Source organism: Rutidosis leptorrhynchoides, chromosome 8 (genome assembly GCF_046630445.1).
Source record: "Rutidosis leptorrhynchoides isolate AG116_Rl617_1_P2 chromosome 8, CSIRO_AGI_Rlap_v1, whole genome shotgun sequence".
In the NCBI taxonomy this organism is placed as follows: domain Eukaryota; kingdom Viridiplantae; phylum Streptophyta; class Magnoliopsida; order Asterales; family Asteraceae; genus Rutidosis; species Rutidosis leptorrhynchoides.
The window spans coordinates 101,025,585-101,097,673 of NC_092340.1; the positions used below are offsets into that span (position 1 = coordinate 101,025,585).

Consider the following 72,089-nt stretch of genomic DNA (forward strand, 5'->3'; position numbering starts at 1 on the left):
TCGTTCATCAAGTGCTTGAATGCTGACCATGGTAGTGCGTACGCATCGTCTTGTCCCACTTGCTCTAGATAGGTATTCCACCATGTTAACGCAGAACCTGTGAAGGTATACGTAGCGTACTTCACTTTGTCCTCTTCAGTACACTTACTTATGGCAAACACCGATTCGACCTTCTCGGTCCACCGTTTCAATCCGATCGGTCCTTCGGTTCCATCAAATTCCAAAGGTTTGCAGGCAGTGAATTCTTTGTAGGTGCATCCTACACGATTTCCTGTACTGCTAGATCCAAGGTTATTGTTGGTATGTAGCGCAGCCTGTACTGCGGCTATGTTTGAAGCTAGAAAAGTACGGAATTCCTCTTCATTCATATTCACGGTGTGTCGAATAGTCGGTGCCATTTCCTTCAAAATAGTCAAATGGAACAAGTTAATCATACAGAATATTAAGAGTAGTTAATAGTATTTCGTAGCATAATATGAACTCATTTATAAAAGATTTTTCTTCATATTAGCGTTTTATAAGTTTAAATTCGGGTAGTACCTACCCGTTAAGTTCATACTTAGTAGCTAATATACAATTCAACTACTACAATTCTATATGAAAAACTGATTATAATAATATTTCGCGTTCAAACTTTTACACAATATTTTACAAACTTACAATACCGCTTATTTTACATATAGCATGAAATATAGCACACAATAAATTTGATACAAGATAGTTGTGAAGATAATTCTAGCTAGTACACAAGTCGTTCAGCAAAGGCAATAAAGACACGTAATTCATACGTCCAGAAACAAGTCATGCATTCTGGTTTTACTAGGATTACTTCCCATCCTTGGTCTTGTGGAACATAACCGTTATGGCCGTTGATAAGACAGCGTGTTGTAACGTCGTCAAAGGGACGAGGGTTACGTAATGTCCAACAGTCCCGTAACAATCTAAAAACCTCATTTCTTACCCCAATTACCGACTCCGTCACTTGTGGGAACGTTTTGTTTAATAGTTGTAGCCCGATGTTCTTGTTCTCACTTTGGTGAGAAGCGAACATTACTAATCCGTAAGCATAACATGCTTCTTTATGTTGCATGTTAGCCGCTTTTTCTAAATCACGAAGTCCAATATTCGGATATATTGAATCAAAATAATTTCTTAACCCATTGCGTAAAATAGCATTTGGGTTCCCCGCAATATATGCGTCAAAGTAAACACATCGTAACTTATGGATTTCCCAATGTGATATCCCCCATCTTTCGAACGAAAGCCTTTTATAAACCAAGACATTCTTGGAACGTTCTTCAAATGTCTTACAAACTGATCTAGCCTTAAATAGTTGTGCCGAAGAATTCTGACCGACTCTAGACAAGATTTCATCAATCATGTCTCCGGGTAGGTCTCTTAAAATATTGGGTTGTCTATCCATTTTGTGTTTTTATACTGTAAAATACACAAGAGTTAGATTCATAAAAAAATACTTATTAATACAAGAAATTTTTACATATATTATAAAGCATAAGCACACTATATTACATATATTACACCACACGAATACAACTATCTTATTCCGACTCACTTGTTTCTTCTTCTTCGGTTTTGGTTCGTTTTGCCAAGTTTCTAGGGATATATGATGTTCCCCTAATACGAGCCGTCGTTTTCCACATTGGTTTAGAAAAACCTGGTGGTTTAGAGGTTCCCGGGTCATTGTTACAACTTAAGGACTTCGGGGGTTGACGATACATATAAAGTTCATCGGGGTTGGAATTAGATTTCTCTATTTTTATGCCCTTTCCCTTATTATTTTCTTTTGCCTTTTTAAATTCAGTTGGGGTAATTTCTATAACATCATCAGAATTCTCGTCGGAATCCGATTCATCGGAGAATTGGTAATTCTCCCAATATTTTGCTTCCTTGGCGGAAACACCTGTAGTGACCCGAACTTTTCCATGTTTATATATATTAATTGAGATTGATATTTACATGATTAAATGTTTCCAACATGTTAAGCAATCAAACTTTTTAAGACTTGATTAATTGAAATATGTTTCATATAGACAATTGACCACCCAAGTTGATCGGTGATTCACGAACGTTAAAACTTGTAAAAACTATATGATGACATATATATGGATATATATATATATAGTTAACATGATACTATGATAAGAAAACATATCATAAAGTATATTAACAATGAACTACATATGTAAAAACAAGACTACTAACTTAATGATTTTTAAACGAGACATATATGTAACGATTATCGTTGTAAAGACATTTAATGTATATATATCATATTAAGAGATATTCATACATGATAATATCATGATAATATAATAATTTAAAATCTCATTTGATATTATAAACATTGGGTTAACAACATTTAACAAGATCGTTAACCTAAAGGTTTCAAAACAACACTTACATGTAACGACTAACGATGACTTAACGACTCAGTTAAAATGTATATACATGTAGTGTTTAATATGTATTTATACACTTTTGAAAGACTTCAATACACTTATCAAAATACTTCTACTTAACAAAAATGCTTACAATTACATCCTCGTTCAGTTTCATCAACAATTCTACTCGTATGCATCTGTATTCGTACTCGTACAATACACAACTTTTAGATGTATGTACTATTGGTATATACACTCCAATGATCAGCTCTTAGCAGCCCATGTGAGTCACCTAACACATGTGGGAACCATCATTTGGCAACTAGCATGAAATATCTCATAAGATTACAAAAATATGAGTAATCATTCATGACTTATTTACATGAAAACAAAATTACATATCCTTTATATCTAATCCATACACCAACGACCAAAAACACCTACAAACACTTTCATTCTTCAATTTTATTCATCTAATTGAACTCTCTCAAGTTCTATCTTCAAGTTCTAAGTGTTCTTCATAAATTCCAAAAGTTCTAGTTTCATAAAATCAAGAATACTTTCAAGTTTGCTAGCTCACTTCCAATCTTGTAAGGTGATCATCCAACCTCAAGAAATCTTTGTTTCTTACAGTAGGTTATCATTCTAATACAAGGTAATAATCATATTCAAACTTTGGTTCAATTTCTATAACTATAACAATCTTATTTCAAGTGATGATCTTACTTGAACTTGTTTTCGTGTCATGATTTTGCTTCAAGAACTTTGAGCCATCCAAGGATCCATTGAAGCTAGATCCATTTTTCTCTTTTCCAGTAGGTTCATCCAAGGAACTTAAGGTAGTAATGATGTTCATAACATCATTCGATTCATACATATAAAGCTATCTTATTCGAAGGTTTAAACTTGTAATCACTAGAACATAGTTTAGTTAATTCTAAACTTGTTCGCAAACAAAAGTTAATCCTTCTAACTTGACTTTTAAAATCAACTAAACACATGTTCTATATCTATATGATATGCTAACTTAATGATTTAAAACCTAGAAACACGAAAAACACCGTAAAACCGGATTTACGCCGTCGTAGTAACACCGCGGGCTGTTTTGGGTTAGTTAATTAAAAACTATGATAAACTTTGATTTAAAAGTTGTTATTCTGAGAAAATGATTTTTATTATGAACATGAAACTATATCCAAAAATTATGGTTAAACTCAAAGTGGAAGTATGTTTTCTAAAATGGTCATCTAGACGTCGTTCTTTCGACTGAAATGACTACCTTTACAAAAACGACTTGTAACTTATTTTTCCGACTAGAAACCTATACTTTTTTTGTTTAGATTCATAAAATAGAGTTCAATATGAAACCATAGCAATTTGATTCACTCAAAACGGATTTAAAATGAAGAAGTTATGGGTAAAACAAGATTGGATAATTTTTCTCATTTTAGCTACGTGAAAATTGGTAACAAATCTATTCCAACCATAACTTAATCAACTTGTATTATATATTATGTAATCTTGAGATACCATAGACACGTATACAATGTTTCGACCTATCATGTCGACACATCTATATATATTTCGGAACAACCATAGACACTCTATATGTGAATGTTGGAGTTAGCTATACAGGGTTGAGGTTGATTCCAAAATATATATAGTTTGAGTTGTGATCAATACTGAGATACGTATACACTGGGTCGTGGATTGATTCAAGATAATATTTATCGATTTATTTCTGTACATCTAACTGTGGACAACTAGTTGTAGGTTACTAACGAGGACAGCTGACTTAATAAACTTAAAACATCAAAATATATTAAAAGTGTTGTAAATATATTTTGAACATACTTTGATATATATGTATATATTGTTATAGGTTCGTGAATCAACCAGTGGCCAAGTCTTACTTCCCGACGAAGTAAAAATCTGTGAAAGTGAGTTATAGTCCCACTTTTAAAATCTAATATTTTTGGGATGAGAATACATGCAGGTTTTATAAATGATTTACAAAATAGACACAAGTACGTGAAACTACATTCTATGGTTGAATTATCGAAATCGAATATGCCCCTTTTTATTAAGTCTGGTAATCTAAGAATTAGGGAACAGACACCCTAATTGACGCGAATCCTAAAGATAGATCTATTGGGCCTAACAAACCCCATCCAAAGTACCGGATGCTTTAGTACTTCGAAATTTATATCATATCCGAAGGGTGTCCCGGAATGATGGGGATATTCTTATATATGCATCTTGTTATTGTCGGTTACCAGGTGTTCACCATATGAATGATTTTTATCTCTATGTATGGGATGTGTATTGAAATATGAAATCTTGTGGTCTATTGTTACGATTTGATATATATAGGTTAAACCTATAACTCACCAACATTTTTGTTGACGTTTTAAGCATGTTTATTCTCAGGTGATTATTAAGAGCTTCCGCTGTCGCATACTTAAATAAGGACAAGATTTGGAGTCCATGCTTGTATGATATTGTGTAAAAACTGCATTCAAGAAACTTATTTTGTTGTAACATATTTGTATTGTAAACCATTATGTAATGGTCGTGTGTAAACAGGATATTTTAAATTATCATTATTTGATAATCTACGTAAAGCTTTTTAAACCTTTATTGATGAAATAAAGGTTATGGTTTGTTTAAAAATGAATGCAGTCTTTGAAAAACGTCTCATATAGAGGTCAAAACCTCGCAACGAAATCAATTAATATGGAACGTTTTTAATCAATAAGAACGGGACATTTCAGTTGGTATCCGAGCGTTGGTCTTAGAGAACCAGAAAAATTTGCATTAGTGTGTCTTATCGAGTTTGTTAGGATGCATTAGTGAGTCTGGACTTCGACCGTGTTTTCTTTAAAAATGATTGCTTAACATTTTTGTTGGAAACTATATATTTTTAACATATGAATATTATGTGATATATTAATCTCTTAACGTGTTTGATATTATGTGATAGATGTCTACCTCTAGAACAAGTCCCATTGACTCACCTAATAATAATGAAGAGTCAAATGTAAATTGGAATGATTTGTGGACTGATTCACAAGTTCCCGAAGAGGAACCGGAAGAAGAGTCGGAACCGGAAGAAGAATCGGAACCGGAAGAAGAATCGGAACCGGATGAAGAAATAGAACCGGTGGGGGAAATAATAAAACGGTTAAGTAAAAGAAAATCCTCAACCAACCGACCAAAGTTAATTATGGTCAATGGTGTTTCCGCCAAGGAAGCAAAATATTGGGAGGATTACCAATTCTCCGATGAATCGGATTCCGACGAGAATTCCGATGATGTTATAGAAATTACCCCAACTGAATTTAAAAAGGCAAAAGAAAATAATAAGGGAAAGGTCATAAAAATAGAGAAATCTAATTCCAACCCCGATGAACTTTATATGTATCGTCAACCCCCGAAGTCCTTAAGTTGTAACAATGACCCGGGAACCTCTAAACCACCAGGTTTTTCTAAACCAATGTGGACAACGACGGCTCGTATTAGGGGAACATCATATATCCCTAGAAACTTGGCAAAACGAACCAAAACCGAAGAAGAAGAAACGAGCGAGTCGGAATAAGATAGTTGTATTCGTGTGGTGTAATATATGGAATATAGTGTTCTTATGCTTTATGATATATGTAAAAATTGCTTGTATTAATAAGTATTTTTTTTATGAATCTAACTCTTGTCTATTTTACAGTTTAAAAACACAAAATGGATAGACAACCCAATATTTTAAGAGACCTACCCGGAGACATGATTGATGAAATCTTGTCTAGAGTCGGCCAGAATTCTTCGGCACAACTATTTAAGGCGAGATCAGTTTGTAAGACATTCGAAGAACGTTCCAAGAATGTCTTGGTTTATAAGAGACTTTCGTTTGAAAGATGGGGGATATCACATTGGGAAACCCATAAGTTACGATGTGTTTACTTTGACGCATATATTGCGGGGAACCCAAATGCTATTTTACGCAACGGGTTAAGAAATTATTTTGACTCAATATATCTGAATATTGGACTTCGTGATTTAGAAAAAGCGGCTAACATGCAACATAAAGAAGCATGTTATGCTTACGGATTAGTAATGTTCGCTTCTCACCAAAGTGAGAACAAGAACATCGGGCTACAACTATTAAACAAAACGTTTCCACAAGTGACGGAGTCGGTAATTGGGGTAAGAAATGAGGTTTTTAGATTATTACGGGACTGTTGGACATTACGTAACCCTCGTCCCTTTGATGACGTTACAACACGCTGTCTTATCAACGGCCATAACGGTTATGTTGCACAAGACCAAGGATGGGAAGTAGTCCTAGTAAAACCAGAATGCATGACTTGTTTCTGGACGTATGAATTACGTGTCTTTATTGCCTTTGCTGAACGACTTGTGTACTAGCTAGAATTGTCTTCACAACTATCTTGTATCAAAGTTATTGTGTGCTATATTTCATGCTTTATGTAAAATAAGCGGTATTGTAAGTTTGTAAAATATTGTATAAAAGTTTGAACGCGAAATATTATTATAATCAGTTTTTCATATAGAATTGTAGTAGTTGAATTGTATATTAGCTACTAAGTATGAACTTAACGGGTAGGTACTACCCGAATTTAAACTTATAAAACGCTAATATGAAGAAAAAGCTTTTATAAATGAGTTCATATTATGCTACGAAATACTATTAACTACTCTTAATATTCTGTATGATTAACTTGTTCCATTTAACTATTTTGAAGGAAATGGCACCGACTACTCGACACACCGTGAATATGAATGAAGAGGAATTCCGTACTTTTCTAGCTTCAAACATAGCCGCAGTACAGGCTGCGCTACATACCAACAATAACCTTGGATCTAGCAGTACAGGAAATCGTGTAGGATGCACCTACAAAGAATTCACTGGCTGCAAACCTTTGGAATTTGATGGAACCGAAGGACCGATCGGATTGAAACGGTGGACCGAGAAGGTTGAATCGGTGTTTGCCATAAGTAAGTGTACTGAAGAGGACAAAGTGAAGTACGCTACGCATACCTTCACAGGTTCTGCGTTAACATGGTGGAATACCTATCTAGAGCAAGTGGGACAAGATGATGCGTACGCACTACCGTGGTCAGCATTCAAGCACTTGATGAACGAGAAGTACCGTCCCAGAACTGAGGTCAATAAGCTCAAGACAGAACTTAGAGGGTTACGAACCCAAGGATTTGATATTACCACGTACGAAAGACAATTCACAGAATTGTGCCTATTGTGTCCGGGAGCATTCGAAGATGAGGAAGAGAAGATCGACGCGTTTGTGAAAGGATTACCGGAAAGAATCCAAGAAGATATAAGTTCACACGAGCCCGCCTCCATACAACAGGCATGTAGAATGGCTCACAAACTAGTGAACCAGATTGAAGAAAGAATTAAAGAACAGACTGCTGAAGAGGCCAATGTGAAGCAAGTCAAAAGAAAGTGGGAGGAAAACGGTGATAAGAATCACCAATACAACAACAACAGCAATTACAACAATAATCGCAACAATTATCCCAACAATCGCAACATCAATCGCAACTACAACAAACGGCCCAACAACAACAACAACAACAACAACAACAACAACAGCAACTACAACAATCATCCCAACAACAATAATAACCGCAACAACAACAACAATCAGAAGCAACTATGCCAAAGGTGTGAAAAGAATCACTCGGGGTTCTGCACCAAATTTTGCAACAAGTGTAAAAGAAATGGTCATAGCGCGGCGAAGTGTGAGGTCTACGGACCAGGGGTTAATAGAACGAAAGGAACAAATGGTGTCGGAACGAGTAATGGCGGAGCAAGTAGTGTCGGAGCAAGTTATGCCAATGTAGTTTGTTATAAATGTGGAAAACCAGGCCACATTATTAGAAATTGCCCGAACCAGGAGAACACGAATGGACAAGGCCGTGGAAGAGTTTTCAATATTAATGCGGTAGAGGCACAGGAAGACCCGGAGCTTGTTACGGGTACGTTTCTTATTGACAATAAATCTGCTTACGTTTTATTTGATTCGGGTGCGGATAGAAGCTATATGAGTAGAGATTTTTGTGCTAAATTAAGTTGTCCATTGACGCCTTTGGATAGTAAATTTTTACTCGAATTAGCAAATGGTAAATTAATTTCAGCAGATAATATATGTCGGAATCGAGAAATTAAACTGGTTAGCGAAACATTTAAGATTGATTTGATACCAGTAGAGTTAGGGAGTTTTGATGTGATAATCGGTATGGACTGGTTGAAAGAAGTGAAAGCGGAGATCGTTTGTTACAAAAATGCAATTCGCATTATACGAGAAAAAGGAAAACCCTTAATGGTGTACGGAGAAAAGGGCAACACGAAGCTACATCTTATTAGTAATTTGAAGGCACAAAAACTAATAAGAAAAGGTTGCTATGCTGTTCTAGCACACGTCGAGAAAGTACAAACTGAAGAAAAGAGCATCAATGATGTTCCCATTGCAAAAGAATTTCCCGATGTATTTCCGAAAGAATTACCGGGATTACCCCCACATCGATCCGTTGAATTTCAAATAGATCTTGTACCAGGAGCTGCACCAATAGCTCGTGCTCCTTACAGACTCGCACCCAGCGAGATGAAAGAACTGCAAAGCCAATTACAAGAACTTTTAGAGCGTGGTTTCATTCGACCAAGCACATCACCGTGGGGAGCTCCTGTTTTGTTTGTCAAGAAGAAAGATGGTACATTCAGGTTGTGTATCGACTACCGAGAGTTGAACAAACTTACCATCAAGAACCGCTACCCACTACCGAGAATCGACGACTTATTTGATCAACTACAAGGCTCGTCTGTTTATTCAAAGATTGACTTACGTTCCGGGTATCATCAAATGCGGGTGAAAGAAGATGATATTCCAAAGACTGCTTTCAGAACACGTTACGGTCATTACGAGTTTATGGTCATGCCGTTTGGTTTAACTAATGCACCAGCTGTGTTCATGGACCTTATGAACCGAGTGTGTGGACCATACCTTGACAAGTTTGTCATTGTTTTCATTGATGACATACTTATTTACTCAAAGAATGACCAAGAACACGGTGAACATTTGAGAAAGGTGTTAGAAGTATTGAGGAAGGAAGAATTGTACGCTAAGTTTTCAAAGTGTGCATTTTGGTTGGAAGAAGTTCAATTCCTCGGTCACATAGTGAACAAAGAAGGTATTAAGGTGGATCCGGCAAAGATAGAAACTGTTGAAAAGTGGGAAACCCCAAAAACTCCGAAACACATACGCCAGTTTTTAGGACTAGCTGGTTACTACAGAAGGTTCATCCAAGACTTTTCCAGAATAGCAAAACCCTTGACTGCATTAACGCATAAAGGGAAGAAATTTGAATGGAATGATGAACAAGAGAAAGCATTTCAGTTATTGAAGAAAAAGCTAACTACGGCACCTATATTGTCATTGCCTGAAGGGAATGATGATTTTGTGATTTATTGTGACGCATCAAAGCAAGGTCTCGGTTGTGTATTAATGCAACGAACGAAGGTGATTGCTTATGCGTCTAGACAATTGAAGATTCACGAACAAAATTATACGACGCATGATTTGGAATTAGGCGCGGTTGTTTTTGCATTAAAGACTTGGAGGCACTACTTATATGGGGTCAAAAGTATTATATATACCGACCACAAAAGTCTTCAACACATATTTAATCAGAAACAACTGAATATGATGCAGCGTAGGTGGATTGAATTATTGAATGATTACGATTTTGAGATTCGTTACCACCCGGGGAAGGCAAATGTGGTAGCCGATGCCTTGAGCAGGAAGGATAGAGAACCCATTCGAGTAAAATCTATGAATATAATGATTCATAATAACATTACTACTCAAATAAAGGAGGCGCAACAAGGAGTTTTAAAAGAGGGAAATTTAAAGGATGAAATACCCAAAGGATCGGAGAAGCATCTTAATATTCGGGAAGACGGAACCCGGTATAGGGCTGAAAGGATTTGGGTACCAAAATTTGGAGATATGAGAGAAATGGTACTTAGAGAAGCTCATAAAACCAGATACTCAATACATCCTGGAACGGGGAAGATGTACAAGGATCTCAAGAAACATTTTTGGTGGCCGGGTATGAAAGCCGATGTTGCTAAATACGTAGGAGAATGTTTGACGTGTTCTAAGGTCAAAGCTGAGCATCAGAAACCATCAGGTCTACTTCAACAACCCGAAATCCCGGAATGGAAATGGGAAAACATTACCATGGATTTCATCACTAAATTACCAAGGACTGCAAGTGGTTTTGATACTATTTGGGTAATAGTTGATCGTCTCACCAAATCAGCACACTTCCTACCAATAAGAGAAGATGACAAGATGGAGAAGTTAGCACGACTGTATTTGAAGGAAGTCGTCTCCAGACATGGAATACCAATCTCTATTATCTCTGATAGGGATGGCAGATTTATTTCAAGATTCTGGCAGACATTACAGCAAGCATTAGGAACTCGTCTAGACATGAGTACTGCCTATCATCCACAAACTGATGGGCAGAGCGAAAGGACGATACAAACGCTTGAAGACATGCTACGAGCATGTGTTATTGATTTCGGAAACAGTTGGGATCGACATCTACCGTTAGCAGAATTTTCCTACAACAACAGCTACCATTCAAGCATTGAGATGGCGCCGTTTGAAGCACTTTATGGTAGAAAGTGCAGGTCTCCGATTTGTTGGAGTGAAGTAGGGGATAGACAGATTACGGGTCCGGAGATTATACAAGAAACTACCGAGAAGATCATCCAAATTCAACAACGGTTGAAAACCGCCCAAAGTCGACAAAAGAGCTACGCTGACATTAAAAGGAAAGATATAGAATTTGAAATTGGAGAGATGGTCATGCTTAAAGTTGCACCTTGGAAAGGCGTTGTTCGATTTGGTAAACGAGGGAAATTAAATCCAAGGTATATTGGACCATTCAAGATTATTGATCGTGTCGGACCAGTAGCTTACCGACTAGAGTTACCTCAACAACTCGCGGCTGTACATAACACTTTCCACGTCTCGAATTTAAAGAAATGTTTTGCTAAAGAAGATCTCACTATTCCGTTAGATGAAATTCAAATCAACGAAAAACTTCAATTCATCGAAGAACCCGTCGAAATAATGGATTGTGAGGTTAAAAGACTTAAGCAAAACAAGATACCAATTGTTAAGGTTCGATGGAATGCTCGTAGAGGACCCGAGTTCACCTGGGAGCGTGAAGATCAGATGAAGAAGAAATACCCGCATCTATTTCCAGAAGATTCGTCAACACCTTCAACAGCTTAAAATTTCGGGACGAAATTTATTTAACGGGTAGGTACTGTAGTGACCCGAACTTTTCCATGTTTATATATATTAATTGAGATTGATATTTACATGATTAAATGTTTCCAACATGTTAAGCAATCAAACTTTTTAAGACTTGATTAATTGAAATATGTTTCATATAGACAATTGACCACCCAAGTTGATCGGTGATTCACGAACGTTAAAACTTGTAAAAACTATATGATGACATATATATGGATATATATATATATAGTTAACATGATACTATGATAAGAAAACATATCATAAAGTATATTAACAATGAACTACATATGTAAAAACAAGACTACTAACTTAATGATTTTTAAACGAGACATATATGTAACGATTATCGTTGTAAAGACATTTAATGTATATATATATCATATTAAGAGATATTCATACATGATAATATCATGATAATATAATAATTTAAAATCTCATTTGATATTATAAACATTGGGTTAACAACATTTAACAAGATCGTTAACCTAAAGGTTTCAAAACAACACTTACATGTAACGACTAACGATGACTTAACGACTCAGTTAAAATGTATATACATGTAGTGTTTAATATGTATTTATACACTTTTGAAAGACTTCAATACACTTATCAAAATACTTCTACTTAACAAAAATGCTTACAATTACATCCTCGTTCAGTTTCATCAACAATTCTACTCGTATGCATCCGTATTCGTACTCGTACAATACACAGCTTTTAGATGTATGTACTATTGGTATATACACTCCAATGATCAGCTCTTAGCAGCCCATGTGAGTCACCTAACACATGTGGGAACCATCATTTGGCAACTAGCATGAAATATCTCATAAGATTACAAAAATATGAGTAATCATTCATGACTTATTTACATGAAAACAAAATTACATATCCTTTATATCTAATCCATACACCAACGACCAAAAACACCTACAAACACTTTCATTCTTCAATTTTCTTCATCTAATTGAACTCTCTCAAGTTCTATCTTCAAGTTCTAAGTGTTCTTCATAAATTCCAAAAGTTCTAGTTTCATAAAATCAAGAATACTTTCAAGTTTGCTAGCTCACTTCCAATCTTGTAAGGTGATCATCCAACCTCAAGAAATCTTTGTTTCTTACAGTAGGTTATCATTCTAATACAAGGTAATAATCATATTCAAACTTTGGTTCAATTTCTATAACTATAACAATCTTATTTCAAGTGATGATCTTACTTGAACTTGTTTTCGTGTCATGATTTTGCTTCAAGAACTTTGAGCCATCCAAGGATCCATTGAAGCTAGATCCATTTTTCTCTTTTCCAGTAGGTTCATCCAAGGAACTTAAGGTAGTAATGATGTTCATAACATCATTCGATTCATACATATAAAGCTATCTTATTCGAAGGTTTAAACTTGTAATCACTAGAACATAGTTTAGTTAATTCTAAACTTGTTCGCAAACAAAAGTTAATCCTTCTAACTTGACTTTTAAAATCAACTAAACACATGTTCTATATCTATATGATATGCTAACTTAATGATTTAAAACCTAGAAACACGAAAAACACCGTAAAACCGGATTTACGCCGTCGTAGTAACACCGCGGGCTGTTTTGGGTTAGTTAATTAAAAACTATGATAAACTTTGATTTAAAAGTTGTTATTCTGAGAAAATGATTTTTATTATGAACATGAAACTATATCCAAAAATTATGGTTAAACTCAAAGTGGAAGTATGTTTTCTAAAATGGTCATCTAGACGTCGTTCTTTCGACTGAAATGACTACCTTTACAAAAACGACTTGTAACTTATTTTTCCGACTAGAAACCTATACTTTTTTTGTTTAGATTCATAAAATAGAGTTCAATATGAAACCATAGCAATTTGATTCACTCAAAACGGATTTAAAATGAAGAAGTTATGGGTAAAACAAGATTGGATAATTTTTCTCATTTTAGCTACGTGAAAATTGGTAACAAATCTATTCCAACCATAACTTAATCAACTTGTATTATATATTATGTAATCTTGAGATACCATAGACACGTATACAATGTTTCGACCTATCATGTCGACACATCTATATATATTTCGGAACAACCATAGACACTCTATATGTGAATGTTGGAGTTAGCTATACAGGGTTGAGGTTGATTCCAAAATATATATAGTTTGAGTTGTGATCAATACTGAGATACGTATACACTGGGTCGTGGATTGATTCAAGATAATATTTATCGATTTATTTCTGTACATCTAACTGTGGACAACTAGTTGTAGGTTACTAACGAGGACAGCTGACTTAATAAACTTAAAACATCAAAATATATTAAAAGTGTTGTAAATATATTTTGAACATACTTTGATATATATGTATATATTGTTATAGGTTCGTGAATCAACCAGTGGCCAAGTCTTACTTCCCGACGAAGTAAAAATCTGTGAAAGTGAGTTATAGTCCCACTTTTAAAATCTAATATTTTTGGGATGAGAATACATGCAGGTTTTATAAATGATTTACAAAATAGACACAAGTACGTGAAACTACATTCTATGGTTGAATTATCGAAATCGAATATGCCCCTTTTTATTAAGTCTGGTAATCTAAGAATTAGGGAACAGACACCCTAATTGACGCGAATCCTAAAGATAGATCTATTGGGCCTAACAAACCCCATCCAAAGTACCGGATGCTTTAGTACTTCGAAATTTATATCATATCCGAAGGGTGTCCCGGAATGATGGGGATATTCTTATATATGCATCTTGTTATTGTCGGTTACCAGGTGTTCACCATATGAATGATTTTTATCTCTATGTATGGGATGTGTATTGAAATATGAAATCTTGTGGTCTATTGTTACGATTTGATATATATAGGTTAAACCTATAACTCACCAACATTTTTGTTGACGTTTTAAGCATGTTTATTCTCAGGTGATTATTAAGAGCTTCCGCTGTCGCATACTTAAATAAGGACAAGATTTGGAGTCCATGCTTGTATGATATTGTGTAAAAACTGCATTCAAGAAACTTATTTTGTTGTAACATATTTGTATTGTAAACCATTATGTAATGGTCGTGTGTAAACATGATATTTTAGATTATCATTATTTGATAATCTACGTAAAGCTTTTTAAACCTTTATTGATGAAATAAAGGTTATGGTTTGTTTAAAAATGAATGCAGTCTTTGAAAAACGTCTCATATAGAGGTCAAAACCTCGCAACGAAATCAATTAATATGGAACGTTTTTAATCAATAAGAACGGGACATTTCAACACCATTGACCATAATTAACCTTGGTCGGTTGGTTGAGGATTTTCTTTTACTTAACCGTTTTATTATTTTCCCCACCGGTTCTATTTCTTCATCCGGTTCCGATTCTTCTTCCGGTTCCGATTCTTCTTCCGGTTCCGACTCTTCTTCCGGTTCCTCTTCGGGAACTTGTGAATCAGTCCACGAATCATTCCAATTTACATTTGACTCTTCATTATTATTAGGTGAGTCAATGGGACTTGTTCTAGAGGTAGACATCTATCACATAATATTCACATGTTAAAAATATATAGTTTCCAACAAAATTTGTTAAGCAATCATTTTTCAAGTAAACACGGTCGAAGTCCAGACTCACTAATGCATCCTAACAAACTCGATAAGACACACTAATGCAAAATTCTAGTTCTCTAAGACCAATGCTCGGATACCAACTGAAATGTCCCGTTCTTATTGATTAAAAACGTTCCATATTAATTGATTTCGTTGCGAGATTTTGACCTCTATATGAGACGTTTTTCAAAGACTGCATTCATTTTAAAACAAACCATAACCTTTATTTCATCAATAAAGGTTTAAAAAGCTTTACGTAGATTATCAAATAATGTTAATCTAAAATATCCTGTTTACACACGACCATTACATAATGGTTTACAATACAAATATGTTACAAAAAAATAAGTTTCTTGAATGCAGTTTTTACACAATATCATACAAGCATGGACTCCAAATCTCGTCCTTATTTAAGTATGCGACAGCGGAAGCTCTTAATAATCACCTGAGAATAAACATGCTTAAAACGTCAACAAAAATGTTGGTGAGTTATTGGTTTAACCTATATATATATATATATATATATATATATATATATATATATATATATATATATATATATATATATATATATATATATATATATATATATATATCAAATCATAATAATAGACCACAAGATTTCATATTTCAATACACATCCCATACATAGAGATAAAAATCATTCATATGGTGAACACCTGGTAACCGACATTAACAAGATGCATATATAAGAATATCCCCATCATTCCGGGACACCCTTCGGATATGATATAAATTTCGAAGTACTAAAGCATCCGGTACTTTGGATGGGGTTTGTTAGGCCCAATAGATCTATCTTTAGGATTCGCGTCAATTAGGGTGTCTGTTCCCTAATTCTTAGATTACCAGACTTAATAAAAATGGGCATATTCAATTTCGATAATTCAACCATAGAATGTAGTTTCACGTACTTGTGTCTATTTTGTAAATCATTTATAAAACCTGCATGTATTCTCATCCCAAAAATATTAGATTTTAAAAGTGGGACTATAACTCACTTTCACAGATTTTTACTTCGTCGGGAAGTAAGACTTGGCCACTGGTTGATTCACGAACCTATAACAATATATACATATATATATATATATATATATATATATATATATATATATATATATATATATATATATATATATATATATATATATATATATATATCAAAGTATGTTCAAAATATATTTACAACACTTTTAATATATTTTGATGTTTTAAGTTTACTAAGTCAGCTGTCCTCGTTAGTAACCTACAACTAGTTGTCCACAGTTAGATGTACAGAAATAAATTGATAAATATTATCTTGAATCAATCCACGACCCAGTGTATACGTATCTCAGTATTGATCACAACTCAAACTATATATATTTTGGAATCAACCTCAACCCTGTATAGCTAACTCCAACATTCACATATAGAGTGTCTATGGTTGTTCCGAAATATATATAGATGTGTCGACATGATAGGTCGAAACATTGTATACGTGTTTATGGTATCTCAAGATTACATAATATACAATACAAGTTGATTAAGTTATGGTTGGAATAGATTTGTTACCAATTTTCACGTAGCTAAAATGAGAAAAATTATCCAATCTTGTTTTACCCATAACTTCTTCATTTTAAATTCGTTTTGAGTGAATCAAATTGCTATGGTTTTATATTGAACTCTATTTTATGAATCTAAACAGAAAAAGTATAGGTTTATAGTCGAAAAAATAAGCTACAAGTCATTTTTGTAAAGGTAGTCATTTCAGTCGAAAGAACGACGTCTAGATGACCATTTTAGAAAACATACTTCCACTTTGAGTTTAACCATAATTTTTGGATATAGTTTCATGTTCATAATAAAAATCATTTTCTCAGAATAACAACTTTTAAATCAAAGTTTATCATAGTTTTTAATTAACTAACCCAAAACAGCCCGCGGTGTTACTACGACGGCGTAAATCCGGTTTTACGGTGTTTTTCGTGTTTCCAGGTTTTAAATCATTAAGTTAGCATATCATATAGATATAGAACATGTGTTTAGTTGATTTTAAAAGTCAAGTTAGAAGGATTAACTTTTGTTTGCGAACAAGTTTAGAATTAACTAAACTATGTTCTAGTGATTACAAGTTTAAACCTTCGAATAAGATAGCTTTATATGTATGAATCGAATGATGTTATGACCATCATTACTACCTTAAGTTCCTTGGATAAACCTATTGAAAAATAGAAAAATGGATCTAGCTTCAACGGATCCTTGGATGGCTCGAAGTTCTTGAAGCAGAATCATGACACGAAAACAAGTTCAAGTAAGATCATCACTTGAAATAAGATTGTTATAGTTATAGAAATTGAACCAAAGTTTGAATATGATTATTAACTTGTATTAGAATGATAACCTACTATAAGAAACAAAGATTTCTTGAGGTTGGATGATCACCTTACAAGATTGGAAGTGAGCTAGCAAACTTGAAAGTATTCTTGATTTTATGTAACTAGAACTTGTAGAATATATGAAGAACACTTAGAACTTGAAGATAGAACTTGAGAGAGATCAATTAGATGAAGAAAATTGAAGAATGAAAGTGTTTGTAGGTGTTTTTGGTCGTTGGTGTATGGATTAGATATAAAGGATATGTAATTTTGTTTTCATGTAAATAAGTCATGAATGATTACTCATATTTTTGTAATTTTATGAGATATTTCATGCTAGTTGCCAAATGATGGTTCCCACATGTGTTAGGTGACTCACATGGGCTGCTAAGAGCTGATCATTGGAGTGTATATACCAATAGTACATACATCTAAAAGCTGTGTATTGTACGAGTACGAATACGGGTGCATACGAGTAGAATTGTTGATGAAACTGAACGAGGATGTAATTGTAAGAATTTTTGTTAAGTAGAAGTATTTTTATAAGTGTATTGAAGTCTTTCAAAAGTGTATAAATACATATTAAAACACTACATGTATATACATTTTAACTGAGTCGTTAAGTCATCGTTAGTCATTACATGTAAGTGTTGTTTTGAAACCTTTAGGTTAACGATCTTGTTAAATGTTGTTAACCCAATGTTTATAATATCAAATGAGATTTTAAATTATTATATTATCATGATATTATCATGTATGAATATCTCTTAATATGATATATATACATTAAATGTCTTTACAACGATAATCGTTACATATATGTCTCGTTTAAAAATCATTAAGTTAGTAGTCTTGTTTTTACATATGTAGTTCATTGTTAATATACTTAATGATATGTTTACGTATCATAGTATCATGTTAACTATATATATATCCATATATATGTCATCATATAGTTTTTACAAGTTTTAACGTTCGTGAATCACCGGTCAACTTGGGTGGTCAATTGTCTATATGAAACATATTTCAATTAATCAAGTCTTAACAAGTTTGATTGCTTAACATGTTGGAAACATTTAATCATGTAAATATCAATCTCAATTAGTATATATAAACATGGAAAAATTCGGGTCACTACAATATATACGTCCTCGCTTAGGTCGCCATTTAGGAAAGCGGTTTTGACATCCATTAGCCATATTTTATTATCATGAAAAGTAAACATGGCAATAAGTATCCTAATTGTTTTAAGGCTCGCGACTGGTGAAAAACTTTCATCATAACCTTTTCTCACCAATCGAGCTTTAAAAGTGTTTACATTACCATCCATATCAGTCTTCCTTTGAAGACCCATTTTTGCCTCATTGTCTTACAATTGGGTAGAAGATCAATTAAGTCTCATACTTGATTATCCTTCATGGACTGCATATATGTATTCATAGAATCTAGTCATTTTCAGATTCAGGATCTGATATGGCCTCACGCAGCTAGAGGGTTCATCATAATCCCTTAGTTGAGGTTTATCTGAATTAATCAGATAATTAAACCTCATAAGCCGGTGAGTTCTACTAGATCTATAAAGTGCAGGTGTAACATGTTCTGGGTCACCAACGGTGCACTCAGTTTCAACGTGTGGATTGCTAGTTCTTACTGAAGGTATGTTACTTTAAAGTACTTGAATTTCTTCAAGATCTACTTTACTCCCACTGACTTCTTGTAAGAGAAGATCTCTTTCCAGGAATTCAGCAGACCGAGCAGAAAACACGTTGTCTTCAGCTTGGTAGTAAAAGTAGTAACCTATTGTTTCCTTTATGTATCGTACAAAGTAACATTAGATAGTTCTGGGTTCTAATTTGTTTGAAGTGTCATGCTTCACGTACGCTTTACAACCCCAGACTTTCAGATAAGACAACTTGAGATTCTTCCCATGCCATAACTCATATGGTGTCTTTTCTACCTTCATAGTTGGAATCACATTAAGTATGCCTGCAGCAGACTCTCATGCATATCCCTAAAAGACGGTAGTAGAGAAATCAGACTCATCATAAATCAAACTATATCAAGTAAAGTTCGATTTCTCTTACTCAGACACACCATCGTGTTGTGGTGTGTAAGGTAGAGTGAACTATGAGACAATCCCACAATTCTTTAGGTGGTCCAAAAAACTCTTGACTCATAAACTTACTTACTCCATCGGAGCGAAGTGCTTTAATGGTCTTTCCAAGCTGATTATCTACTTCATTTTGGAATACTTTTGAATGTTAAAATAGCTTTATGTTTATGTTGCAGCAAGTGAACATAATCACAGCTACTGTACTCATCAGTAAATGCAATGAAGTAAAATTAACTAAATCTATACATTGTTCTTAAAGGGCTACATACAACAGTATGTATTAGTCCTAAAAGATCTTTAGCTCTTTTACCTAAATCGGAGAAAGAAGCATTTGTCATCTTTTCACATAAACATGACTCGCATACATCAAATGACTCAGAGTCAATTGATTCCAAAAGTCCATTAGATTGGAGTTTTGAAATGCATTGTTTGTTTATATGACCAATATGACAATGTCATAGATAGATCTTATTCAAGTCTTGCTTGAAGGATTTGGCGATATAGGTATACACTGAATTCTCATTTGAAATTATACTATGCATATCAATTTCAAAAATACCATCACGTGGATATGTATTAAGATAAATATATTATCCTTAGAAACTGAAATACCTAAGTGTGTAAATGCAATTTCAAAACTAGCATCTTTCAAACTATGTCGCTCGCAGTATTGAGAGCATAATGCTATTGTTCCAACAAAACAATAAGACCACTTAGAAAAGTAAGTTCAGAGGTACCAATAGCTTTAACAAAAGCTTGATCCCCCTTGCCTACTTGCAAATCCAGTGTGTCTTTCTTCAGTCTATTACTTCTTCTCAATCCCTTCATATTGTTACAGGTGTGAAGGCCACAACCAGTTAACAAAGATCTAGGAATCACTAGAAGAAGTATATAACTATATATGGAATATACCTGATTTGCTAGTCTCACCAGCGTTGCCTTTTCTCAACTCAGATTGGAAGATAGGACAACTTCCTAAAGCCATTCTTCAATCAAAGCACATTTTAGCTTTTCATTCCATTGCCCTGTGGTTTGTTTAAAGCCATACAAGAACTTTGGCAACTTACAAACTTTATTAGTATTTTCAGCATCAGAAAAGTAACCTTGTGGTAAAGTCATATAGACTTCATCAATCAAATTAACATATAGGATTACTGATATCAAGTCGATAGAAAGTATAACTTCATAACAACTAATTTCAGGGCAACTATCCGTTTTGCACTAACAGTTGTCTTTTGTAGAAGTTATTAGTAGGGATTTCTTCATAAGGAAACAGACACATTTTATGCGCAGGTAAAGGAAAAAGTCGTTGTAAATGTGTCACAAGAAGCAACGTTTTCCTAATAATCAAGTTTAGTTATTCACTTGTTGTCTATTCATGGGGCATTCACTTTTAATCGAGAAGAACTCAAGTTGCAGGTCAAGCTACATACGTGAAATTGTGCATATTTAAAAGCTCTATCCGTCAATATACAAGTAAACTGAAGATCATCATGTACACAATTGCTGGAACTGAACTGAAGATGGGGCAAAAGTTTACCTTAAAGAAAAGAAACTAAAAATTAAAGATTTGGAAAATCCAGAAATAAAAATTGTCAAACATAATATACAAGTATTAATTATAGAACTTCGAATTAATTTAAAAATCGTCAAAGGCCGCATAATAGCTACAAACTATTAGAAGATAGAGATAGACTTGTAATATCATAGCAGTGCCCTGTTATCTTTGACTGCTTCAACAACTCAAATTCTGCAAAAATACAAGTGAAAATATAAAAGTACAAATGTATTATAGTGCAAAAGTAAAGACCGAGTAAGGGCTCTGCACAAATTCTTGGTTTTGTAATTTGCTTGGCTCGTGTCAACGTACAAGGGGAGATACAAGGCTCTGCACAAATATAGGATCACCAACGTAGTACCCAATAATACACAAGTATCATACATCGCTATAAATACGAATCTTATTATTGTCGTCTTGATCGCAATCATCTGGTAAGGAAATTTCTATAAATTCTTCTCGAGATAAATCTAAAGAAAGAATGACTTTCTTACTATCATTTTTATTGATCATTAACCAATGAACTGACCCATCCAATAAGACACCCCTCACATTGATGACAGGTTCATAATTCACATCTCTAATAAGTTCCCATATATTTGTTTTTAACGATAACACATAAAAACATGCTGTTTTAAGTCCCCAAAAGCCTATTATAACCTTGTAGTCGTTCATAGATGAATCATAGCCAAACCCCCAACATACACACATTTTAAAATTAAATCCAGGCAGATGTTGCAATTTTTTCACCTCTCGGGTTAAAGGATTAACCACAAATAATTGACCATCAAATTGTTGAGAGATGCATACGAGGCCATTTGATGAAACAATCACCGGAGTATTGACGTGTTTCTTTTGCTATTGCAGTTTCTAAAGCAATTGTTTTGGCATTCTGCCGTTTCTAGTAACTATTAAAATATTTACTTTAATGTAACCCAGAGATTCTTGCAAGAGGTCTCGGGTTCGAATTTTGGGTGACCAGGGAAAGGTTGGAAACAGCCAGAGAAGTATTCTCTGGTTGGAAACAACCAGAAAAGTATTCTGCGTACACTAGAGTATGACGTTGGATTAATTGCCCATCCCGGAAAACCCGAACAGAGAAAACCTTATTACAACTTTTAAACAACTAATGTCCTGTACTATATTGAGAGTCAATAAAAGGATATACCATGAACAATAAAAGTGCAATATAGAAAAGGTTAGAGATCATACATGGTTTTACATTGTCGCTTTTTGCGAACCATAGTTTGAGAGTGTGTTGAAAACCTATATATTGATAATGATGAGCCATTTAGATTTATTAAATAAGACTTTATCATTTTGGTTCTTATGCTGTGTGCTCGATAAATGAATTAAATGCCATGAAACTCAACAGACATGTTCAAAAAAGTTGAAGACAAGAAAAATATGTAGCACTGTTTTCGATTTAGTAATTACACTATAAAGTTATTAAGTGTAAGCTAGAGTAGCACCCGGAATACCTTGTGCGATTGGTGTATGTACAATGTAGAGCTAAAAATATTAGTAGTTTTTTTTTTTTTTTTTTTTTTTTTTATTATTATCAATATGGGTATCTGACTCGCTTTGCTAGTCGACTTATTCAAGGGCGACAATCCGCTTTGTGCTAACAGTTGTCTTTTGTAAAAATTTTCCTCTAACATTTATTGTAACTGAACTAAGGATGGTTCAAAACCTAAAATAACAATATGTAAAAACCTGAAATGTACATTGTCAAACCAAATTTAGAACAACTTCGAATTAATTTAGAAATCGTCAAAGGCAACATAATAGCTACAAACTATTAGAAGATAGAAATAGAGTTGTAATATCATAGCAGTGCCCTGTTATCTTTGACTGCTAAATCTGCTTCAACAACTCTTATTCTGCAAAAACACAAGCGAACAAAGCAAAGGACACATGTATAATTATAGTGCAAAAGCAGAGACTGAGTAAGGGCACTCCACAATTTCTTGGTTTTGTGATTTGCTTGGCTCATGTCAGCGTACATGGGGAGATACAAGGCTCTGCACAAATATAGGATCACTAACGTAGTTACCATTAATACACAAGTGTCTTAAGCCGCTATGAATACTAATCTTATTATTGTCTGGATCCAATTTCAACTTGTGTATAACATCACACTTGATGCCATAATCACCAGGCACCCGTTTCCAAAACTTTTTTGCATTGTATTTTTTCAGTACCCATTTCATTTCCGGTTTTCTACTGTAAGGCGATAGACTAAATATGCAAAGACATTGTTTGATAACACCAAGCCTCATATTATATTGATCGCATTCATCTGGTAACGAGATTTCTATAAATTCTTCTCGAGATAAATCAAAAGAAAGAATGACTTTCTTACTATTATTTTTATTGATCATTAGCCAATGAATTGACCCATCCAATAAGACACCCCTCACACTCATGATAGGTTCATATTTCACATCTCTAATAACTTCCCATATATTTGTTTTTAAAGACAACAGATTAAAACATGTCGTTTTAAGTCTCCAAAACCCTACTATAATCTTGTAGTCTTTCGTAGATGAATCATAGCCAAACCCCCAACATTCAGAAATATCCAAACGAAGTTCGGGCAGTTTTTTCACCTCTCGAGTCGAAGGATTAGCTACTAAAAGTTGACCATCAAATTGTTGATAGATGCATACGAGGCCATTTGATGAACCAATCATCGACAGTTCAAGTAACAGAGTATGAGGTGCAAGGATCCTTCTATGTCCAATTGCATAATTATTGAGATCATTTTTGTAAGAACGGTTTAAATGATAATTAATAAAACGATCACTGGAGATTAAAGAATGCCATGACTTACAAACGCTCTTGCATCGGATTAGATCTTTCACATCCAATTTAACCAGTATTTGTTCAACCACATCAACCAAAGCCTCTGACGTCATCATTTGATAAACGCGAAAGGAGTACGCTTATGAGGCCAGCTTCTTTTTTTTCTTACTGTTTTAATCGTTGAATATTCTTGCAGATATCTTAGAACCAACCGATACACTGTTAGCTGTAGAATAATGATAATGAAACCCTAGAACATGTTACTAATAACCAAATTGGGGGTGCTTTGATATTTTAAAGTTTGATGTTAGTTTGTAGTGTTGGGTTAAACTAGACGCGTGTTGTTGGGTGGGATGCGGTGGAGTGCTTAATGGACGTGCCGGTAAATTGATAAATAATGAGTGACGTATTGAGTGGCGTGTTGCTAAGTAGTATATGATATATTTTTTTTTTCCTTTTATTTCATTTTTCATCAATTAAAACTGGACACATTATCACATCAGTTGAAACACGCTTCAATTTGCTCCGTGTTGAGTTCCAGCACACCACCATTCCAACCCTCCAGCACGCCGCGTTAGCTGCGTGCTGGAGGCGTGTTCAGTGCACCGAAGGCCCAGCACGCTAAGGTTAGAGATGGTCTTAGGGTTAGGAATGGTTTGGTTGATCTTGTATCCGTATTCATATTATTGTCGGATATTCAATAAGAATTTATAATATTTTAAAATAGAAAATGGGTCGAAAATGTAACAAAAGTTACATAATTTGATAATAAAGGTAATACGAGTTTACGCAAAAAAGGATTCTATACTTCAATTTGAAACAGAAAAGCACTACGATTTCTAAAAGTGTGAAATTAGGGTAAATTGGCCAACTAATTAACGATCGTTAGTCAAATTCCGTTAAGTGTTCACACGTGCTTGACATATGAGTAACAAAATTACACGGTTAGTCCCTCTTATCCTTCATTTCATAAGCTTATGAAAAAAATAGAGCTTATGAATTGAAAAATAAGCTCACACTAGTTTATCAAAACATATAAAAAATAATAAACTCTAACTATCAGTTTCAAAAATAAACTCAAGCTCCAGCTATCAAATTATAATCTCTAAAAATTTATGAGGTCCCATTATTGTATTTAGTGGTATCCTATAACAAAAAAAAAAAAAAAAGTTTGCAATAAATTTTGAAAAACTAGTGGTGTTACGGGACCCCGTAACATCCTTACTAAACTCGCCACTGGTTGTATTCGGTTTAGTATTGAATAGTTTGTTTGAAGGTTTTTCGGGTTTTTAGGAAATACTCGTTTATAGATAGTTTTTAGATGGTTGCTAACTAGGTGCGAGCTTCAACATTTTCCCGTTCTTTTGTATACTTTATTGAGGACGTTTTACTATAAAAAACGAATTCATTTCTATATGAGTTTTAGTTATTGTTGTCGAGAAAAAAAAAAATTTAATTGCAAAAATGTGACATGCGACTTGAAAGATGCTACTACGTACTCCGTATTTATTTGCTCAATAACACTTCATTTTCCATTACAGAACCCCCTCCCCAATCTAATGGGTTGCTTTCTTAGCACAACTTCAGATAACAACAACCCGACATTATCACCATCATCACCAACAATGTCAAATTCGGATCTAAATCCGGATCTAACCTCATACCAACACGCTTGTCAATCGGATCCGGACCTCCGATCCTTCGATTCAACTCTCCAAGACCGAACCACCCGAGTCATCACTACCCTCGCTGCCGGCGTTGAGGTCCGTTCACTTTCACTAAATTCCCTCCGGCAACTCACCGGAAGTTTACTAGACATGAATCAGGAAGTAGTTAAAGTCGTACTTGATTGCAAGCAAGACATTTGGGATGATGATCAGTTGTTTTCATTAGTTCAAGATTATTTTGAAATTAGCTTACAAACCCTAGATTTCTGCACATCGCTTAACAATTGTTTGAAACAAGCTCGATCCACCTTATCATTTGTTCAAGTTGCGATCAATCGATACGATGCGAATAATAATCATTTAACTACCATTGAACAATTTAGAGAATTTAAAGAATCAGACAGCCCTTTTAATACCGAGTTTTTCGAACTGTTTCAATCTGTTTATAACAAGCAAGTTACAATGTTGAAGAGATTGCAAATTCAAAAGGGTAGAGTTGATAAGAAAATAAAGTCATCTAAAACATGGAGGAGATTGAGTAATGTGATATTCGTGACTGCGTTTAGTACGGTTTTGATTTGTTCAGTGGTGGCTGCGGCAGTGTCGGCACCACCACTAGTGACGGCATTGGTGGCGGCGGCGGTTGCAGTGCCGGTAGGGTCGATGGGGAAATGGGTTAATACATTATGGAATAAGTATGAAAAGGTGTTTAGAGATCAAAAGGATATGATTAGTGCAATGCAGGTAGGGAGTTATATTGCGATCAAAGATCTGGATAATGTTAAAGCGCTTGTTGATAAATTGGTCGATGATATGGAAAATATGTTGAAGAATGTCGATTTTGCCAATAGGGAAGAGGGTCAAGAGACGGTGGGGATGGTGGTGGATGAGATGAAGAATACTATGAATGTGTTTGCGAAAACGATTGAAGATTTGAGTGAGCATTCGGATAAGTGTATAAGGGATGTAAGGAGAGCAAGAACTATGATTTTGCAGAGGATTATTAAGCATCCTAGTGATCTTTAGGTTAATATATTTTGTTGTTTTTATAAAATATCATGTTTTTTGATTCAGTAGTATAGCATATATATGTTTGGTCATGAATAGTCTCTTTGGATGCACCTGTGTAATTGCTGGGAATCAAAAAGAGAACAAATACAAGTAGTTAAGTTGATAGGTTATGTAGTTTGAGTGTGATCTTGAGTTGACTGATTTAAATCTATTAATATTTTCTATTTCCATGGGTTGCTGAAAATTGGGTGACCTACAATTTCACGAAGCACTATTTAAATCGGGTTCAATGTGTTCCTAGTTTTTATTGGAACACCAAACACACTTACCCTTTTAGTCCATGACAGGACTCGAACTCACAACCTCATGAGTTCCCTTGATACAGCTCGGCCAGAAGCCCTTTGGTAATATGTTCCTAGTTAAGGGGCGTCTGGGCTAACACCTAGCTTATTTCAAAGACCACATGCTTATTAGCTATAAACTTACATTGTTTGAAAGCTACTATGCCATAATCAGGTTGGGTATGTAAAGTTGCTTATTGAAGTTAGATGACATGTTAAGCTAGAAAACTTTGTAGTAAAAGCACTTTAACCGAAATGATTAATTGCCAAATACATGATTCATTATGGTATATGAAACTTAAACTTTTCAAATAATAATTGAACTCTTTGGGTTTCTGGGTAAACGGATAAGGTTTCTCCTGTACAGGTTTTCTGGGGAAAAAGGGGGTATTTTTTTACAGATTTATGCGGCATAATCGGTGTGATCGTTTTCCGCCGTTTTCCCTAATTATCCAAGATATGTTGCTAGTGAAGTTTGAAACTCGATACCTGTTATGAGATGATTAATTAATGAGACACAGTGAGATTGTGAGAACATAAAAAGAGAAAACAATTCACAAAGTCAATATGAGTTAGTTTCGATGTTACATACCATCCATAACTAGCTATTAATTTTTGTAACTTTGAAATGAATTTAATAGAAAAAGTTATCATTTGAAATGATTAACAAACCTAACACGTTATTAAGAATTAGATATATAATATACAAACCTCGTAACGCGTAATGACAGTTGACTAATAGATTCCAAGCTCAAGTAACATGCTATACATTGTTGTTTTAAGTTACATACTTAACATCCTAAATTATCCAAGCCAAGTTTAAGCAATGGGTTGTATTTGCAGCACCAAAAAGCCACCATCTTCATCAACTCCTGATCTGGAACTCAACCCAGATCTAACATCCTACCAAAGTGCTTGCAGATCGGACCCCACGATCCAGTCCTTTGATTCAACCATCCAAGCCCGAACAAATCGGGTCATCAGCACCCTTTCTGATGAACCTTCTCTTTCCATTCAGTCCCTTCAAGTGGTAATCGACACATTACTTGCTACAGATCAAGATGTACTCAAACTCATACTTGAATACGAGACTGACGTCTGGACCCACGATGAATTATTTTCTTTAGTTAAAGAATATCTCGAAATAAGCTTAGAAACTTTAGATTTCTGTAAATCTGTCGACGATTGCTTGAAGAACGCTAGATCTATCGTAAAATTTCTCCAAACTACTCTCGATCAGTACGCTGAAGATGCTAATCACTTAAACACCATTGAGCAGTTCAAAATTTTCAAATCTTTCGACACCCCGTTTTCTGATAAGTTATTGACATCATTTAGATCTGTTTATGATAAACAAGTTTGTTTGTTAAACAAACTAAGAACTCAAACGGTTGAAGTTGTTAAAAAGCTGGAATCAATCAAGATATGGAGGAGATTAAGCAATGTAATCTATGTGGCCACTTTTAGCACCGTCTTGATCTGTTCAGTTGTGGCGGCAGTTGTTGCTTTGCCGCCGTTAGTAACAGCGCTGGCGGCTGCAGCAACTTTGGTGCCTTTAGGATCAATGGGGATGTCTGTTGACTCATTATGGAAGACGTACGAACAGGAAGTTAGATACAAGAAAAAGATAATAATCATGATCAAGATACAAAGTGATTTGTTTGTGATTAAAGATTTAGATAACATTAAAGCGATTGTTGACCGAATGGGAATCAAGATGGAAGGGATCTTGAAGTTGACTGATTTTGTTATCGGTGAAGAGGTTCATGAGGCGTTGGGGGTCGGGGTTGATGAGATAACGAATCCGGTTAATGAGTTTGCTAAAATGATCGATGATTTGGGTGAACAATCGGTTAAAACTATAAGTGATATAAAGAGAACAACAACTATGATCCTTGAAAGAATTAAAGAGCATCCTCGGCGAGTGGATAACGTTGTTTATTCGTTTAGTATCTATGTTGCATATAAGCAGTTCGGAGCTCTCTATCACCAATTGATTTTAGATAACTGGGGAACTCATGAGCTTATATGAATGGCATGTTAGTGAACCTAAAAACGATCCAATAATCTACACATGTGATAGTTAACATTTAGTTAACATTTTGAAGTTAGTTACTTTTTGGATAAGTTTGTACTTTGCTCTCTTTTTTATCCATTGCATTTTACAAAATTAGATGGTGATTAACTAAGTCTGTAAGATTTTTCATGTACAAATATGGAAGTCAGTTGGACTGTTTTGAAATAGAGGTACAAACTCAAGCCAAACATAGGTATTCAACTTGAGATTCTTTGATATTAATAGTTGAAAAACCTTAATACTAGTTGGAATTGTTACACAATCAATCATTGAATTCTGAGATCATTTAATTTAAAGATCATTGAAGCGTTTGGTGAATTGTGATCATGACTCACTTTAGGTGTAGTTAGTTGATTTGGTGTTATTTTTACAAAGAAATCTTGTTTTTTGAGTCATGAGACTTAGCACTTTGCATAGGAAAAAATCAGATACAAGAAAAACACGATCGAATGTGATGAAGATATAAAAAGCATTAGAACAATTGATGATTTGGGTGAACGATCGGTGAAAATGTATGTGATATTATGAGAGCACAAGTATGATGGGCGTGTTGATGGGTAACGAGTACTCGAATAGAATTAGTTGCTTATAACGAATACTCGAATAGAATGTGCCTACTTTTTCGGCTTTATCAGGCTGCCTACTTCAAAAATATTTCCGAAGGTCAAAAATCCATAGATCGTAGAAATAGTCATTTCGTGTTGTTTGCTGATGATTATATGTAAGTTGCAGCTTGAAGTCGTTAGAAGTTAGCAAGTTAAATGGCATTCAGCATGTCAATTTGTGACATATAATGAATCAGCGTTTAACACAACCAGTACAAGGATGTTTTTAAAGATTAATATTTGTTCCTTCACTTATTTTCTCAGTTGGTAATGACAACAATTTTTTTTCACATCCAAAAGTAATAACAACAATTAACGGATTAAATGTTGCTAAATAGAATCTTTAACCATGGCAGACGTGTTGATGAGTAGGGTGGAGTGCTTGACGAACGTGCTGGTAAACTGATAAATATTGGGTGGCATGTTAATGGCTAGTGGTGGTTATTTTCCAATTTTCTTAATGTTTTATTTTAGTATTTGTTATATTTAAATAGTTGATAGTTGATAAGTTTGATTAATTAATTAATTTAATTAATAAAATAAAATAAACACAGTATATGATGATTAAATACAAAAACGAATTGGGCTTTAGGCTAGTCATACAATAGTGGGTTGAAATATCCATATCCAAAACCAAATACACTAGTACACTAGTTAATATATACGAAGTAAATATTTAATAATTATATCATAAAACATCACAAAAACTTGCGGGTTGGTGACATGTTGCTGAAAAAACTGATTTATATATTGTGGGTTAGATGGATTCGTATTCATAAACTTGCGGGACGTAATTTTTGGAATGTTGACGTTTCGACTAATGCAAGTTGGAGCTGGCGGAAAATCCTTGGGGTGCGCGAACTACTAAAAGGGCGTTTTATTCATTTAGTCCGAAACTAGTTATGGAGCCCTCGCTTCGCGCCGGGGTCTCCGTTTTGAATGCGAGTTAAAAAAAAAGTCTTGATATATTTTGTAAAAAAGAATTTTTTTTCGACATCTAACATTGAAGTGTTGTTCCATTTGTGAAAGGTTTAGCGTTAAAGTTAGTTGATCTATTTTGTAAAATATAATGTTTTTCGACATCTTTTGATAGCATTGAAGGTTGTTCCTTTTAAGAAAGTTGCTTCTTTTATCGTTGGAGACAAAAAAAAAAAAAGTAGCACAGTAGTGGCGTATGTGGGTCCTACTGTTTGAGCGTAGTGTACAAGTCGGTAAAGCATGTTGGGTGTTATTATTTAGTATTTTTGCTGTTAGTGATGAGATAAATAATAATTTAGAATATAGGTATAAAGTGGGGGGCTCGATTTGTATTTTAATGAAACTTAGGGGGTTAAATTTATAAAAAGTAAAAAACTAAATAGAACTATCCATAACAAATAAGACAAATTTTGTCAATTAGATATATTGGTAAATGGTGAGCATACTTCGACTTGGTATGATGTGTGGTGAGATGTAAGACCACTACTATCTGATTTCATCACTCCTAGAATATGCATCAGGAGGGTTTTACTCTATCATATTCTGTAAAGCATATTGTTTTCCAGAATGACATGATTGGCCCACCAACTGGTTAATGCAATTCCCTCAACTTTCAAGTGTTGTTTCTCCAACCTTAGTTACGGATCAAGATATCATTATGTGACGAGATTCCGAAGGTAATATGAAGGAATTTATAATGCGGTTAGTATGTCAACATATCCGAAGTAGCGCCATGGAAATGCCCTGGATTTTGGTGATCTAGTTTGCGCATAATATTCCCAACTCCCAAGCATGCATTTGTGATGCCGTTGCTAATGGGAGAAAAATTGAAAACTCAAGATAAACTCAAACATTGGAAAATAACGGCAAATAACGTTTTGATGTGTGCCTTATTGTAAGACCCGAAACTCGATTATACATAATGCGTGTATACATACATACATACATATATATATATATATATATATATATATATATATATATATATATATATATATATATATATATATATATATATATATATATATATTAAAAGCTGTTGGTTTCAATTTCTGCTTGGAGCCGCGGTGCGGCCTTTTGAGGCGCGACGCGGCTATGGCCTGTAGCTGATTCGTGTTTCCACTTAAAACATAAGAGGGCAAATGAGTCTTTTTACACTATGGACGGTTCTAGGTCCTTTATGACCAGATTTTGGGTGGGTATATGTGCCATAAACACATTCACCAACCTTATCTTCATCCTCTTCAAGTAGAGAGAGAGAGAAAGCTAGAGAGAGAGGAGATTTGTGAGATTTTCAAGTGGGTTTCGCTAGATGGAGTGCAATCTTTCGTGTTTCTACTTTCTGGCATCTTTTTAAGAGTGGTGGTAAGTCTCTAAACCGAATTCTGTGAGTTAATTGTGTTTAGTGTTCATATTTGGGTCTTGCAAGTAATTAAACCCTAGATTTTCTAAAATTGGGGGTTTATGGGTTGGTTGAAAATGCAAGAAACCCAACAATGATGATTTTGAGTTAGTTAATGAAATTACTAGTATTATGAACTAATCTTGGTTAAAGTTCACTAATGAACTTGATTAACTAGTGATTTGGAGTGTGAGACTTGCAAGTTTAGTGTTTGACCCATTGTTAGGTCAAAATGGGTTTTTAGGTCAAAAGAACACTAGCATGAACTTAATGACCTAGTGATGCATATTTGGGTGAATTAAAGCCTTGGTTACTAGCTTTAGTGATTATTGGTGGTTAGGGCTTAAGGGTGGAGTTATGAGTGCAAATGGTGAACCTTTGCACTAAGTGTCTATTTTGGCGGGTCGAAGTTCCATCTAGATGTGTGTTGATTTACGTTAATGTAATAGGTGAATTGCATTGACGGTTGAGAAGCTTATTTTGCTTACTTTCACTCTTCGATTAAAAGGTGAGTGGAATAATTATACGTGTATGTATATAGTGTATTTATTTGTGTGCTATGGTATGAACCAAGGAGCCGGTAGTGCCATAGCATATGTGAGTGTGCTATGATGTGAACCAAGGAGCCGGTAGCATCATGGTACGTGTGTTGTAGTATGAACCAAGGAGCCAGTAGCACTATGGCACGAGTTGTTAAGGTGTGAACCAAGGAGCCGGTTGCGCCTTAGCGTGAGTATGACTCAAGTTATGATGTAAACCACGGAGCCGGTAATATCATGACAAATGTGTATGGTGTGAACCGAGGCATCGGTAGCACCATAACGCGAGTATGGTTAACCATATGGCGTGTGTGCGGATTACTTGAGCATTATTTATATTATTTGTTAGGGACTATGCTAGCTTGTGATATATTGAGGACTTTAACTGTGCATTGAGATTGTGTACTATTTAAATTGCTAGCATGTATGCGGTATGTGAGTATGTGTTTGTAAATAAGTATATTATATATGTATATGTATAATTGTTGCATTCACTAAGCGTTTTGCTTACCCTCTCGTTGTTAACCCTTTTAGGTTCCGGCATCGATAAGGGCAAGGGTGAGCTTGCAGATTAGGAATATTCCCCTTTTGATTATGCTAGAAGATTGCTTTTGAAGTTCGACATAGTTTTGGGTAGTTTAACCCCAAACACCATGCTCGGGTCTTGTTTGGCATTTAAACTTGTCGGGTTGAAACTTATATTTTGGATTGTAAATGGGCGAATGTAGCCCGGTTGTTAAATTACTTTGATTGTGGGCTAAAACATGTAAACTTAGCTTAACTATGCTTTGGGAAGCCTTTTGGGGTTGATTCATGTTTTAAGGATTTCAATTTGGGGGTGTATATTTTAAAGCTGAAAACATAATCAGATTCCAGGTGAAGCCACGCCGCGGGTGGCTTTGCCGCGCCGTGGTAAATATTGCAATCCGGTAACAGAATAAATGGCAATGGCTGACCTTCAGCATTTCTGGTGAACCGCGCCGCGACCAATAAAGGCGCGTCGCGCCTATGTGCTGACAGTAATGTTTAGCATAAAAAAATTGGTGTATATTAACGGGTTGGGTCGTTACAAGTGGTATCAGAGCATGGTCTAAGGAATTTAGGTGACTTGAGATAGGTGCCTAGACTTAAACTTTATTGTGTAAGCGTTTTATGCGGGACTTGTAGGATGCGGGTCGGACTGGGATTTGGTTAGTGCCTTATCGTAGGTTAACACTATATGATAATTGTATTGTATTGTGTTTGCAATCGTCGAGCAAGATAGTCATTGTACTAGCGAGTTGAGACTTGCTCGCATAACAATGACTAGCTACCATTGTTACGGGTTCAAATCGTGTCAAACAAGCGATGTACGACGAGTGTTGAGCGAGATGGGGTGGTGTGGTGTGTGAATTGTTTTCATGTGTATCGTTGTTTAACCTTTTCCATTTTATAGCATGAAGACGAGAAATGGCCATGATAATGGAAGTCCAAGTGCGGAAAGTGACTTCACAGCCAAAGTAGAGGCCATCTTGGCGAAACATAACGCGGATTTTCTCGCGAATGTCAAGAAAGTTTTCAAGAATCGGTTGATGATCAAGTGACCGATATGATAAAAGAACAAATGGGTGCTATCATCCAAGATGAGTTTTAAAAGAGGTTCCCTAAACCTCAAGGTGTGAATGCCGAAGTCGACTTGGGGGATGTGGGAATGAGGGACTTCCTCTACAAAAAATTTAGGATTTCTCAACCTCCCACTTTTGATGGCGAGAGGGACCCACTCAAGAGTCAAGAGTACCCGTTGGATCTCCGATTTGGAGGGGGTTTTCTGTACTAGTGAATGCCATCCAGATAAGAAGACGAGGTACGGAAGTAGCATGTTGAGGGGTGATGCCAAACTTTGGTGGGACGCAAAAATTCGAGGTTATGGTGAGGAGCAAAGTATGAGTTTGACATGGGATGAATTCAAGGTGGAATTTTTCAAGGAGTACCGAACTTCGACCGATCTTTCGAGGCTAAAAGATGAGTTGCGTGCTTTGAGGCAAGGGTGGAATTGAATACTCTCAAGTCCACATTCTTATCGAAGACCCAATTTTGCCCGGAGTATATCGATAACGATCATATGTTGATGGAGGACTTCTATCGAACTCTAAATGAAAACTTTCAGGAGAAGATTAGTAGGGGTTCAGTGAAATCTTTTGATGAATTATTTGATATAGCTAAGGGTTTCGAGTCGCTTGCTCCAAAAAAGAGTGACTTCACCTTTAGCAAAAGAAAGTTTGAAGCTACTAGCCATTCCAACAGAAAGAGTAAGGGTGCGACCGAAGGCATCGGTAGTGTGAAGAAGGGTGCTTCTGGGGTTTTTGGACCCAATTGTTATAATTGTGGACGACAAGGACACATGGCTCATGATTGTACGAACCCATCTACAACAAATAAACTCACATGTTATAATTGTCAAAAGGAAGGGCACCGAAGGACGGAATGTCCCGAGTTGTGGGGTGATCAAGTCATGAAGCTTTAAAAGGCGACGGGTACGACTAGGGGACGAAATTATTTGATGACTAATGATGAAGCCAAACAATCCAATGAAGTCGTCTCCGGTACTTTCACGGTTAACTCTAATTCGGCAATGATACTATTTGATAGTGGTGCAAATTTGTCGTTTGTGTCTCCAAACTTTGTGCCTAAGCTTGATAAGCCGCTAGATAAGTTAAGTCATCCGGTAGAAGTCGAAATAGCGGATGGTAAGACCGTGCTAGGGGTGGATGTGTGTAAAAATTGTGATGTCATGTTTGGTGCCGAAACTTTTAAAATCGATCTTATCCCGATGACTTTGGGTGAGTTTGATATCGTTGTTGGTATGGATTGGCTCGATCTTATTGAGCCAATATTGCATGCCATGAGAAGTTCATTCGTGTAAAGCCTCAAGTGGGGGAGAGTTAATTATTCATGGTGAGAAACGGAGAAGACTTGTACCGTTATGCACTTATGCACGGGCACGTCATTTCCTTCGTGACGGTGGCATGACTTTTCTTGCACATGTAGTTGATACTCGTGAAGAGCCTCCATGCATTCGTGATATTCCGGTGGTTAATGAATTCAGAGACGTTTTTCCAGATGAGTTACCGGGTGTTCCGGTAGAAAGGCAAGTTGAATTTCGCATTGAGTTGGTTGATTAGTGTCGAAGGGCCGGTCAAAAATAGCCTAATTACTCTACTTTAGATAGGGTAAGCACGATTCGTTCCACAGGAAGTTATGGTTAACTAGCAAGCAATTTCAAGGTTGGTTTGGTTGTTTAACTAAAAGCTACTAAGATTTATCAACTAATATTAAAACTTAAACTAAAGTGCAATTGAGAGTGTTGAGATGTAAACAATGAGAGTAAAGCCTTTATCCTTTCACAATCTCAATCTAACATGTATTCATTCAAACAAGTGTTATGTTTACCAAATGTTGATCAAATCTCATAGACAAGACTTCTTAAGTTCATTACTTCTATTATCTTGGGATTAAACAATGTAAACTGGACACTGTGTCTTTATCCCTAATCTAATTAACACTAAGTTAGATCAAGAACACACTGTTAAATCACAATAATTCAACTTGCAATAACAAAACATAGAACTTGCATTAATCAACAATTGATCTGGTTCACAATATCATAATCCATAAGTATTAAAACATCACAAATCACATAATCTTGAATGAAATCATACATATTTTAATTGTTCATGGAAAGGATAAAGTTAAGAAGACTAGCCAAACATGTTGATGGTGATGATCATGGAGATTCTTAAAGATTGCATGATGAACAACACTTTAATCTTAGCTTGAATCCTTGAGCAATGATGATTTTGGAGTGTTTTGTTGTATTTGGGAGTGATCTCTGCCGCAAAAACTGATGGAAAAAGTTGTGTTTTCGTAACCTTAATGCTCCCTTTATATAGGGGTTGGATAACTTGATCACAAAGCTAAAATTCGAATTTCCCGGCTTCAGCATTTTTGTACTGGCGTATTTTACGCCAATCCTGGCGTATTTTACGCCAATGTAATTCCAGCTTGGGTGTATTTTTACGCCATAAAGTGACTTTTGCTCTGAACGGACCTGAGATATGGCGTATTTTACGCCCCAACTGGCGTATTTTACTCCAGTGTTAATTTCTGGGTTACTTTTCGATCTCTTCATTCATGCCCGCAATCCGCCTTTAACCGCTGTTTTCTACCATGTTTCACACCAATATCTTTTTTTTTGCTTGTAAAACACAAAACCATATCAAAGTATCTCCTTTTTTCACTCACACATGATTAATTTCACGTAATTAAGCATAAACGATCATGTAAAATAAGGACCGATCAAACCCCCCACACTTGGCTTTTGCTTGTCCTCAAGCAAATCTATTTTTAATTATAGGACAACAACACCTAGGTGGTATTAATTCAAATAACTTTCGTAAAACAATGTTAACGATTAATTGAGATGTAAAGGCAATATGGGTCAATCACTCAAAACCTCAAACAATTTTCATCCTCTAATGCGTCAATCATAAACCTTTCCTCACAGAATATTTCCTTAGTTCAACAATTCCAACACTAGTCATAACATCATAAACCTCAATCATTTCACCAAATCATCAAATGGATCAACACTTAGAACTAAGTGAACAAATATCCTTCACAACTTTTCAAGATCCACACTTAATCTTTTAACAACAATATAAATGTATCTATGTAGCATGTCAAAATAAACACAAAATGGGTTAAATTACATCCGGAGTGATTTCATTGGGTTAGTCATGACTCAAATAAAAATGGGTGTAGAGCGGTTACGAATGTCGAACCAATCAAACTTTATAAGGTTTAGAAATTTTAACGTGACCCTCATTCGTACAAAGATAAATTAATTTAAATCGGAATGTCAACTATATCTAGAATTGTGCATATGTTTGTGTTTTTGTCCTCCTTAACTCTTCAACTAGCCAAACTCATGCCCTTATCTACACTAGTACTAAGTGCATAGCTTCTAAGTCCCAACACCAATGAACCCCCTAAGTCTAATTGGGAATACCCCATACCACAAGCTCGATGAAGTGGATTTTGGTTACATTACCCATTTGTACGAGGCATCACATGAAGGTGTAGGTACTTTCGTGAAGTTATAAGGAGTCTTGCAATTCCGCCTTGACATTTCAATGAGAACGAATTTTATGCCTCAGTGGTCCATGCTTTATAAGGCACTCGTTTCACAATTTTTGGCATACTCTTCTTCTACTCTCTTTTTCATCAAAATTTTTTTTCCTATGCCTCAGTGGTCCATGCTTTTTAGGGCAATCGTTTCACAATTTTTGGCATATAATTTTTAAATTTGTCTCTTTCACTTCCTCCTTTTTTTTCATGATAGCACACAACATTTAACATATTAAGGACATTTAGGATGTAATGGTGAATGTGTGGTGATGGTGACAATGATATATAGATATATGTATGTAATAGAAGTGATGGGTGTTGGGTGTGGTGAATATCATTGCCATAGCTTGTGATATAAAGTATTTCCTTTCGACCTTTGCCTAGGGAAGAGTAGACTCTACAAGTGTTGCATTGGTGACTATCATCATTATTATGCACTTTCATACTAGTGAGTAAATCGTGGAATCCCTTGTGGAACCTAGGAAACCACTCTGAGTCAAACTAATTAAAAAGCCACAAACACTATAGCATAATAGCTAGATATAATTGCCATGCTAATTTAAATCAATTATGTCTTAGCAAATATGAGTTGCGTTGCCACTTAATGTTACCAAATCTAAACAGGATAAAGTAAGATTAAATTCGACATCAATAACCAAAAATAAGGGTAGGAATGGGAAGTTGGGTTTTTATTTTATTTTTTATTTTATATATATATATATATATATATATATATATATATATATATATATATATATATATATATATATATATATATATATATATATATTCTAAAGGCTTAGGCTGCTAATGGTCACTAATTGATTCTAGCACACAATTGTGTACTAACGACCTGGGTAAACTGGCTGCAAAATAAAAAAAAAATGGTTTAAAAAGAAAATCCTAAAATGTTTCTTTATCATTCATGTTACCTAGGATACAACAATGAAATCTCATTTTCACCTTCCTTTTCTCCATAAGAGTACATTTCCTTAAAGTGAACTAGTCAAGGTCAATAAGGTCAAATACTTATCACTATCATTCTTCACCAGCCAAGTCCAAACTTTCAAGTTAATTCTCAATTACCATGGATACTCATGGGTCGACATCTCAATTATAGCTTTAAAATTAAAAATTTAACCACCTAGGCACTTTAGAACCACCTATTTCAAAAAACCTCAAAATAACCATCATTTTCAAGCTAAGCCAAATGTAAAAATTTCCTTCCTCCCCTCCCCACACTTAAGTCATGCTATGTCCTCGTATGCATGTTTAGAAATTATTTTAGACAAAAGTGTGGAAATTAAACAAAGAGAAAGAAGAAAAAGAACAATATTACCCGGGGTTAAAAGCAACTTCCCAATACAATTTTGACACATACACCAACTCCCATTTCATCACACAACATGTTCCTTCCATCCTTTTTATTCTTACAAAACAAAAACAAAAGAAAACATAAAATCTATCTAGCCCACTTTCGGAGGGATCCCGCTTTAAACCACCCGATTCCCTCGGGTGGACGAGTTTTGTCTCGTGAGGGCTTGCAGTGAACATACCCACAAAGTTCATTTAACTACTAATAAAATAAGAAAAATAAAAGAAAAGAAAAGAAAAGAAAAGTGTACATGTTATTACAGACGAAGCACAGGACCTGATTAAAATCAGAGAGGCTCATCCCATTCTGGGATTCGGACCAAATATGCTGTCAAATAAACTCCTTGATAACGGTGCCATGTCGAACATGGACTTCCTGCCTTCCTCTCGAGCTCTCTCCATATCCAGTGGTAGGGGCGTGGGTTGCTGACAAAACAATGGTGGTGCCACAGATGGTGCAAGTGGATTCACATACTCCACACCCGCTGCAAACCCCGAAGTATAGTTCGTGTAGTCAATCGGCTCATAATACTGTGTAACCTGCCGATGTTGCAACATATCCTCGTATTGACGCCTTCAGTTATCCCTTTCAAAAACATCCTGCTGATATCGCTCAGTCAGGTAAATCTGAGCCCTGGCTGCATCAAGAAAGGTATTTTGTTGCTCCTCCATCCTAGCCCACCTCTGTTCATCTACTTGAATATATCTCCTACCTCTACTCGTTCCCTCTCCTGGAGGGTTATAATCCGGATCAGCCCTATCATTTATATCCTCAACAGCTCGTGTAATCCGTTCGAATGAATCCGCTGAATCGTAATCGTCTTCTTCCTCAGGAAGCTCATCATCCTCTACCCCGAAAGTATATCGCTCCACGTAAGCTGGGTTCTCTATTACATAACCATCCCCTTGTCGCATAAATTCGAACCCGGGAACCTTTTTTTTTACTTTCTTAATCTCCTCCCTTTTTCCTTTGGGATTATTCGAAATCCCTCCATTCCTCCATAAAAAGAAAGACAAAAACCGCATATAAGGGATCGTCGCCCTTTGCTTTAATTGCTCTCGACATTCCCAAATCTAAGTCATCATCACTAATCATAACGAAGGTACCGTTGAGTTAATTACCATAGCATACAACAAAGGTAACTCATGCATTCGAACCAACATAAGATCGCTTTTTCTCTAAAGTATGTTGTAGTTAATCACCATTGACAACAACCTTGGAATAATTTTCAGCTTGTTTCTTGAAAGCTCAAAGTTCTCGACATCGTGTCGATCAACGTGAAATAGCGTTTTCACTACCGTAACATACCTATCAGCCGGTACTTCGAACAACTCCTTGGCAGTCGGATAACATACCCATTCTTCCCCTTAATTCTTATCCCTGCATTATATGGGAGGTCTGGATGTGCTGACTGATTAAAAGTCTCTATTCTTATCGGAATCAAAGTGATTCCCACTTTACCCTCTAAGACCAATGTATGTGGAAAATTATCCCCTGGAACCCATTTTAAAGTCGATAGCCAATTAAACACCTGTGTGGGATAAGTCATCTCCTAATAGCAATTCAGTAGTGTACTCGGAAAACCCATTTGAACTGGTTGGAGTGCAGCTTCCCATCCCCAGTCTGAAAGTACCTGAAAAGCCCCATATTTTCTGCACACACTTGCAGTTATGTACCTTTCACAGAAAGCGTTTCTCAAGAGTTGTTCCTTCTTTTCTGTATACAAATAAACCTGCCACTCATAAGGTAATTCACTTAACCACTTCTTGTCCATCCAATTTGGGGTGGTTTCTTGTTGGTTACCACGGCTTCTCTTACCTCTTCCATACATTTTCTGCAATTACACAATCCTAACAAACAATTTAGTACTTAAATAAAACACTTAACATGTTATTGCTTAACACATTAACATTATGAACTTATAGCAATACATGCAAACCCTAACCCCATGCACTAAATTCACTAATATCAACATGTTCAATCTTTTACGAACTATATTTTCCTCATTTAACCACAAGAAACTCAATTCAAACGTTATATATTATCACTACGATTAACCAACCATTACTCAAGTAAACATCATATGCCATTGCAATCATCATTCTAAAGAAAACCATGAACTTTATTACCTAACAAACATTGCCTTAACATTTAACAATCACTAAATTACACATTAAATGTTAAAGACACACATTCTAGTCACAAACTGTAGTGACCCGAACTTTTCCATGTTTATATATATTAATTGAGATTGATATTTACATGATTAAATGTTTCCAACATGTTAAGCAATCAAACTTGTTAAGACTTGATTAATTGAAATATGTTTCATATAGACAATTGACCACCCAAGTTGACCGGTGATTCACGAACGTTAAAACTTGTAAAAACTATATGATGACATATATATGGATATAAATATAGTTAATATGATACTATGATAAGTAAACATATCATTAAGTATATTAACAATGAACTACATATGTAAAAACAAGACTACTAACTTAATGATTTTTAAACGAGACATATATGTAACGATTATCGTTGTAAAGACATTTAATGTATATATATCATATTAAGAGATATTCATACATGATAATATCATGATAATATAATAATTTAAAATCTCATTTGATATTATAAACATTGGGTTAACAACATTTAACAAGATCGTTAACCTAAAGGTTTCAAAACAACACTTACATGTAACGACTAACGATGACTTAACGACTCAGTTAAAATGTATATACATGTAGTGTTTTAATATGTATTTATACACTTTTGAAAGACTTCAATACACTTATCAAAATACTTCTACTTAACAAAAATGCTTACAATTACATCCTCGTTCAGTTTGATCAACAATTCTACTCGTATGCACCCGTATTCGTACTCGTACAATACACAGCTTTTAGATGTATGTACTATTGGTATATACACTCCAATGATCAGCTCTTAGCAGCCTATGTGAGTCACCTAACACATGTGGAAACCATCATTTGGCAACTAGCATGAAATATCTCATAAAATTACAAAAATATGAGTAATCATTCATGACTTATTTACATGAAAACAAAATTACATATCCTTTATATCTAATCCATACACCAACGACCAAAAACACCTAAAAACACTTTCATTCTTCAATTTTCTTCATCTAATTGATCTCTCTCAAGTTCTATCTTCAAGTTCTAAGTGTTCTTCATATATTCTACAAGTTCTAGTTACATAAAATCAAGAATACTTTCAAGTTTGCTAGCTCACTTCCAATCTTGTAAGGTGATCATCCAACCTCAAGAAATCTTTGTTTCTTACAGTAGGTTATCATTCTAATACAAGGTAATAATCATATTCAAACTTTGGTTCAATTTCTATAACTATAACAATCTTATTTCAAGTGATGATCTTACTTGAACTTGTTTTCGTGTCATGATTCTGCTTCAAGAACTTCGAGCCATCCAAGGATCCGTTGAAGCTAGATCCATTTTTTACTTTTCCAGTAGGTTTATCCAAGGAACTTAAGGTAGTAATGATGTTCATAACATCATTCAATTCATACATATAAAGCTATCTTATTCGAAGGTTTAAACTTGTAATCACTAGAACATAGTTTAGTTAATTCTAAACTTGTTCGCAAAAAAAAGTTAATCCTTCTAAATTGACTTTTAAAATCAACTAAACACATGTTCTATATCTATATGATATGCTAACTTAATGATTTAAAACCTGGAGACACGAAAAACACCGTAAAACCGGATTTACGCCGTCGTAGTAACACCGCGGGCTGTTTTTGGTTAGTTAATTAAAAACTATGATAAACTTTGATTTAAAAGTTGTTATTCTGAGAAAATGATTTTTATTATGAACATGAAACTATATCCAAAAATTATGGTTAAACTCAAAGTGGAAGTATGTTTTCTAAAATGGTCATCTAGACGTCGTTCTTTCGACTGAAATGACTACCTTTACAAAAATGACTTGTAACTAATGAAGAAGTTATGGGTAAAACAAGATTGGATAATTTTTCTCATTTTAGCTACGTGAAAATTTGTAACAAATCTATTCCAACCATAACTTAATCAACTTGTATTGTATATTATGTAATCTTGAGATACCATAGACATGTATACAATGTTTCGACCTATCATGTCGACACATCTATATATATTTCGGAACAACCATAGACACTCTATATGTGAATGTTGGAGTTAGCTATACAGGGTTGAGGTTGATTCCAAAATATATATAGTTTGAGTTGTGATCAATACTGAGATACGTATACACTGGGTCGTGGATTGATTCAAGATAATATTTATCGATTTATTTCTGTACATCTAACTGTGGACAACTAGTTGTAGGTTACTAACGAGGACAGCTGACTTAATAAACTTAAAATATCAAAATATATTAAAAGTGTTGTAAATATATTTTGAACATACTTTGATATATATGTATATATTGTTATAGGTTCGTGAATCAACCAGTGGCCAAGTCTTACCTCCTGACGAAGTAAAAAATCTGTGAAAGTGAGTTATAGTCCCACTTTTAAAATCTAATATTTTTGGGATGAGAATACATGTAGGTTTTATAAATGATTTACAAAATAGACACAAGTACGTGAAACTACATTCTATGGTTGAATTATCGAAATCGAATATGCCCCTTTTTATTAAGTCTGGTAATCTAAGAATTTATTGAACAGACACCCTAATTGACGCGAATCTTAAAGATAGATCTATTGGGCCTAACAAACCCCATCCAAAGTACCGGATGCTTTAGTACTTCGAAATTTATATCATATCCGAAGGGTGTCCCGGAATGATGGGGATATTCTTATATATGCATCTTGTTAATGTCGGTTACCAGGTGTTCACCATATGAATGATTTTTATCTCTATGTATGGGATGTGTATTGAAATATGAAATCTTGTGGTCTATTATTATGATTTGATATATATAGGTTAAACCTATAACTCACCAACATTTTTGTTGACGTTTTAAGCATGTTTATTCTCAGGTGATTATTAAGAGCTTCCGCTGTCGCATACTTAAATAAGGACGAGATTTGGAGTCCATGCTTGTATGATATTGTGTAAAAACTACATTCAAGAAACTTATTTTGTTGTAACATATTTGTATTGTAAACCATTATGTAATGGTCGTGTGTAAACAGGATATTTTAGATTATCATTATTTGATAATCTACGTAAAGCTTTTTAAACCTTTATTGATGAAATAAAGGTTATGGTTTGTTTTAAAATGAATGCAGTCTTTGAAAAACGTCTCATATAGAGGTTAAAACCTCGCAACGAAATCAATTAATATGGAACGTTTTTAATCAATAAGAACGGGACATTTCAGTTGGTATCAGAGCGTTGGTCTTAGAGAACCAGAATTTTGCATTAGTGTGTCTTATCGAGTTTGTTAGGATGCATTAGTGAGTCTGGACTTCGACCGTGTTTACTTGAAAAATGATTGCTTAACAAATTTTGTTGGAAACTATATATTTTTAACATGTGAATATTATGTGATATATTAATCTCTTAACGCGTTTGATATTATGTGATAGATGTCTACCTCTAGAACAAGTCCCATTGACTCAGCTAATAATAATGAAGAGTCAAATGTAAATTGGAATGATTCGTGGACTGATTCACAAGTTCCCGAAGAGGAACCGGAAGAAGAGTCGGAACCAGAAGAAGAATCGGAACCGGAAGAAGAATCGGAACCGGATGAAGAAATAGAACTGGTGGGGGAAATAATAAAACGGTTAAGTAAAAGAAAATCCTCAACCAACCGACTAAGGTTAATTATGGTCAATGGTGTTTCCGCCAAGGAAGCAAAATATTGGGAGGATTACCAATTCTCCGATGAATCGGATTCCGACGAGAATTTCGATGATGTTATAGAAATTACCCCAACTGAATTTAAAAAGGCAAAAGAAAATAATAAGGGAAAGGGCATAAAAATAGAGAAATCTAATTCCAACCCCGATGAACTTTATATGTATCGTCAACCCCCGAAGTCCTTAAGTTGTAACAATGACCCGGGAACCTCTAAACCACCAGGTTTTTCTAAACCAATGTGGATAACGACGGCTCGTATTAGGGGAACATCATATATCCCTAGAAACTTGGCAAAACGAACCAAAACCGAAGAAGAAGAAACAAGCGAGTCGGAATAAGATAGCTGTATTCGTGTGGTGTAATATATGTAATATAGTGTGCTTATGCTTTATGATATATGTAAAAATTGCTTGTATTAATAAGTATTTTTTTTTATGAATCTAACTCTTGTCTATTTTACAGTATAAAAATACAAAATGGATAGACAACCCAATATTTTAAGAGACCTATCCGGAGACATGATTGATGAAATCTTGTCTAGAGTCAGTCAGAATTCTTCGGCACAACTATTTAAGGCGAGATCAGTTTGTAAGACATTCGAAGAACGTTCCAAGAATGCCTTGGTTTATAAAAGGCTTTCGTTCGAAAGATGGGGGATATCACATTGGGAAATCCATAAGTTACGATGTGTTTACTTTGACGCATATATTGCGGGGAACCCAAATGCTATTTTACGCAATGGGTTAAGAAATTATTTTGACTCAATATATCCGAATATTGGACTTCGTGATTTAGAAAAAGCGGCTAACATGCAACATAAAGAAGCATGTTATGCTTACGGATTAGTAATGTTCGCTTCTCACCAAAGTGAGAACAAGAACATCGGCCTACAACTATTAAACAAAACGTTCCCACAAGTGACGGAGTCGGTAATTGGGGTAAGAAATGAGGTTTTTAGATTGTTACGGGACTGTTGGACATTACGTAACCCTCGTCCCTTTGACGACGTTACAACATGCTGTCTTATCAACGGCCATAACGGTTATGTTCCACAAGACCAAGGATGGGAAGTAATCCTAGTAAAACCAGAATGCATGACTTGTTTCTGGACGTATGAATTACGTGTCTTTATTGCCTTTGCTGAACGACTTGTGTACTAGCTAGAATTATCTTCACAACCATCTTGTATCAAATTTATTGTGTGCTATATTTCATGCTATATGTAAAATAAGCGGTATTGTAAGTTTGTAAAATATTGTGTAAAAGTTTGAACGCGAAATATTATTATAATCAGTTTTTCATATAGAATTGTAGTAGTTGAATTGTATATTAGCTACTAAGTATGAACTTAACGGGTAGGTACTACCCGAATTTAAACTTATAAAACGCTAATATGAAGAAAAAGCTTTTATAAATGAGTTCATATTATGCTACGAAATACTATTAACTACTCTTAATATTCTGTATGATTAACTTGTTCCATTTGACTATTTTGAAGGAAATGGCACCGACTACTCGACACACCGTGAATATGAATGAAGAGGAATTCCGTACTTTTCTAGCTTCAAACATAGCCGCAGTACAGGCTGCGCTACATACCAACAATAACCTTGGATCTAGCAGCACAGGAAATCGTGTAGGATGCACCTACAAAGAATTCACTGCCTGCAAACCTTTGGAATTTGATGGAACCGAAGGACCGATCGGATTGAAACGGTGGACCGAGAAGGTCGAATCGGTGTTTTCCATAAGTAAGTGTACTGAAGAGGACAAAGTGAAGTACGCTACGCATACCTTCACAGGTTCTGCGTTAACATGGTGGAATACCTATCTAGAGCAAGTGGGACAAGACGATGCGTACGCACTACCGTGGTCAGCATTCAAGCACTTGATGAACGAGAAGTACCGTCCCAGAACCGAGGTCAATAAGCTCAAGACAGAACTTAGAGGGTTACGAACCCAAGGATTTGATATTACCACGTATGAAAGACGATTCACAGAATTGTGCCTATTGTGTCCGGGAGCGTTCGAAGATGAGGAAGAGAAGATCGACGCGTTTGTGAAAGGATTACCGGAAAGAATCCAAGAAGATATAAGTTCACACGAGCCCGCCTCCATACAACAGGCATGTAGAATGGCTCACAAACTAGTGAACCAGATTGAAGAAAGAATTAAAGAACAGACTGCTGAAGAGGCCAATGTGAAGCAAGTCAAAAGAAAGTGGGAGGAAAACGGTGATAAGAATCACCAATATAACAACAACAGCAATTACAACAATAATCGCAACAATTATCCCAACAATCGCAACATCAATCGCAACTACAACAAACGGCCCAACAACAACAACAACAACAACAACAACAACAACAACATCAACTACAACAATCATCCCAACAACAATAATAACCGCAACAACAACAACAATCAGAAGCAGCTATGCCAAAGGTGTGAAAAGTATCACTCGGGGTTCTGCACCAAATTTTGCAATAAGTGTAAAAGAAATGGTCATAGCGCGGCGAAGTGTGAGGTCTACGGACCAGGGGTTAATAGAACGAAAGGAACAAATGGTGTCGGAACGAGTAATGGTGGAGCAAGTAGTGTCGGAGCAAGTTATGCCAATGTAGTTTGTTATAAATGTGGAAAACCGGGCCACATTATTAGAAATTGCCCGAACCAGGAGAACACGAATGGACAAGGCCGCGGAAGAGTTTTCAATATTAATGCGGCAGAGGCACAGGAAGACCCGGAGCTTGTTACGAGTACGTTTCTTATTGACAATAAATCTGCTTACGTTTTATTTGATTTGGGTGCGGATAGAAGCTATATGAGTAGAGATTTTTGTGCTAAATTAAGTTGTCCATTGACGCCTTTGGATAGTAAATTTTTACTCGAATTAGCAAATGGTAAATTAATTTCAGCAGATAATATATGTCGGAATCGAGAAATTAAACTGGTTAGCGAAACATTTAAGATTGACTTGATACCAGTAGAGTTAGGGAGTTTTGATGTGATAATCGGTATGGACTGGTTGAAAGAAGTGAAAGCAGAGATCGTTTGTTACAAAAATGCAATTCGCATTATACGAGAAAAAGGAAAACCCTTAATGGTGTACGGAGAAAAGGGAAACACGAAGCTACATCTTATTAGTAATTTGAAGGCACAAAAACTAATAAGAAAAGGTTGCTATGCTGTTCTAGCACACGTCGAGAAAGTACAAACTGAAGAAAAGAGCATCAATGATGTTCCCGTCGCAAAAGAATTTCCCGATGTATTTCCGAAAGAATTACCGGGATTACCCCCACATCGATCCGTTGAATTTCAAATAGATCTTGTACCAGGAGCTGCACCAATAGCTCGTGCTCCTTACAGACTCGCACCCAGCGAGATGAAAGAACTGCAAAGCCAATTACAAGAACTTTTAGAGCGTGGTTTCATTCGACCAAGCACATCACCGTGGGGAGCTCCTGTTTTGTTTGTCAAGAAGAAAGATGGTACATTCAGGTTGTGTATCGACTACCGAGAGTTGAACAAACTTACCATCAAGAACCGCTACCCACTACCGAGAATCGACGACTTATTTGATCAACTACAAGGATCGTCTGTTTATTCAAAGATTGACTTACGTTCCGGGTATCATCAAATGCGGGTGAAAGAAGATGATATTCCAAAGACTGCTTTCAGAACACGTTACGGTCATTACGAGTTTATGGTCATGCCATTTGGTTTAACTAATGCACCAGCTGTGTTCATGGACCTTATGAACCGAGTGTGTGGACCATACCTTGACAAGTTTGTCATTGTTTTCATTGATGACATACTTATTTACTCAAAGAATGACCAAGAACACGGTGAACATTTGAGAAAGGTGTTAGAAGTATTGAGGAAGGAAGAATTGTACGCTAAGTTTTCAAAGTGTGCATTTTGGTTGGAAGAAGTTCAATTCCTCGGTCACATAGTGAACAAAGAAGGTATTAAGGTGGATCCGGCAAAGATAGAAACTGTTGAAAAGTGGGAAACCCCGAAAACTCCGAAACACATACGCCAGTTTTTAGGACTAGCTGGTTACTACAGAAGGTTCATCCAAGACTTTTCCAGAATAGCAAAACCCTTGACTGCATTAACGCATAAAGGGAATAAATTTGAATGGAATGATGAACAAGAGAAAGCGTTTCAGTTATTGAAGAAAAAGCTAACTACGGCACCTATATTGTCATTGCCTGAAGGGAATGATGATTTTGTGATTTATTGTGACGCATCAAAGCAAGGTCTCGGTTGTGTATTAATGCAACGAACGAAGGTGATTGCTTATGCGTCTAGACAATTGAAGATTCACGAACAAAATTATACGACGCATGATTTGGAATTAGGCGCGGTTGTTTTTGCATTAAAGACTTGGAGGCACTACTTATATGGGGTCAAAAGTATTATATATACCGACCACAAAAGTCTTCAACACATATTTAATCAGAAACAACTGAATATGAGGCAGCGTAGGTGGATTGAATTATTGAATGATTACGACTTTGAGATTCGTTACCACCCGGGGAAGGCAAATGTGGTAGCCGATGCCTTGAGCAGGAAGGACAGAGAACCCATTCGAGTAAAATCTATGAATATAATGATTCATAATAACCTTACTACTCAAATAAAGGAGGCGCAACAAGGAGTTTTAAAAGAGGGAAATTTAAAGGATGAAATACCCAAAGGATCGGAGAAGCATCTTAATATTCGGGAAGACTGAACCCGGTATAGGGATGAAAGGATTTGGGTACCAAAATTTGGAGATATGAGAGAAATGGTACTTAGAGAAGCTCATAAAACCAGATACTCAATACATCCTGGAACGGGGAAGATGTATAAGGATCTCAAGAAACATTTTTGGTGGCCGGGTATGAAAGCCGATGTTGCTAAATACGTAGGAGAATGTTTGACGTGTTCTAAGGTCAAAGCTGAGCATCAGAAACCATCAGGTCTACTTCAACAACCCGAAATCCCGGAATGGAAATGGGAAAACATTACCATGGATTTCATCACTAAATTGCCAAGGACTGCAAGTGGTTTTGATACTATTTGGGTAATAGTTGATCGTCTCAACAAATCAGCACACTTCCTGCCAATAAAAGGAGATGACAAGATGGAGAAGTTAGCACGACTGTATTTGAAGGAAGTCGTCTCCAGACATGGAATACCAACCTCTATTATCTCTGATAGGGATGGTAGATTTATTTCAAGATTCTGGCAGACATTACAACAAGCATTAGGAACTCGTCTAGACATGAGTACTGCCTATCATCCACAAACTGATGGGCAGAGCGAAAGGATGATACAAACGCTTGAAGACATTCTACGAGCATGTGTTATTGATTTCGGAAACAGTTGGGATCGACATCTACCGTTAGCAGAATTTTCCTACAACAACAGCTACCATTCAAGCATTGAGATGGCGCCGTTTGAAGCACTTTATGGTAGAAAGTGCAGGTCTCCGATTTGTTGGAGTGAAGTGGGGGATAGACAGATTACGGGTCCGGAGGTTATACAAGAAACTACCGAGAAGATCATCCAAATTCAACAACGGTTGAAAACCGCCCAAAGTCGACAAAAGAGCTACGCTGACATTAAAAGAAAAGATATAGAATTTGAAATTGGAGAGATGGTCATGCTTAAAGTTGCACCTTGGAAAGGCGTGGTTCGATTTGGTAAACGAGGGAAATTAAATCCAAGGTATATTGGACCATTCAAGATTATTGATCGTGTCGGACCAGTAGCTTACCGACTTGAGTTACCTCAACAACTCGCGGCTGTACATAACACTTTCCACGTCTCGAATTTGAAGAAATGTTTTGCTAAAGAAGATCTCACTATTCCGTTAGATGAAATCCAAATCAACAAAAAACTTCAATTCATCGAAGAACCCGTCGAAATAATGGATCGTGAGGTTAAAAGACTTAAGCAAAACAAGATACCAATTGTTAAGGTTCGATGGAATGCTCGTAGAGGACCCGAGTTCACCTGGGAGCGTGAAGATCAGATGAAGAAGAAATACCCGCATCTATTTCTAGAAGATTCGTCAACACCTTCAACTGTTTAAAATTTCGGGACGAAATTTATTTAACGGGTAGGTACTGTAGTGACCCGAACTTTTCCATGTTTATATATATTAATTGAGATTGATATTTACATGATTAAATGTTTCCAACATGTTAAGCAATCAAACTTGTTAAGACTTGATTAATTGAAATATGTTTCATATAGACAATTGACCACCCAAGTTGACCGGTGATTCACGAATGTTAAAACTTGTAAAAACTATATGATGACATATATATGGATATATATATAGTTAATATGATACTATGATAAGTAAACATATCATTAAGTATATTAACAATGAACTACATATGTAAAAACAAGACTACTAACTTAATGATTTTTAAACGAGACATATATGTAACGATTATCGTTGTAAAGACATTTAATGTATATATATATCATATTAAGAGATATTCATACATGATAATATCATGATAATATAATAATTTAAAATCTCATTTGATATTATAAACATTGGGTTAACAACATTTAACAAGATCGTTAACCTAAAGGTTTCAAAACAACACTTACATGTAACGACTAACGATGACTTAACGACTCAGTTAAAATGTATATACATGTAGTGTTTTAATATGTATTTATACACTTTTGAAAGACTTCAATACACTTATCAAAATACTTCTACTTAACAAAAATGCTTACAATTACATCCTCGTTCAGTTTCATCAACAATTCTACTCGTATGCACCCGTATTCGTACTCGTACAATACACAGCTTTTAGATGTATGTACTATTGGTATATACACTCCAATGATCAGCTCTTAGCAGCCCATGTGAGTCACCTAACACATGTGGGAACCATCATTTGACAACTAGCATGAAATATCTCATAAAATTACAAAAATATGAGTAATCATTCATGACTTATTTACATGAAAACAAAATTACATATCCTTTATATCTAATCCATACACCAACGACCAAAAACACCTACAAACACTTTCATTCTTCAATTTTCTTCATCTAATTGATCTCTCTCAAGTTCTATCTTCAAGTTCTAAGTGTTCTTCATATATTCTACAAGTTCTAGTTACATAAAATCAAGAATACTTTCAAGTTTGCTAGCTCACTTCCAATCTTGTAAGGTGATCATCCAACCTCAAGAAATCTTTGTTTCTTACAGTAGGTTATCATTCTAATACAAGGTAATAATCATATTCAAACTTTGGTTCAATTTCTATAACTATAACAATCTTATTTCAAGTGATGATCTTACTTGAACTTGTTTTCGTGTCATGATTCTGCTTCAAGAACTTCGAGCCATCCAAGGATCCGTTGAAGCTAGATCCATTTTTCACTTTTCCAGTAGGTTTATCCAAGGAACTTAAGGTAGTAATGATGTTCATAACATCATTCAATTCATACATATAAAGCTATCTTATTCGAAGGTTTAAACTTGTAATCACTAGAACATAGTTTAGTTAATTCTAAACTTGTTCGCAAACAAAAGTTAATCCTTCTAACTTGACTTTTAAAATCAACTAAACACATGTTCTATATCTATATGATATGCTAACTTAATGATTTAAAACCTGGAGACACGAAAAACACCGTAAAACCGGATTTACGCCGTCGTAGTAACACCGCGGGCTGTTTTGGGTTAGTTAATTAAAAACTATGATAAACTTTGATTTAAAAGTTGTTATTCTGAGAAAATGATTTTTATTATGAACATGAAACTATATCCAAAAATTATGGTTAAACTCAAAGTGGAAGTATGTTTTCTAAAATGGTCATCTAGACGTCGTTCTTTCGACTGAAATGACTACCTTTACAAAAATGACTTGTAACTTATTTTTCCGACTATAAACCTATACTTTTTCTGTTTAGATTCATAAAATAGAGTTCAATATGAAACCATAGCAATTTTATTTACTCAAAACGGATTTAAAATGAAGAAGTTATGGGTAAAACAAGATTGGATAATTTTTCTCATTTTAGCTACGTGAAAATTTGTAACAAATCTATTCCAACCATAACTTAATCAACTTGTATTGTATATTATGAAATCTTGAGATACCATAGACACGTATACAATGTTTCGACCTATCATGTCGACACATCTATATATATTTCGGAACAACCATAGACACTCTATATGTGAATGTTGGAGTTAGCTATACAGGGTTGAGGTTGATTCCAAAATATATATAGTTTGAGTTGTGATCAATACTGAGATACGTATACACTGGGTCGTGGATTGATTCAAGATAATATTTATCGATTTATTTCTGTACATCTAACTGTGGACAACTAGTTGTAGGTTACTAACGAGGACAGCTGACTTAATAAACTTAAAACATCAAAATATATTAAAAGTGTTGTAAATATATTTTGAACATACTTTGATATATATGTATATATTGTTATAGGTTCGTGAATCAACCAGTGGCCAAGTCTTACTTCTCGACGAAGTAAAAAATCTGTGAAAGTGAGTTATAGTCCCACTTTTAAAATCTAATATTTTTGGGATGAGAATACATGTAGGTTTTATAAATGATTTACAAAATAGACACAAGTACGTGAAACTACATTCTATGGTTGAATTATCGAAATCGAATATGCCCCTTTTTATTAAGTCCGGTAATCTAAGAATTTATTGAACAGACACCCTAATTGACGCGAATCTTAAAGATAGATCTATTGGGCCTAACAAACCCCATCCAAAGTACCGGATGCTTTAGTACTTCGAAATTTATATCATATCCGAAGGGTGTCCCGGAATGATGGGGATATTCTTATATATGCATCTTGTTAATGTCGGTTACCAGGTGTTCACCATATGAATGATTTTTATCTCTATGTATGGGATGTGTATTGAAATATGAAATCTTGTGGTCTATTATTATGATTTGATATATATAGGTTAAACCTATAACTCACCAACATTTTTGTTGACGTTTTAAGCATGTTTATTCTCAGGTGATTATTAAGAGCTTCCGCTGTCGCATACTTAAATAAGGACGAGATTTGGAGTCCATGCTTGTATGATATTGTGTAAAAACTGCATTCAAGAAACTTATTTTGTTGTAACATATTTGTATTGTAAACCATTATGTAATGGTCGTGTGTAAACAGGATATTTTAGATTATCATTATTTGATAATCTACGTAAAGCTTTTTAAACCTTTATTGATGAAATAAAGGTTATGGTTTCTTTTAAAATGAATGCAGTCTTTGAAAAACGTCTCATATAGAGGTCAAAACCTCGCAACGAAATCAATTAATATGGAACGTTTTTAATCAATAAGAACGGGACATTTCACAAACATCACCAATTTTCAGTCAAAGTCAACCCTAGTCAACTACTTGGAAGCAATCAACAAGTTCTAACCTCAGACCCCAAATTGGTCATGCATACATATCCTATTCACATAATTAAGCATAATTAACAATAGCTAGAACATAAACAATGCTTAAACATAATTAATTCGGATTAACCCTAGCACATAAACATGAAAGTAACAAAAATCCTAAATTGGTAATCAAAAACAATGAAAAACAAGAGAATGATGACTACATTGATGTTAAAACACTTAAATTGAACGAATACTTGAAGAATTAAACCCCAAAATCAAAACCCCCAAACTTAGGTTTTTGGTCAAGAACACGAATCAACACCCACCCTGATGGTTTTGTAAGAATTTGGATGTTTGAATGAAGTGTTATGACGAATTGATGATGTTTTAAGCTTTGATTTGTTGTTTAGATGATGAAAAATTAGGGTTTAGAGTGATGGTGTTCGTGGTTAATGGCTGCACATGAGGAGTATATATATTTTTAATTTTTTCTCTATTTAAAACCCTTAAATCCAGCACCAGCAATTTTCCATTGGCGTAAAATACGCCCAATCTAGCGTAAAATACGCCTTCAGTATTTCTGGCGTATAAATCTGGCGTATTTTTATGCCCAACTTTGGATTTTGTGCTGAGCCACGAGAACATACTGGCGTAATATACGCCAAGAATGGCGTAAAATACGCCTACACTCAGGTGCTGGATTTTTTTTTAATTTTTTACATTTTTCTCGCACAACTCGTTTTTGGGACTAAAAACCTGACCCCCTCCCACACTTTGAACATTGCATTGTCCTCAATGCACAAAATTAGAGATAGTCATTAAACCGACCCATTTTGAAGCCTTAAAATTGGTCCGTTGCCCCGCCCGCATGTACAAAAACAAAATAAAACCTACAATTTACAAACTTTACAAAGGTGTGCGGATTTTTAATGGAGTCGCTGTGATGCCCCGTACAAAACCATCGTGCACGATTCGTCAACAACAGGATCTTTACACGGTCAAACACTATATGCTGTTTGAAAATCAGTTTTTGTATTCATAAAAAGATAGCGTTTACAAAAGATAACGTGACACAGAGGTCATTACAAAGCCATTATTCAAATAACATAAGTTGTGAATGCAAGATAAAAGTTTCATGATTGAGATATCTCTAAGTAATGCAACGGAAATCTAACACATCAGGTCCATAACAGCAAGTTTATAACACCAAGACAGCAAGTCTAACAGTGGAAGCAACATCGTCTAAGCACCTGAGAAATACACGCTTAAAAGTCAACACGAATGTTGGTGAGCTATAGTTTGTTTGTTCCAGTAATGTAATATAGACCACGAGATTTTGCATTCAAAATAGTATGGAAAGTATATGCTTATCCGTGGGCACCCGGTAACTAACTTAACATAATAATAATAATACCCCCTAAAAGTACACTTGGCGAGTGCGTATGTCCTCGAAGTATCAAACACCTGTTAAATGCTAGCGCGACTAGCCCGAGTGGGGATGTCAAACCCTATGGATCCATATCTAATATTCGCGTTCACCGGTTCAAAAACTAATGATTAAATGTTACCGTGCTAAGGGGAAAGTTTATGCCGTTATGTAACCCACACATATGTAAAGTTTAAGTACTCGTGTCTAGTATGTAAAACATAAAAAGCGAATGTATTCTCAGTCCCAAAAATAGTATAAGTAAAAAGGGAAGCTATAATTCACAGTGAATCAGCAGTAAAAGTCGATACGAGGTAAGTAAGCAAGTAAGTCGGTCTGAAAGGTCGTCAACCTAATTCAAAGGTTACTAGTTTCATGACCCATCCTAATCCATCTAGACGAATACATTACATTTGGTTACATCGCGAGGTACTTGACCTCTATATGATACATTTTACAAACATTGCATTCGTTTTGAAAAGACAAACTTTCCTTACATCGAAAGTTGACGATATGCATACCATTTCATAATACATCCAACTATATTTGACTTAATAATAATCTTAATGAACTCAACGACTCGAATGCAACGTCTTTTGAAATATGTCATGAATGACTCCAAGTAATATGTCTAAAATTAGCAAATGCACAGCAGAAGATTTCTTTAATACCTGAGAATAAACATGCTTTAAAGTGTCAACCAAAAGGTTAATGCGTTCATTAGTTTATCATAATCAGTCATTTTCATCATTTAATGGACCACAAGATTTTTATTTCCATTTCTCATGAATATACGTCCCATGCATAGAGACAAAAATCATTCATATGGATTAAACACTTGGTAACCGATATTAACAAGATGCATATAAGAATATCCCCTATCATTCCGGGACATCCATCGGACATGATAAAAATGAATTCGAAGTACTAAAGCATCTGGTACTTTGGATGGGGTTTGTTAGGCCCAATAGATCTATCTTTAGGATTCGCGTCAATTAGTAGATCAGTTTACTAATTCTTAGGCTACCAAGCAAAAAGGGGCATATTCAGCTTCGATTACTTGTGTCTATTTTCGATTACTTGTGTCTATTTTCGATTACTTGTGTCTATTTGATATCACCATATAATGTAGTTTCGATTACTTGTGTCTATTTCGTAAAACATTTATAAAAGCGCATGTATTCTCAGTCCCAAAAATATATATTACAAAAGCATTTAAAAAGGGAGTAATGAAACTCACGATACTGTATTTTGTAGTAAAAATACATATGACAACATTGAACAATGCAGGGTTAGCCTCAGATTCACGAACCTATATCAGTTATATATATTAAAACATATAATCGTAATCGAACAACTTTATTAATAATAAAAATTTATATTAGGGTTTTTATATGGTAATATTATATATTTACAGATTGTTTGATGTATTTTATATATATAGCTTAGTTAATATCATTTCTATAATAAAAATATAGTGATATGTAATATTAATATTATTGTAATGTATTCATATATAAAAATATCTTTTTGTAATAATAATAGTATTAATAATAATAATCATAATAATAATAATAATAATAATAATAATAATAATAATAATAATAATAATAATAATAATAATAATAATAATAATTGTAATAATAATAATAATAATAAGAGTGATAATAGTAGTATTAATATTAATATTAATCATAATAAAAATCATAATATTTATAATAACTCTAATAATAATGTTAATAGTAATAATGAAAATTTTAATAATAAAATATATTAATTTTAATGAAAATGATAATGATGATACTAATAATCTGAAGGACGATAATAATAATATTACTAATAATAATGATAGTAATAATAATAATAATAATTCATTTAATCATGACTTAGTGATATTTATTTTCATAACCATACTTTTATATTAACTTAATCATAATCATACTTATAATTATACTTCTCAGTTGTAATTAATTTAGTTATATTTGTAACACCCCGTTATTTCTCCGTACATGATATATAGGTGTATTGTGTGGGTACGACTAGAGTTTGAAGGATTTGAGACGTGTTCGGGTGTTAAAGTCTTGTACGCGGGAGAAGGGCTCAGGTCAAGTTTTGGGTCGCAGCGCGACAAACGAGGCCGCGGCGCGGCATTCTACTGAAACAAAGATCAGAAATTAGGTTTAAAATGATCCCAGACTTAGTCAAATGTCGCGGCGCGACATTTGAGGCTGCGGCGCGGCATACTGCACGAACTGGCACCAGATTCTTGTAATTTTAAATGAAGTTCAAGGTCATTTTGGTCTTTTCACGTTTGAGCCAGATTTGAGGCGTTAACCTCATCCACTCATTTCATTTCTTATTTTCTTTTTCCTTTTCTTTCCTATTTTCCTCTCAAAACTTAAAATACTCAAGTGATTCAAGTGGGATTTTGGAAAGGAAGAAGTGGGCTTTGATCTTTGGCGTAGTTGACAAGTTTGTTCTCCTCGTTCTTAGCTACACGGTGATACTAGTGGTAAGCTCTAACTCCGAATTTTATTTTCGTGTTCATCATTCAAATTTGGGGCTTTTGATTGTATGATTAGTAGATGGAGCCCATTTAGTTGTTAATTGGAGATTAACACCAAGATTCGGGTTTGTAAGTGTTAAAGGCGGGTTTTGGGTTGGTTAATGATTTAACCACGTTTAAGACTTGAGAATGGTGTATAATCACTAGTGTTAGTGATTATTAATATTTTGGAGACTTTTAGGGTTCTTGTGGTTGACTAATTTTGACTAGAGTCGAAATTAGGGTTTGTTGAGGATTATAACCCGAATGTCAATTCGATGAGGTTTGTAAACTTAAAATGGATTAAGTTGAAGTATAAAAACCGAGTTAAATACGTTTTGGTGTCAAAACTTGTAAATGATGAGATTTTGACCTTATGGGTCAAAATTAGGGTTTATGGGCGATTTTGAGAATGATAAGTATTTAACACTTGTGTTCGGGTTTAATTGGCATATTAGGACCATTATCACTTGTGTTAGTGATTATTGGTTAGTTTGGGCGCGGTTTGTACTTGGAGGTGCATTTGGGTCGAATTTGCACTAAGTGTCAAATTGGGTTGGTTTGTAAATCCAATCTAAGTTTGTTGTTGAATTTGTGATAACGGATTAGGTACTTTCCATTGACGAGTTGCGGATTACTTGGAAGCATTTCTTCAAGGCGACAAAGTGAGTGTTAATATCCTATATGCATATGTATGTGTAGGATGGGTGCAGGTCGGGTGAAGGGGTTCTCGCTTATAGAGCTCGCTTCTCGTATAGGTGGAATTGTTGGACTTGTGTATAGGTCCAATTGGCACGGTTGTGCATTTTGGTTGACCACTTTAGCAAGGTGCACACTTTTTGTGTACGATATCACATGGGCGTGTGATGTGGACTTCTATAACCCCAATGACGAAGGGTTAATATAGTGAGTGGAATAATTATATGCGTAGGTATATAATGTATTTATTTGTTGTAGCGTGAGATGTGAAGTGTCGATGTGCTAAGACACCACATTTCACGTGACGAGTGAAGTGTCGACGTGTTAAGGCACCACCCGGAGTGAAGTATCGATGTGCTAAGATGCCACTCCGAGTAGTTGAAGGGTGAAGTGCTGATGTGTTAAGGCGCCACTCGAGGTGAAGTATCGACGTGTTAAGATGCCACCTCAAGTAAAATGAAGAGTGAAGTGTCGAAGTGTTAAGACACCACTCGGGGTGAAGTGTCGACGTGTTAAGACGCCACCCGGGGTGAAGTATCGAAGTGTTAAGATACCACCCGTGGGGTTAGTGTACGAAGTGTTAAGTGCACTAATGGTTGTTATGAACATCGATGACTTATTTCTCGAAGTCATTCCCTTGCGAAGATTTGGTTAACCATGGTTATTGTGTTGTAAGCGTAAGCAATTTATGTTATTCGATATATATATATATATATATATATATATATATATATATATATATATATATATATATATATATATATATATATATATTGTATACATATATTAATATATTGTTGTGTTGTAGCTAACCCTCCGGGTGTAGCTTATTGGCATTGTTCGCATCGTCGTTGGTGAACTTACTTGTTGATATCTTTAGCTTGTTGCTTAGAGATCGTACGATATGCTTAGTGTAGTTGCCTTATACATGGATGCTTCGGTATGCGGTATTTGGTATTTGTGTGGCGTGTCCATTTTATACATATATATGTATGTAGTATATTATCATTCACTAAGCGTTAGCTTACCCTCTCATTGTTGATATTTTTATTGGTTCGCATGCTTGGCGGCTCGGGTAAGCTTGGGGATTAGAGATCTTGGCTAGGTTGCTTAGAAGATCTTGCTTTCGGACTCGATTAGGATTTGGGTAGCGTAGTCCCAAATCACCATGCTCGGTTTAGTGTAAACGTAACTAGTCGGGCCATAATGATTATAACCGGTTTACGATTTAATTAATGAACCATTGCATTAGGGAGTTTAAACTATTAATGTATGTTTTAAGTTCGTTGAACTTACTTTGGTAACAAATATGTTTTGGAAATTGTGTAATGGGACCTAAAGTATTATTTAACGCGTATTAAAAGGAAAAATTTTTATGGGTCGGTTTTAATATGGGTTGGGTTGTTTCAAGTGGTATTAGAGCATGGTCTAAGGGATTTAGGCGACTTGAGATAGGTGCCTAGACTTAGACTTTTGTGTGTGCTTATTGTTGCGGGACTTGTAGGATTTCGGGTCGGAATAGGTTATAGTTAGTGCCTTGTTTGTAGGTGGACTAACTAGGATTTTTGGCTTGTGTTGTGATGCTATTCCCTTGCGTGTGTTTATATCGCGTGGAATCGTCGTTGTGTTGGTTATATCATCGAGCGAGGCGGTCGTTGTACTAACGAGTTGAGACGACGTGTGTGCGTAATAAGGACTTGCAAACCTTATTACGGGGGTAAATCGTGTCTAACAAGTGATGTACGACGAGTGTTTAGCAAGATGGGGGAGGTATTGTGTGTGTGCTTTATACGTTCGTGATCTAATCGCTTTGCATTCCTTAGAATGGCAACGGGAAATGGGATCGAGAAGAACGACGTGGAGTTTAACGCTAGAGTTGCGGCCGCCGTTGCGGAGCAAATGAGTGCGTTTCGAGAAGAAATGGATAGGAAGTATTTCGAACTTCAAGGTAGTGGTGAGATGGAGCGTTGTCTTAAAAGCTTCATGAGGACTAAACCCCCGATGTACGACGGAGAACCGGATCCTTTGATAAGCACAACTTGGATCTCAGATGTCGAAGGGTATTTTCGAACAATTGAATGTCCTCCCGAGAAGAGGACGAGGCTCGCTACGAGCTTGTTGCGGGGTAGAGTAAAGGATTGGTTGGATGGTAAGATTGATCTTGTCGGTGGTGAACCGTTTATGGCGTTATCGTGGGACGGGTTTAAGAAGGAATTCTTCGAGGAATTCTGGACTTCAGCCGATTTGTCGGAAATGCGTAATGAGTTGCGAAATTTGCAACAGGGTTCTATAGATTTGAATACTCTCAAGACGACCTTTATGGCGAAGGCTCGTTTTTGCCCGGAGTATTTGGGGAATGATAATTTGTTGATGCAAGATTTCTATAGAACCTTGAATGATGACTTGGAGAATAAGATTAGCCGGGGTCACGCGAAATCGTTTACGGAATTATTCGCCGTGGCTAGAGGTTTCGAGTCGTATACGCGATCAAAGATTGGTGAACCTTCAAGTGAGAGAAGCGTTGTTTCGTATGGTGCTCCGAGTAAGAGGACTAAGAGTCCGAGTGTGAGCACGGGTGGTACGCGGATGGGTATACCGGATTCTAGTACATCTAGATGTTACAATTGTGGCATGAGGGGTCACAAGTCTTGGGAATGTTCGGTACCAAAGGGTGATGGTATGGTGTGTTTCAATTGTCAAGAGGAAGGACATCGTAAGTCGGAATGTCCCAAGTTAGCGGGGATGGGTGCGGCAAGGAGACGTTAAGGTACGTTTCATTTTAATAAATATGTCCTTTGATTATTTATTATGCGCCGTTGAATTTGAGTTTATTAGATGCATTGTTTGTGCATGTTATTGACATGGGTGACGTTCCTAATAGAAGTACCCTATGGTGACGTTTGATTGTCGGGCGAAGGGTGTAAGACTTGGTGCAACCAAGCATTTCCTTAGTATCTGGGTAATGTTTCTACCAAGCCATGGAAATGGGTTTTGGTGTTCGGTTGTTAAGCGCGTGTTTGCTTTTATGTTGAAGTTGATGAACCATGAGGTTCAACGGGTGGGGTGAAACCCGAGAGATCGAGTGTTTAAAATCTCGATGTATGTTGGTAATGGAGTCTACGTGATGCGACATTAGGTGCCTCTTTTATACCTACCAGCGTGGTGTTCGACTCTGATTGTGTTGCGGTTACATTGTACTTGGGGTACCGAAGAGAAACCCTTAGGTACATGAGTGACTAGGTGGAAATTGACAAACTAGAGCAATTGGATGATTGCGAGGGTGTGGTTTGTGTAATCGTGGTACACTTTTTGTTCGAAGTGTTTAAGGATTGATTGAAATCCTTCGTGTGCTCAAGGCTGGAGCAAGATATGGTGATGGGTCGTGTGAGCCCAATCGTTTGTAAAGTCTACCTTTGGTAGCATTGTACGGTTGTACGAGTTGTGGATATGGGACGTAGTTCCAAGTGGGGGAGTTATACTCCCGCACGAGGAAGTTTTAGTGTGAGATTTCGGATGATGCTTTTGGTAGATCTGAAAAATGTTGTCGAGACCTGGTTTTGGTCAATTTGTGGTAGATTACAATTTTGGATAAATTGTACTTATGGTTTAGATTTGAATTATCACCGAGGTGGTAATGTGGTAAATCTCGTTGAGAGGTAATGGACGTGTTTGGTGAGTAAGGTGAAATCCTTCGGTTAAGGGAGGTGTGTGTCGGATTCTCTTCTAGAGAATTATTGTTTTGTGCCTATGTTTGATATAGGTGGTTCTTGCATGTTTGATATAGGTGGTTCTTGCTCGAGTGTGTGAATGGTTAGTGGTATCCGTTAGGATTCACTATGGCGTAGCAGAACGCGATGTTACGCTACTCGTCGTTCGAGGCCAAAAGGGCGTTGATTAATGAAGCATGACTTTCGGAGTCCGCTGACTTCATCATGGTATTGGTGATTGATAAAGCATGACCTTTAGGGTCCGCTGACTTCATCATGGGAGTATGCGATTGGTGGAGCATGACATTCGGGGTCCGCTGACTTCATCATGAGCGAGGTGTTATATCGGTGAAGCATGACCATTGACGGGGCCCGCTGACTTCATCCGATGTTGAGATTGGTGAAGCATGATCTTCAGGTCCGCTGACTTCATCATGGTAGTGGATCGCGTGTGTTTTCGGCCAGCCTTCGGGTTGTGTGATCTGTCTGTTGTTTTATACACCGATGGTGGGGTCGTAAGGACCATGTTGTGGGAACTATCGGTCGTTTTATACGCCGATGGTGGGGTCGTGAGGACCATGTTGTATGATTAGTGATGCGATAGCCGTGCTTCGCTCACATGATGTTACGGGTGTGACGACTGTCAATTTTGTACGCCTTGGGATTAACGTTACCATAGTCGTTTTGGGCGTTATCGGTCTTAACCGTTTGTTATGATGTTATGGTAGTTGCATATTGGTTGTATTGCGCACTACAAGGGATGTTTAGTGATGAGTATTATCCGTAAGGATTCGCTTAAATTCGGTCTTCTTCAGTTTGATGGTTGACCTTGTCTTGGTTTGTGGTTGTTACTAGCGATGTACTTGGTATGGTACGCTAGGAGTTGAAACCTCGGTACGAAATTTGTTGAGTTTTTCCCGATGTGAGGGATTGAGTTAGTGCTAGTGCTCGGAATTGTGGAATTTGATAAATCGCGGGTGACGATTTAGTTGTTAAGGGTAACTCTTTGAGAAGAATTGTCTAAGGGATCGTTGTAGATTTCGGTTGTTGGGTGTATTGTACGTCTCAGAATGCGAGCAGGTGTGTAATTTGTCATCTGGTTAACCTTCGGGTTAGTGAAATTGTGGTAGAAGTTGGTTCGGAATACATATTCGGGAACTATTGAGTGTGGGTCCGTTGGGTTCGTGACTAGGATCACGAGGACGTGATCGAAATTAAGTGGGGGAGAGTTGTAACACCCCGTTTTTTCTCCGTACATGATATATAGGTGTATTGTGTGGGTACGACTAGAGTTTGAAGGATCTGAGACGTGTTCGGGTGTTAAAGTCTTGTACGCGGGAGAAGGGCTCAGGTCGAGTTTTGGGTCGCGGCGCGACAAAAGAGGCCGCGACGCGGCATTCTACTAAAACAAAGATCAGAAGTTAGGTTTAAAATGATCCCAGATTTAGTCAAATGTCGCGGCGCGACATTTAAGGCCGCGGCGTGACATACTGCACGAACTGGCACCAGATTCTTGTAATTTTAAATGAAGTTCAAGGGCACCAGATTTGAGGCTTTAACCTCATCCACTCATTTCATTTCTTATTTTCTTTTTACTTTTTTTTTTCTTCCTATTTTCCTCTCAAAACTTAAAATCCTCAAGTGATTCAAGTGGGATTTTGGAAAGGAAGAAGTGGGCTTTGATCTTTGGCGTAGTTGACAAGTTTGTTCTCCTCGTTCTTAGCTACACGGTGATACTAGTGGTAAGTTCTAACTCCGAATTTCATTTTCGTGTTCATCATTCAAATTTGGGGCTTTTGATTGTATGATTCGTAGATGGAGCCCATTTAGTTGTTAATTGGAGATTAACACCAAGATTCGGGTTTGTAAGTGTTAAAGGCGGGTTTTGGGTTGGTTAATGATTTAACCACGTTTAATACTTGAGAATGGTGTATAATCACCAGTGTTAGTGATTATTAATGTTTTGGAGACTTTTAGGGTTCTTGTGGTTGACTAATTTTGACTAGAGTCAAAATTAGGGTTTGTTGAGGATTATAACCCGAATGTCGATTCGATGAGGTTTGTAAACTTAAAATGGATTAAGTTGAAGTATAAAAACCGAGTTAAATACGTTTTGGTGTCAAAACTTGTAAATGATGAGATTTTGACCTTATGGGTCAAAATTAGGGTTTATGGGCGATTTTGAGAATGATAAGTGTTTAACACTTGTGTTCGAGTTTAATTGGCATATTAGGACCATTATCACTTGTGTTAGTAATTATTGGTTAGTTTGGGCGAGGTTTGTACTTGGAGGTGCATTTGGGTCGAATTTGCACTAAGTGTCAAATTGGGTTGGTTTGTAAATTCAATCTAAGTGTGTTGTTGAATTTGTGATAATGGATTAGGTACTTTCCATTGACGAGTTGCGGATTACTTGGAAGCATTTCTTCAAGGTGACAAAGTGAGTGTTAATATCCTATATGCATATGTATGTGTAGGATGGGTGCGGGTCGGGTGAAGGGGTTCTCGCTTATAGAGCTCGCTTCTCGTATAGGTGGAATTGTTGGACTTGTGTATAGGTCCAATTGGCACGGTTGTGCGTTTTGGTTGACCACTTTGGCGAGGCACACACTTTGTGTGTACGATATCACATGGGCGTGTGATGTGGACTTCTATAACCCCAATGACGAAGGGTTAATATAGTGAGTGGAATAATTATATGCGTAGGTATATAATGTATTTATTTGTTGTAGCGTGAGATGTGAAGTGTCGATGTGCTAAGACACCACATTTCACGTGACGAGTGAAGTGTCGACATGTTAAGGCACCACCCGGAGTGAAGTTTCGATGTGCTAAGATGCCACTCCGAGTAGTTGAAGGGTGAAGTGCCGATGTGTTAAGGCGCCACTCGAGGTGAAGTATCGACGTGTTAAGATGCCACCTCAAGTAAAATGAAGAGTGAAGTGTTGAAGTGTTAAGACACCACTCGGGGTGAAGTGTCGACGTGTTAAGAAGCCACTCGGGGTGAAGTATCGAAGTGTTAAGATACCACCCGTGGGGTTAGTGTACGAAGTGTTAAGTGCACTAATGGTTGTTATGAACATCGATGACTTATTTCGCGAAGTCATTCCCTTGCGAAGATTTGGTTAACCATGGTTATTGTGTTGTAAGCGTAAGCAATTATATATATATATATATATATATATATATATATATATATATATATATATATATATTGTATACATATATTAATGTATTGTTGTGTTGTAGCTAACCCTCCGGGTGTAGCTTATTGGCGTTGTTCACATCGTCGTTGGTGAACTTACTTGTTGATATCTTTAGCTTGTTTCTTAGAGATCGTACGGTATGCTTAGTGTAGTTGCCTTATACATGGATGCTTCGGTATGCGGTATTTGGTATTTGTGTGGCGTGTCCATTTTATACATATATATGTATGTAGTATATTATCATTCACTAAGCATTAGCTTACCCTCTCGTTGTTGATATTTTTATAGGTTCGCATGCTTGGTGGCTCGGGTAAGCTTGGAGATTAGAGATCTTGGCTAGGTTGCTTAGAAGATCTTGCTTTCGGACTCGATTAGGATTTGGGTAGCGTAGTCCCAAATCACTATGCTCGGTTTAGTGTAAACGTAACTAGTCGGGTCATAATGATTATAACCGGTTTACGATTTAATTAATGAACCATTGCATTAGGGAGTTTAAACTATTAATGTATGTTTTAAGTTCGTTGAACTTACTTTGGTAACAAATATGTTTTGGAAATTGTGTAATGGGACCTAAAGTATTATTTAACGCGTATTAAAAGGAAAAAAATTTATGGGCCGGTTTTAATACGGGTTGAGTTGTTTCAATATTCATGATCATAATCGTAATCATTTTTATCTTAATATATCTTAACATTATTTATATCTATTTTTATTTTATCAAAACATAATGTTAATTATTAGTAATAATAATAATAAGAAATAATATAATGATAATAATAATAATAATAATAATAATAATAATAATAATAATAATAATAATAATAATAATTGAAATAGTAAAACTAGTTTTTATACCATCATCATTATCATCATGGAACGATCATCATCATTGACATCATTCGCTCATCATCATCATACGGTATTTTCATTATCATAATCATAATTATAATCCTAATCATAATCATAATCCTACTCCATAATGATCATCGACCCAAAATCATCTCGGATTCATGATCATCATCATTTTATGATCATTATCAATCATTCGAAATCAACCTTGTTTACCATTAACACGCCATCATAATCATAAACCTAATCGTTTATCATGATCATAACCTAATCATTTAACATCATTTAATCATCATCATCAACTTACATATAATAACACACGCATCATCATCATGTATTAACACAATTATCATCTACCATTCTCATCATCAATATCTAATTATCAACATCCTTGTTACACTTATCATCATCATTTTCAATTATCACCTTCGTCTTCCTAACATCATCATTAATCTCCATCATAACCCGTATCATCATCTAATTGTTTGTTACGATTCTAAATATAGGAAAAATAAAACACGGCAGTAGGGTTTAATCATCATCATCATTCATATCATATACCCTCATCAACCCATCATACCCATAACATCACCATTATAAATATCGTTATCTTCGCTATCATTAACCTCGTTATACTTAATAGGAACAGAAAGGAAACGGTAAAAGAGTGCAGGCAAGAAATTGATATTACCTTCGTAACATCTCTAACCACCATCAATATATAAATCATTCAGCCCAAGAACTATTTGGTACGTCCAAGAGTATAAACAAGTTACAGCCCAAGTTTCAAGTCATTCCTAAAACTAAATGGCCCAATATATCAAATTAGCAGCCCACCTATAATACGTTAATCCAATGGAAGTAATTAACGAGAGAAGAAGAATAAATAATTAGTCAAGTACGACCATATGCATCTCTTCCTTCTTTTACAGCTCATCATTCCACCATAAAGTATTCTTTAATCAATTATTGGTACACATTCCATCGGGATCAACTGAACAGCAATACATTTATCGTACAGTAGCTTTGATTAATATAATAGCAACAATTTCGATCAGTTTGGTTTGAGACAGAAAAACAGGTATAGGAGATAGAAGTAGCAGCAATTAAATGAATTGGTGGTTCGTGGTTCATGGAAGTGGTGATGTCTGATCTAAAGAAAAGAGAGATGGTGCAGTAGTTGTAGCAGTAGCAAGGTAGTGTTTGTAGGTAGGTTGTGAATGTGCTCGAGCTGTAACAGAAAAGGAAGACAAGTAGTAGCTGTAGTGTTGTTTGTTTCAAAACAGAATTAGTAGTATAGTGGTTATGCAGATGCAGTACAAATGATCGAGCCTTTGTAGTTTAATTAGAATTAGAAAGCATTAAGAGGTTATGGAAGTCGCGACAAAGAAAAGAACAACAACAAACAAAAAAAAAAATTTATAAGTGAGAGAGATTGAGGAAGGTGGCGGTGCAGGTGGGTTGTTGATGAAGGAGATCGTGGTGGTCTAATGGTTGTTATAGCTAAGATGATTTTGGGTTTGGGTTGTTCAAAACAAATAAAAGAAAGGGTTTTATATGTATATATATATATTCTATATTTATCTATGTGTTCATTTATATGTATATAGAAAATGGATGGAGGGTTGATATGGGTGTTAGACGGGTGTGGTTCAAGGTGTTGTGGTTGATGGAGGTAACCGGGTTATTCTTGCTCGTCAAAATAAAAAAACAATAGCACCTGTGATGGTGGTTGTAGGATGGTGATATGGTGACGGTTTTATAAAAATCAAGGTGATAGTGGTGATAGGTTTGTTTAACCGAAGGTGATGGTTTTGTTATGGGTCTTCGATTCACAGAAACATAGGTCGAATAACAAGTAGTGAGTGTTAGTTTTACCAGAGAAAGTAGAAGTGTTGGGTTTGCTGTGTCTTGCATATATATGCACATATGTAATAGATTAGATATAGTGAAAGAAGTAAACAACAAACAAAGTAACTTTCAATTAGATCATTTATGCACTGGATGAATCAATTAAATACAGTGACAAAACACTATTTTTTCAATCAATTAACGAATTCAATCATCTTATGAATGTAAATATATAATATAATAATATTAATAATAATAAACGTGCATCTAATTAAATATCTTACCGACAGTTTGATTAGGATAATATTTCGTACTTCGTTGATAATTAGTGGCGGACAAAAGTCTTCGGAAAAATTCCAAATTTTTAAATTAACTATATTTATTTATTTTGGTCATTATGGTATAAAATTCGATCATTAATTATTAAATAAAAAATACATTAATTATTCACTCCCAACCCCAAGAAAAATATAGTTAGTGTTAAAATTTATCAAATAACTTCTAAATATATTATTAATAAGCCTATAATTTATAAAACTCATTTTCGTTTCACCGTTTATTTTAAAATTACATAAGTTTGAATTTAACTTGCTTAATATCAATCGAAACATCAAACGAGTATTACAATCATTTAATATTTATTTTTAATATACTTTATTTATATATAGAGAAATATTTTAAATAATACTTATTATAATATCCTATTTTTATTTTATTAATTTTTAATAACAACAACATATAATACTTCAAATTATATTTTGAATTATTATTTATATATACATACACACATATCTATTTACAATTAATTGTTCGTGAATCGTCGAGAGCAGTCGAAGGTCAATTGAATATATGAACATCGTTTCAAAATTTTTGAGACCTGACATTACAGACTTCGCTTATCGTGTCGAAACCATATAAAGATTAAGTTTAAATTTGGTCGGAAATTTTCGGGTCGTCACATTACCTACCCGTTAAAGAAATTTCTTCCCGAAATTTGAGTGAGGTGGTCATGGATAACAATAAAAATGTTTTCATGAAGAATATGAGTTGATAAATTGAGTTTTATCAGTATTGAATAATATGGATAAAACAATTCGATTATTCGAAGAGTACGAATGAAGTTATAACAAAAGAGTGAAATGAGAGAAATAAAGTTTCGTCATATCTTTTGACGCAGATAGGGTTGATTTCCGGAGTTTAAGGGATTTAGAGGAAATCTTTGAAATCTAAAAGATTTGATTCTTCGTCGAATAAGGAAATTAAGATCTCTATAATTAGATATGGTGATCTGACTTGATTACTCTGTCTGATACTTCCATTATAAATTAAACTCTTCCGTTCCACTATTTTCACCATTCCTATACTTTCTTTCTTAGTTCATACATCCAAAAGATTTTGAAAATGCTTAATCCAGTTTCTAATCCTTGATATTTTCCTAATTATCATTTCTGTCATCTTTCTTTTTAATCTTCCACCAGAAAAATCTGTTTACTTTTACTATTACCTTGGGGTGATACTATTCTTAATTCTACTGTGTCTTTATATTGCTATTCGTATTAATATCTACGGTTTGTAACCTCCGTGTTATTGTTGGGCTTTACATTTTCTCTTATATTTTAGAGATCTTGCCTTTTTATTCTCTTCTCGACCTCTAGTAAAGAGAGTAACAGTCCAGAATTCGTAAGTATAGAGTTTTGAATGAACATGACTAATGTTCTAAGAGAGAAATTGTAATAGCACGATCTTGATTGGTTAAATTACCAGAATTCAAGAGAAATGATAGGACTATCAAGAAAATATGTTCTTGATATGTTTATAGATTAGATAGAATGTAAGAGTCATGTAACATGGCACACGATGACGTTACAATCTGTGAATCATCATGTTTCATTAGAAACTCAGCTTGACTTACTGTAATATAATTACGTTGATCAAGTGTCATTATATTATACTAACTCATGCATCAGTTCCCAACACTACTTCAAAAACATTCATATTTTAAATTCGAAGGTTCACAGAATATAGAAACTAAAACAGTTTCCTTTTATGATATAATACAGATAGCGCAGAGAGATAATTAATATCGGACGAGAATATTTATGAAGATATCTTCAGAAATATTGTGGATATTAATAAAGAAAGATACGATGATATCTTAGAATTTCTAATATCGATAGATGATGAAGAAATTTGTCCGCAAGAGTTTTGAGTCAGAAGCAAGGTATTCGTTAATGACTTCAACAGGTACTGAATCATTTGGATTCTTTGAGGGCAGGTTTAGTCTTTGTGATTTGTCCATAGCTTCCTTCATGGTTTGCTTAATCCGTTTTTCAGTTCCAACTTTTCTGAGCTTTGCCAACACACTTATTCTTTATCTTTATACTTTAGACTGTTAAGGTCGTGTTCAGTTTTTGCTGCTGTATTCAGCTTTTTCAAACTTCAAGGTATTGATTCGTAGACTAGGTGCTTTTCAAAATTTGATAATGAAAGATCATAATCCTAAGAAATAATTATTATATGTATGCATATAACTGTTGATATAGAAACACTGCGAGATGTCGAAATACTGATTGCTGATTCTCAGTAATTGGTATGGCAATTCTTGTTATAAGATATGGATGAGTATATGATAGGGTTTTAACGAACAAATATAATGGTTCCTCGGAGAAACTTAATCCAATGAGTAATGAAGTTGCGGGTAAGTTTACTGCTAATGTGGTGGAATATAAATGGTTTCCCGGTAACGATGACGAAAGGCAAATTTATAAATCAAGGTCATAATAAGGCAAACCCGAATGAAAAGTCGAAGTTGATTTGCTGGAGCTGTGACAAAATTGGCTAATTTGAAAAGGAATTGCAAAGTTATTTTCGGTAATAACAACGCCAAAGGAACTAGCACAGATACGTGTTAAACGTTTACTCAGGTTCCGAGTATTTTTAGGTGCATAACTATATGCATAAATCTTTTCTTCCGTAGATGAAGTGCGGTTGGTTCATCCTCTCGATTGAGGTGTCTTCAAGAACCTTGAAAGGTTTGAACGCAAATTTTAATCGTCAAGATACAAATGAGGTTTAAGATGAAATCAAGTGGCAAGCTTGAAGAGATGTTTAGTTTCATATGTTATAATCAATATTTTAATTCATTTTAGTTGTCCAATGTTTGTAGTCC

General features: G+C 35.3%; 3 protein-coding genes across 3 annotated transcripts; 2 read left to right on the forward strand and 1 right to left on the reverse strand.

Annotated features, from left to right (window-relative positions):
- Window positions 1–23,239: 23,239 nt before the first annotated feature.
- On the reverse strand, window positions 23,240–24,332 carry LOC139863674 (F-box/kelch-repeat protein At3g06240-like). The gene is made up of 3 exons (XM_071852282.1): window positions 23,554–24,332; window positions 23,358–23,435; window positions 23,240–23,294 (listed from the first exon to the last, which is right to left on the reverse strand). Exons 1-3 carry the CDS (start codon window positions 24,330–24,332, stop codon window positions 23,240–23,242), a joined length of 912 nt encoding a protein of 303 aa, XP_071708383.1.
- A 1,439-nt stretch (window positions 24,333–25,771) lies between these two features.
- Window positions 25,772–27,090, forward strand: LOC139864775 (UPF0496 protein 1-like). The gene has a single exon (XM_071853344.1). The coding sequence runs from the start codon at window positions 25,779–25,781 to the stop codon at window positions 26,910–26,912; it is 1,134 nt and encodes a 377-aa protein (XP_071709445.1). The 5' UTR covers window positions 25,772–25,778; the 3' UTR covers window positions 26,913–27,090.
- A 967-nt stretch (window positions 27,091–28,057) lies between these two features.
- On the forward strand, window positions 28,058–34,422 carry LOC139863675 (UPF0496 protein At4g34320-like). The gene is made up of 2 exons (XM_071852283.1): window positions 28,058–29,209; window positions 34,275–34,422. The coding sequence occupies exons 1-2, from the start codon at window positions 28,065–28,067 to the stop codon at window positions 34,420–34,422; spliced, it is 1,293 nt and encodes a 430-aa protein (XP_071708384.1). The 5' UTR covers window positions 28,058–28,064.
- The last annotated feature ends 37,667 nt before the right edge of the window (window positions 34,423–72,089 follow it).

Bases quoted from the DNA above. Each gene is read 5' to 3' on its own strand.
- LOC139863674 (XM_071852282.1), bottom strand. From the start codon at position 24,332: ATGACGTCAGAGGCTTTGGTTGATGTGGTTGAACAAATACTGGTTAAA. The intron at 23,436-23,553 runs GTGTGATGTTAT...ATATTTGTGCAG, and splicing joins CCTGGTGATTATGGCATCAA to AGCCTTGTATCTCCCCATGT. The intron at 23,295-23,357 runs GTCTCTGCTTTT...GTGTTTTTGCAG, and splicing joins TTGTGGAGTGCCCTTACTCA to AATAAGAGTTGTTGAAGCAG.
- LOC139864775 (XM_071853344.1), top strand. From the start codon at position 25,779: ATGGGTTGCTTTCTTAGCACAACTTCAGATAACAACAACCCGACATTA.
- LOC139863675 (XM_071852283.1), top strand. From the start codon at position 28,065: ATGGGTTGTATTTGCAGCACCAAAAAGCCACCATCTTCATCAACTCCT. The intron at 29,210-34,274 runs GTTCGGAGCTCT...TCCATTTTATAG, and splicing joins ATCTATGTTGCATATAAGCA to CATGAAGACGAGAAATGGCC.